Genomic DNA, 71,105 nt, shown 5'->3' with positions numbered 1-71,105 from the left:
CATATATTCTGGTTGCCCTGTTCCCCAGTCAGCCCTCCCCTCTATCACCCCACTCTCTTTCCATCCCCTTTTCCCTTCCTTTCTTGTAGGGCAAGATAAATTTATATGCCCCATTACCTGTGTATCTTATTTTCTAGTAGCACGCAAAAACTTTCTTTTTGTTTTTGAACATCTGTTTTTAAAACTTTGAGTTCCAAATTCTCTTCCCTCTTCCCTTCCCACCCACCCTCCCTAAGAAGTCAAGCAATTCAACATAGGCCACATGTGTATCATTATGTATAACCCTTCCACAATACTCATGTTGTGAAAGACTAACTCTATTTTGCTCCTTCCCAACCCATCCCGCTTTATTAAATTTTCTTCCTTGACCCTGTCCCCTTTCAAAAGTGTTTGTTTTTGATTACCTCCACCCCTATCTGCCCTCCCCTCCATCATCCCCCCCCTTTTTTTTTCTTCCTCCCTCTTCTTTCCTGTGGGGTAAGATACTCAATTGGGTATGTATGGTATTCCCTCCTTAGGCCAAATCTGATGAGAGCAAGGTTCACTCATTCCCCCCTCACCTGCCCTCTCCCCTCCTCCCACAGAACTGCTTCCTCTTGCCACCTTTATGCGAGATAATCCACCCCATTCTATCTCTCTCTATCTCCCTCTCTCAGTATGTTCCTCTCTCATCCCTTAATTTGATTTTATTTCTTTTAGATATCTTCCCTTCATCTTCAACTCACCCTGTGTCTGCTCTCTCTCTCTTTTATGTATATATATATATATGTATATATATATACACACACATAGATATATACATACATACACATTCACTTATATACATACATAAACATATATATATATGCATATTCCCTTCAGCTACCCTAATATTGAGGTCTCATGAATCATACATGTCATCTTTCCATGTAGGAATGTAAACAAAACAGTTCAACTTTAGTAAGTCCCTTGCAATTTCTGTTTCTTGATTACCTTTTCATGCTTCTCTTGATTCTTGTGTTTGAAAGTCAAATTTTCTATTCAGTTCTGGTCTTTTCACTGAGAAAGCTTGAAAGTCCTCTGTTTTATTGAAAATCCATATTTTGCCTTGGAGCATGATGCTCAGCTTTGCTCGGTAGGTGATTCTTGGTTTTAATCCTAGCTCCATTGACCTCCAGAATATCATATTCCAAGCCCTTCGATCTCTTAATGTAGTTTATATAGTTTATGTATTTTGGAACAATCTGAATTTCTTTAATGTCAGCTTTAACTAGTGCACTCTTCCATTGGTCCCAGAATAGAAGAAAATTTTCCAGGGAGGGGGTTCTCATTTTGATGCTGCTCTGAGATCCTATAATTTCCCCAGAGGAGCTTCTCCAATAGTGTAGAGTCTTACTCTAGCTTACTTCACTAAGGTCATACTTCCTACATTGAGGAAGCTTACCTTAATCTCTTGCTCTAAAGGGACTTTCCTTAGAAGGGCTTCCTGGCCCCAACAACATGAGGGCTTACCTTTGCTCCGAAAGAAATTGAGATTGAAGGGAGTTCAACCTCTGAGGACAGTCTTCCTTGAAGAAATCCCTCAGAGAAATGTCCAGAGTGCTCAAGGCAGTTTTTTTTATAAAATCTTCCTTCTGGAATCCTTGCTCACCCTGGCTGACTTTGCCAAAAAATGTGATGGGTGAAATCTGTAATAATCAAGGAAACAAAGGGGCAAGCTTCCAAGCATATCAATTTATTAACCAATACATGCCAATTTTATAACAATTTGGGATCAGGCCTCCTCAGCTTGGCACAAGACCCCAAAATGCAGGGGAAGATAAATTTTCATGCATTAAAAGTAAACAATTACCAGGATGTCAACCAGGATACAAGATTAGGCAATCTGATTTCTCATTGGAAGAAAGATTAGGGACTTTCTGAGTTGGGAGGGTGACTAGGGAAGTTTGAGGAATTGGGAGGGTGGAGAATGAGCAGGTAGATGTTCCAGGATGTGAAACAGTATATCACTCAATTCCTGATTAGCAAGCAGGTGGAATTTATGGGAAAATTGAAACTTAAGTGTCAAAATGGAGTCAATTTTACAAGGTGGAGTCAGTTTGGTTGAGACAATCCCCAGAGTTCTCTCAGTACATATTCACCAAGCTAGATACCATAAAGTGTAGCCATAACATAAGAAGAGGAAAATCAGAGGCACCCAGAAATTAACAAGAGACAGAAACAAGAAAAGAATCAATAATAAAACACAGGGCCTCAGATGGACACAACTGAACAAAGTATGAGTAATAAGCAAGATGACAAAGAGATCCTAATTCAACAATTCACATTGAGCTTAATAGGTCATCAGTAATGCTTATGCTTTCCTCTGTTGATTATCTCCAGTTGATCTTGTACAGATTTTGTTTGTACAAAACTGTTTGAACAACATGCCAACAATCTCCTTCATTAGACTGTGAGCTTCTTAAGAACAGGGAAAGTTTTATTTATTTTTTGCCTTTCTCTATATTCCCAGTACCTAATATAGCACTTGTAATATAGTAGGTGCTTAATAAATGCTTGTTGACTGGATTAAAACTTAGTGGAATGAGAACCGAACTGGGAAACAAATCTCAAAGGGTGTACCTTATTCAAAAGGAACAGAATACGGAAAAGTCAGGGGACGTTCAAACAAGCATTGCATATAAAGAAGATGTACTCAGGGAGGAAATTCAGAAATCAGAGATGGTGGAAACCTAATGAGAGCTTTAGGGTGAAGATCAGGAAAGACAGAAACACATTATCCTTCATTGGAGTATACTACAGACTACCAGGACAGAAGGAAGAAATAGATGAGCAGTTTAGGAAAACAACCACAATTAACCCACAAGCCTTTATTAAGGGCATCATGAGCCTGACAGCCTGATACTCTGGCATAGCAGCACTATATAGTAGTTAATGTTAATGATCTGGACATATTTTGGAGCTCTCTTTCTGCCAAAACCAGAACAGTTAATGATTCCCCAACTTGCCTGAATGGTAATCTCATTTTTCAAAAGGCAGAAGGATCAATGAAGGCAACTTACATGCCAGATCAGCTTCTTATCAACAAGGAGGAACCGTTTGGCTGGGATAGAAATGACGAGGACTTTGGTGGGAAGTGACCATACCATCTTTAAATTTTTGACAGAGAAGAGGAAAGCTTGGAGTAGTCTGACTGGTACCTTAAATTTGGGGAGAACAGGTATCAGAGGGTTTAGGGAAAGGATTGTAGGTCATGGCAGACCTATCTATAGAGACATTTTGGCCCAGGAGAGCTGCTGAACTCTTGAAAAATGAAATTCTGAAACCCCAAAGGAAAACAAATATAGTAAAATGAAAAGTGGGAACTATCTAAATGCATACCTCTAGAATTAATTAATCAATTGAGATTGAAAGGAAATATGTATAAAAAATCCCAGCAAAGGAAGGTCCTAGGAATCAGTCAACAATCAATAGTATTTGTTAAGCACTTACTCTGTTCTAGGTACAGTTTTGGAAATACAAAGAAAAGCAAAAACATTGTCCTTGTCCTTAAGGAGTTCATATTCTAATAGGGAGACAACATACAAAAAACTGTCAAAATGCATGCATTTTAATGGGAAGTAATCTCAGAGGGAGGAGCAGCAGGTGGTGCAGTGATTAGACTATTGAGCATGGATTCAAGAAGACTCCTCTTCCTGATTTCATATCTGGCCTCACATACTTAGTAGCTGTCTGACCCTGGGCACATCACTTAATCTTGTCTGCCTCAGTTTCCTCATGGGCAAAATGATCTAGATAAGCAAATGGCAAACTGCTCCAATATTTTTGCCAAGAAAACCCCAAATGGGGTCACATGAAGAGGTGGATATAACTAAGCAAAAATCTCAGAAGGGAGATACTAGTATTTGGAGGGTTAGGGAAGAAGCCGGGAAAAATCTCTTCCAGAAATTAGGATATGTACTGAGTTATGAGGAAGCCAAGGGGTAAAGGTGTGGAGGGAGAACCTTCCAGGCATGGGAGAGAAACAAAAGTGTGTCATGGTCCTGTAAGAATGGTGTCAGGAATGTTCAAGCTCAGAATTGTGCTGGTGAAGAAAACAAAATACAACTGAAAAGGTGGATACTTTTATAATTATATTGGAGAAGAGGATCAAGAAAGGATTAAGTCTGCTGCTTCGGTGGATGCCAAATCAAACCAAAGAGCATTTATTGAATGCCTACTCTGTGTCAAGCACTGTATTAAGCTCTGGGGATACAAAGAAAGGCAAAACAAGTCCCTGCTCTCAAGAATTTCATATTCTTACGGGGAGACAACATGTAAACAAGTGTGTACAAACTACCTCATGGACAAATTTTCAGTTGGCAACCTCACCTCTATTTATACAACAGTATTTGTCATTTTTTGATGTTTTCTATTTCCTCTTGACTGTTATTGCAAAACCTACCACATACATAGGCCTGACATGGATGCTCTAGGGAGCAACAGGCCTTCGGAAGAGAGATGCTACTAAGACACAGTAGTGAGTAACAGGTTCCTCTTTGGAAGGAAAGAGAAATAAACTATTTTGTTTTGTTTCTGTGAAGTGGGGATTTCAGTTTCTTCTGAAAGCTGTGAAGTCCTCAATGGAGCTGTTTGGGTATTTTCCTCCTGGGCTCACTGTAGAGAGACAGTGTGATGTAGTAGACAGGGATCAGCCCCAGGAGTCAGGAAGTTCAGGGTTCAGGTCGTAGTTCTCATATATATGAGTTGTCAGTCTCCCACTTAACTTTCAGACAGAAAGTGGCAGGGCAGTTGTCCATCTGCCTTAATGGAGACAATTTTTTTCTTTAGAGGCCTCCCTACCCCCAACTATTAAATCAGAGATCTGATTTAAAAAATATACTTTAAAACTTTCATATGGTTTTATTATCTCAGAATCAAATCCCACTGTCATAGTGCCCCTCCCCTGGGTACTGCCTTCTATTCAATTACCTAGTAACATGTTACTCCCTCTCCCTGTATATCCATACCCACAGTCAAGCAGTACCCTGTGCCAATAAAGTATCCCCATCCTCATCCTCTTTTCCCCTTCCCTCCACTACACCCCTGGCTGCCTCTGTTATTACAAAGGAATTGTTAGTTGTAGGAAAGAACAACTGTATATTCAGTAGTGACTGTGGAATAAAAAGAGAAGGCACCTACATAACTTTTTTGAAAGGGAAATATATTTTACTTTTTGAATTATTTTTATTGGTCTTAATTTTCATTTAAAAATATTCTTTTTTTAAATGATATTTTATTTTCATCCAATTATATGTAAGGACAATTTTTAACATTCTTTTTTTAAAAATTTGAGTTCCAAATTCTCTCCCTGCCTTCCTCACCTCCCCTGTCCTTGAGACAGTAAGCAATTTGATATAAATTATACGTGATCAATCACTCAAAACATATTTCCATATTAGTTATGTTATAAAAGATGATACAGCCCCAAAGGGGGAAAATTTATAAAAGATGAAGTGACAAATAGTATTCTTGGATTTGCATTCAGACTCCCTCAGTTCTTTCTCGAGGGTGGATGGCATTTTTCAACTTGAGTCCTTCGGAGTTGTCCTGGATCATTGTATTGCTGAGAATAGTTAAATAATTTACAATTGATGACTCTGTACAGTATTTCTGTTACTCTGCCCAGTGTTCTGGTTCTGTTCACTTCCCTTGCATCAGTTTGTGTAAGTCTTTTCAGGTTTGTTTCTGAAACCCATCTGTTTATCATTCCTCATAGTGCAGTAGTAATCTTTTATAATCATATGCCACAACTTGTTCAGTCATTCCCCAATTGACAGGCATTCAAATTCATTTAATTTTTTTTGTTTTGAATTCCCTCCCTACTTCCTGTTCCTCCACTACCCATTAAGAAGGCAAGAAAGGTGATTTCAGTTATGCTTGTGAAGTCATACAAAACATATTTCCATATTAGCCATGATGTAAAAAAAGCAAGAAAAATAAAGAAAGCAAAAAAAAATTATGCTTCAATATGCACTCAGAATTTATCAGTTCTTTCTCTGGAGATGGATACCATTTTTCATCATAAGGCCTTGGGAATTATCCTGCAACATTGTATTGTTCAAAACAGCTAAATATAGTTGAACTATAAAACATACAAAAAAACTCTAATAATTCTCCTTCCCTTCCTTTCATCTTTTTTTTTCTTTTTTAAAATAGAAGACTACCGTAGGTATTCTCCTTACCTCTTTACTCTCCAAATGAATTTGTCTCACTTAAAAGATTTCCTAGCCTTGGACCTGGCTTAAAAATTATGGCATAGAATGGAACATTACTGTCCCTTAAGAAATGACAAATAAGAGATCAGAGAAACCTGGGAATACCTGTATGAACTGATAAAGAATAAAGAAAACAGGCTCAGGGAAACAATGTACAAAATAAGTAAATAGATGCACAAATGCAAAGGAAAAAGAGCCCTAAAAAGCTCCTGAACCCAGATAAATGTAATGACTAATTTTGGTTCCTGAGAATAGAGAACAAAATGTATTTTTCTCTTGTCAGACATGTGGATGTCTATGGATGCAGAATATTGTATACCATAAGATACAGTTTGAACTATGCCTCACTCAATAACTTTGTGATGCTAAACAAGCCAAAGTCTGGCCAGGTGTGGACTCCAGGCCTCAGTTTCCTCATCTGAAAAAATGAGGGTTCTAGATTTAATGACCTCTAAGTTTCTTTTTCAGCTCTAAATCTATGACCTTGGCAACCTATGAGACATAACTGTTCAATTGTGTTGGTTTGTTTGCAGACAGACTAAGTGACTTGCCCAGTGTCACACAGTGTCTGAGCCAGATTTGAACTCAAGTCTTCCTGACTCCATGTCCGACGTTCTATCCACTGAATCCCCTTATAGATTTAGTCATTATAAAGGAAGGCTCCATTGCTGGAAAGTGGGACTGTATATTGGGTAGTGACTGTGGAATAAAAAGGGAAGGCACATATAAAACTTAAAAAAAAACCCAGCTATTCTCCTTCTCCACTCAGTTTTAATCTTTCTTGTTTTTAAAAAAAAGAATACTATGCTAAGGGCTCTCCTTGCCTTGGCTATCTTTGTGATATTATATGATGTTATGTGCTACATGATGCCCTTGGAGGTCACTAGTGAGAGTAATCTGAAAGCTAAATCTTTGTTTACAACTGCTTCCTGTCTCTAGGGACAGGAGGATTTGCTTAGCAGGAAAAGTGGCTGGGGCAAGCTTGAATGGCCTATCTGTGCCCATTGGAGCCAAGATCCATGGGATGGGAGTAGCGGGCAAAGCATGGGAAAAGTGGATTTAATCTAAAAATATACCTGAGATGGAGAAAATATGCAGCTGTCTAAAAATACATGTAAGCTCCTTCTCCCCACTATTGCCTTCCTACCATATAAGTAAAAGTTAGTACTTACGTTCTATGTATGATATGGATTCTATGTATGTATGGATATGATATGGGATGATATGATATGGATATGGATGATATGGATAATGGTGTTGCTTTCTATGGCAAGGAGGAAGGTAGGAGGCATGGAGGGTTTAGGAGGAAAGATAGTAAGTTAAATTTAATATGTCTAGTGGACATCCAGTTCAAGAAGCCTGAAAGGTAGTTGGAGATGTGAGGTTGGAGGTCAACAGAGTGGTTGGGGCAGGATAAGTAAACATGAAAATCATCAGCATAAAGATGGTAAATCCATGAAAGCTGATGACATCACCAAGTGAATTAGTACAGAGGAAAAAGAGAAGACAGGACAAAATGCTGAGGAGCACCCATAGTTAGAGGATTAATACAGTTGAATATTTTTCACTTGTTTTCAATCTTTCCCTCTCTCCTGGCTCTTTTCCTACTACCTCCAAGCATGCTCATGTTTCCACCATCCCCAAAAAACCCCTCACTCAATCATTCCCTCCCTGCTAATTATTATCCTTTATCTCTTCTGCTCTTTGTAGGTGAATTCCTCAAAAAGACCACATAAAATGTGTGCCTACACTTTCTTTTCTCTCATTCACTTTTTAATCCTTTATACAAGGGTGTTCCTAAAGTCTGGACACATAGGAAAAAATGCATATCTTCAGGAAATGAAATGAATGAAATTTTCAACAACATTTTATTTAATTAGAATATTAACAAATAATATCTTCAATATTATTTCCATCACTTGTGATGAGAAGGTTGATGCGCTTTGCAAGATTCACGTAAACTGGATGCAGTAACTCCACATTGCCATCACTTTTAGCACATTCTCTCTTTATGCATTTATGCATTCAATCAAGTGTGTTGCATCTGTGATTTTCATTGAGTACACCTACTCCTTTGGCATACCCCAGAAAAAGAAGTCGCTGAACAACACAGAGTCCTTGGTGAAATGGTTAATGAGATTTTCTATGTGTCCAGACTTTAGGGACACCCTGTAATCTGGCTTCCAATCTTATGATTCCACTGAAACTGCTCTCTCCAAAATTACCATTGATTTCTTGGTTGTCAGCTCTAATGGCCTTTTCTCAGTCCTCATTCTCCTTGACCTCTGCAGCTTTTGACAGTCTTGACTATTCTCTCCTCCTTGATACTCTCTAGGTTTTTAGAACACCATTTTCTCCTGTTTCTGTTTCTACCTATCTTACCATTTCTCAGCCTCTTTTGTTGGATCTTCATCTATATCACATCCTCTAACTATAGGTGTCCCTCATGGTTCTGTCCTGTGGTCTCTTTTCTTTTTCCTTGATATTCCTTTCTATTTCCATTCAATTTTATCTGAGATTTAATATATCTAACTTTTTCAGAATTTTGTTCACCTTTATTTTTTTTGTTAGATTCATCTAATTCTGAGAGAGGAAAGTTGAGGTATCTCCCAGTAGTACAGTTTTATTGTCTATTTCCTCCTATAACTTGTTCAATGTTTCCTTCAAAAACTTAGATGCTATACAATTTGGTTTATCAATGTTTAATATTGATATTACTTCATTGTCTATGGTATGTTTCAGCAAGTTACACTTTCCATATTTATCTTTTAAAATTAGATCTATTTTTGCTTTTTGTTTTGTTTGAGATCATGATTGATACCACTGCTTTCTTTTCAGCTGAAGCATAATAGATTCTGCTCCAGCCCCTTTATCCTTTATCCTCTCTCTCTCTCTCTCACTCTCTCTCTCTGTGTGTGTGTGTGTTTGTGTGTGTCTGCTTCAAATGTATTTCTTGTAAACGAAATATTTTAGGATTCTGTTTTTAATCCATTCTGCTATCTGCTTCCATTTTATGGGTGAGTTCATCCAATTCAAACTTATACTTATGATAACTAACTATGTTGTTATATAAGCATGTTCCTCCATGCTATTTTCCCTTCTTTATCCCCCTATCCCTCTCTTACCCCCATACTTTCCCTCCTCTGAAGTGTTTTGCTTCTGCTCACTTTCTCCCTTAATATGCCCTCCCTTTTGTCAGTCCCTCCTTCTATTATCCCTTTTTTTACTTCCTTATAGGGTAAGATAGATTTCTGTATCCAGCTGAGTATGTATGTTACTCCCTCTTTGAGCCAATTCTGAGGAGACTTAGGTTTAAGCTGTGCCTGATCACCATGCCGCCATCTTCCTCTCTCAGAACTAGATAAATATTACCAAAAATAAAGAAGAAAGTAATTAAGCAAGTGAATGAAATTCTAGAAAAGTTAGATTTGATAAATTTCTGGAGAAACCTGAGTGAGAATACAAAAGAATATGCTTTTTTCTCAACAGAAAGAGAACTCCTTAAAAATGTAATTGGTCACATGGAAAAGAAGATACAAAAGCTCACTGAAGAAAATAATTAGTTAAAAATTAGAATTGGGCAAGTGGAAGCTAATGACTTTATGAGACATCAAGAAACAATCAAATAAAATCAAAAGAATGAAAAAATAGAAGAAAGTGTGAAATATCTCATTGGAAAAATGACAGCCTGAAAAATAGAGTGAGGAGAGATAATTTAGGAAGTATTAGACTACCTGAAAGTCATGATCAAAAAAAAAAAGCCTAGACACCATCTTTCAACAAATTGTCAAAGAAAACTGCCTTGATATCCTAAAACAAGAGGGTAAAATAGAAATTAAAATAATCTACCAATCACCTCCTGAAAGAGATCCCAAAATTGAAATTCCCAGAAATATTACAGCCAAATTCCAGACTGCCCAGGTCGAGGAGAAAATACTGTAAGCAGCTAAAAAGAAACAAATCAAATGTCATGGAGCCACAGTCAGGATAACAGAAGATTTAGCAGCTTCTACATTAAAGGATCAAGGGCTTAGAATACGATATTCTGGAGGCCAAAAGAGCTAGGATTACAACCATGAATCACCTACTCAGCAAAACTGAGTATAATCCTTCAGGGGGAAAAATGGACATTCAGTGGACTTTCAAGCACTCCTGATGGAAAGACCAGAAATGAATAGAAAATTTGACTTTCAAATATGAGATGCAAAAGAAGGATAAAAAGGTGATCAGGAAAGAGAAATCATAAGTGATTCTATAAAATTAAACTATTTAAATTCCCACATGGGAAAGTGATATTTATAACTCTAAAAACTTTTCTCATTATGAATCCAGTTAGAAGGAGAATACATGCACAGAAAGCAGAGGTGGAAGTTGAATGTGATGGTATGATTATTTAAAAAAACAAACCCACAAAAAACAAAATTAAGGGATGAGAAAGATGAATGCACTGGGAGAAGGAGAAAGGGAGAGGTAGAATGGTATAAATTATCTGACATAAAGGAGGACTTAAAGAGGTTTAACTGTGTGTGTGTGTGTGTGTGTGTGTGTGTGTGAGAGAGAGAGAGAGAGAGAGAGAGAGAGAGAGAGAGAGGGAGGGAGGGAGGGAGGGAGAGAAGTGGGGGAAGGGGAAAGAGGAGTAGATGAACCTTATTGTCATTGGAATTGGCTCAAAGAGAGAATAATATTCACACTCAATGCTCTAAATCACTATTGATGAGAGAAACTCAAATTAAAACAACTCGGAGTTGTTACTTCACCCATGTCAGATTGGCTAATTTGACAGAAAAAGAAGATATCAAATGCTGGAGGGGATGTGGGAAAATTAAAACACTAATGTACTATTGGTCAAGCTGTATACTGATTCAACTATGCCCAAAGGGATTTAAAACAAGCATACCCTTTGACCAAGCAATACCACTACTAGTTCTATATCCCAAAGGTATAAAAAACAAAAGGGTCAAGAACCTATGTGTACAAAAGTATTTATAGCAGCTCTTTTAGTGGTGGGAAAGAAATAGAAATTGAGGGCATGTTTATCCATTGAGGAATGACTGAAAAAGTTGTTGCATATGATTATGATGGAACATATTATGCTTTAAGAAATGATGAGCAGGGTGTTCTCAGAAATACTTGGAAAGAATTACATGAACTGACCCAAAGTGAAATGAGCAAAACCAGAAGAACATTGTACACAGTAACAGCAATGTTGTATGATGATCTACTATGAATAGCATAGCTATTCTTAGCAATACCATGATCCAAGACAATTCTGTAGGACTTATGATGAAAGGTGCTGTCCATCTCCGGAGAAAGAACTGGTACAGCCCAAATGCAGATCAAAGATACTTTTTCTTTACTTTGTTTTTCTTTTTTTGTCTGTGTTTTTTTTTTCACAAAATGCCTTAGATGGAAATTTGTCTTGTGTAACTACACATGTATAACCTATGTTGAGTTGCATGCCTTTTCAAAAGGGAAGGGAAGGGGAGAGAGGGAGAGAATTTAAAGCTCACAATTTAAAAAAAAAGGAAATGTTAAAATTATTTTTATGTGTAGTTGGGGGGGAAATAAAATATTAAATAAGATTAATTAAAAATCAGAAAAACTTAAGTTTCCATGGATCAATTCGAGTTTTGATAAAACATCACCTCCATGGTATTCCTTGAATTTTGTCTTACATGTCAGCAGAAACCCTTAGCTTAGGAATCTGTTTGGTTCTAAGTCTCCTATTGTTCTCACTTCCTGGATGTCAGCACCCTACAATCACTCTGACCTTTACATCACCTGTCTTGCTTTACTTATTTCAAGCCTCATTTCTGCCTACTCCAGGGAATGATCAACCTTTTGCTCAGTTTACAATATCCCAATTAGATTTTTCCTTATTATTGACCCATGCTAGTCTTGCCTTTAAATAATAGATTTCAGAGTTGGAAGAAATTTCAGAAGCTACTTTTTATATATGAGGAAACTGAGGCCCAGGGAGGCTTAAATGACTTGTCTATGGTCACACAGCATTTATTAAGGACTTACTATGTGCCAGGTACAAGGACTGGGAATACAAATACAAGCAAAAAGAAAGATAGTCTTGGCTCTCAGGGAGCTTATGTCTATTGGCTGGAGGTGGGGGGTGGGGAGGGCAGGGAGACAACATATAAAAGGGAACTGAAAAGCATCAAAGGGGATGGGGAAAAGAAGGCACCTATTCTGGGGCATGGTAGAATTTAAAGTCCAGAGGGTCGGGAGGGAAGCTCAGAGAGGAATGAAAGGATGAACGTAACTGGTCAGGAGATTTTCCTTAAAATGGAGGCTACAGGAAAGAGACACAGGGTGAAAGGTATCTTCCAGAGTGCCAAGGCCGCTGGGTGTAGTGAATTCTAGGGGGAGAAGACTACTGGTTATAGTGGAGAAAGAATTCTGGAGAACCTAGAAAGGAGGAATCAGGAAGTGAACAGATACAAAGCATATTATTGACTCTACCTCCTCTCATTTTACAAATAAGGAAACTGAGGTTCACTGAAGTTAAGTGACTTGCTTAGAGTGACACTATTAAGTATCTTAGGCTAATGAGTGATGGAGGCAAGATTGGAACTCAAATCTTCCTGACTCCATCTCCATTACTCTAAATACCTAAATGTTCTTCCTCTCTTCCTTCCTTTCTCTTTCTTTATTTCTTCCCTCCCTCCTTCCTTCCTTCTTTCCTTCCTTCCTTCCTTCCTTCCTTCCTTCCTTCCTTCCTTCCTTCCTTCCTTTCTTTCTCTTTTCTTTCTTTCTTCCTTCCATTCTTCCTTTCTTCCTTTCTCTCTTTCCTTCTTTCTTTCTTTCTCTTTTCCTTTCTTCCTTCCTTCCTTCCTTCCTCTCTTTCTTTCCATATGCCTTTCTTTCTTTCTTCTTTTCCTTCTTTCTTTCTTTTGTATTCTTCAACAAAATGAATAATATAGAATTGTTTTTATATGAATGCACATTTATAGCCCATATCAGATTGCTGATGTTTGGAACATCAGAGGCTTTTAGACCATGTGGGTTTAAGTTGCCTCTTTGTGACAATCCTAGGTCATGTGGGTGAGTCGCACATGTGACTCACCCCTGATGCTGAAAAAGTATAAAACCAGGGGTTGGCTTTCTCTTCTTTGGACCTCTTACCCACAGTAGTGGTGGTGCGAGTGACTCTTGGCCAGCCCTCATTATGAGCTCCTGGACCAAACCTAGATGTTGGTAACTATGAATCTGTATTTGGTCTGTCAGTTGATGTTTGTAATTTGTTTGTATTTTGCTCTGAAGTTCAGGGTGCTAGTCTTTTCCCCTGAACTAAGTGAATGATATTTGTATGCTGAATTGAAGTAAGCTTGTCAACCCTTTAATGTTGCTTTCCTTAGTTAAGCAGATCAAAAGAACCTATGCTTTTGCAGCGTGCTGGTAGCGTTCTTGTTGTTGGGTTTATGTTCATCTTTCACCCCCTACAACACCTGCTAGCTGGATTGTTGAAACACCCTTTGGGAATAATTCCAAATTGTTCTCCAGAGTGTTTGGATCAGTTCAGAGCTCTCCCAATAGTGCCTTAGTTTTCCAATTTTCCCATACACCTCAAATATTTGAAATTTTCTTTTACTGTCATATTAGCTAAATTGATAGGTATGAAGTGGTACCTCAGTGTTGTTTGAATTTGCAATTCTCTAATCTATAATGATTTAGATAATTTTTTCACATGAATATAGATAACTTTGATTTCTTCATCTGAAAACAGCTTATTCATGTCCTTTGACCATGTATCAATTGGGGAATGACTCGTATTAATAAAATTTTGATGCAGTTTTCTATATTTGAGATGAAACCTTTATCAGAGACACTTACTATAAACATCCCCCCCAGTTTTCTGCTTTTTTTCTAATCTTGGTTGCATTGAGTTTATTTGGACAAAACCTCTTTAATTCAAGATGATAAAAAACCAACTTTACATTCTGTAATGTGCTCTGTATCTTGTGTGGTAATAAATTCTTCTTTTATCCATAGATCTGACAGGGAAAGTATTCCAGACTCCCCCAGTGTGCTCATGCTATCAATTTTTATGTCCAAACCCATTTTGATCTTAACTTAGTATACAGTGTGAGGTATTGGCCTGTGTCTGGTTTCTACCATACTGTTTTCTGGTTTTCCCAGCAGTTTTTGTCAAATAGTGAATTCTTGTCCCAAAGTCTGGATCTTTGCATTTATCAAACTTAGGATTGCTATGGTCATTTCTAACTGTGTATTGCATACTCAATCTATTCCACTGATCCACCACTCTGTTTCTTAGCCAGTACTCGATTGTTGTGATGATCACTGCCTCGCAACTCAGGTTGAGATCTGGTACAGCCAGGCTCCCTTCCTTCACATGATTTTCATTAATTCCCTTGATATTCTTGAACTTTTGTTCTTCCAGATGAAGTTTGTTATTCCTTTTTCTGGCTCTATGCAGTATTTCTGGTAGTTTGGTTGGTAAAGCATTGAATAGGTTTTTAATATGGCTGGAATTGTTGCTTTCATTATATCAGCTTCACCTACTCATGAACAATAGATATTTTTCCAATTGTTTAGATCTGACTTTATTTGTGTGAAAAGTGCTTTGCAATTGTGTTCATATAATTCCTGGGTTTATTTTGGATGGTAGACTCCCAAGTATTTGATAGTATCTATTGTTATTTTAAATGGAATTTCTCTTTCTACTCCTTATTGCTGGATATGTAGAAATGCCAATGATTTATGTGGGTTTATTTGGTATCCTGCAACTTTATTTCACCTAGTTTTTTAGTTGATTCTCTGGGATTCTCCAAGTGTACCATCCTATCATCTAGAAAGAGTGATCGTTTTGTTTCCTCATTGCCTATTCTAATTGCTTCCATTCTTTGTTCTTGTCTTATTGCTGTAGGTAGCATTTCTAGTATGATATTGAATAATAGCAGGCATGTTTGCTTCACCCCTGATCGCAGTGGGAGGCCGTCTAGCTTATCCCCATTTCAGATATTTGCTCTTGGTTTCAGATTAATACTTAACATTGGTAGAATGTTTTATTAACTATTTTTGTTACTATGGTGTAACCAGAATGGCCTTTCTTCTCTTTGAGTGACTCAATTTATCTCAGTGAGCTTTACTTGGTGCTAAGCCCCAGGCCCAAACCCCATTAGGTGTTATCATAATCCATGTGGATGTGAACCTCCCAGGGTCCTAAGGGGAGGGGCCAACTCAAGAACCAATCACCAGAGCCTGAGCTCTGGTGATTCAGATGATGTTTGATGATGTCTGAAGCCCTATAAGAAGGGAGGACAGAGCCATTTGTGTGGGGCTCTGGAGATGGTGTTGATGAGGAGACTCCGGGCAGCTGTAGCTAAGGAGTCCTCCAGCTTGTAAACCCGGATGCTGAGACTTTGTTGAACTCTGGTAACTATGTGTTGGGATCTGAATCAGACAAAGTCTGTCTGTTGATGTTTGTAATTTGTTTGCATTTTGTTTTGAAGTTCAGAATGCTGGCTTTTTCCCCTGAACTAACTGAATGATATTGGTATGCTGAATTAAAAGTAAGCTTGTCAACCCCTTCACCTTGCTTTCCTTAATTAAGCAGATCAAAAGAACCTGTGCTGTTGGCAGCTTTCTGGGTGCTGGCTGTGGGTGAATCTTATACCCCCACAGAAGCTGCTAGCCAGATTGTTAAAACATATGGCTTCTTAGTAAATGCCTTTTCTATAAGCTGATAGTCCTACCGGTTGATTGATATAAAAGGACACCCTACATAGGGACTCATGAAGAACAATAGAAACTACAGTCCTTTAGACAACCCTAGAAACCTGAGGGAAGAAGTAATGTTCTCTCCTCTAGGACGTAAACCTGCCAGTACCAAGAGAGTTTGGAGAGTGAGCTCCAGAGGGAATGCTCTGGATAGTTTTGCCTTTTTTTTCTACCCCCAGAATGTAAGACAGTACCTGACCCATAGCAAGAGTCTGATCCATGCTAGTTAATTGACTGGTAGTAAGTGCATAAGAAATGATTTTGATTGATAACTGAAAGAAGATTTGAACTCAATTCCCTGAATCTAAATATATCACTTTTTATATAATATCACACTATCTTGGTAGGAGTCTTATAGAAACTTTCCCAACTTCAGGGCTACCCTAGGCTTAGGGTGGGAGGGACAAAACAATCCCATTCAGTTATTACTTCAAGGATGCCAATGAAACGCTTAAGGATGCCAATGAAACCCTTAAGCTGCCCATCTGTTATCTCTTATTCCCACTGTATGACTGAGCAACCTTCCTTTTCTCTTCTACATGTATGTGCTTGTTGTATTTTATGATACTACTCAACTGAAAGTCATCATCATTGGTAAAATGTGCCACCTTGCATCTGTCAGGTATCTTTCCATTATTCTTTGGGTTATTTGTAATCTTGATTCTTCCAGGACTGAGGCCCCAGGATTCTCAAACATAGATTTGAGAGGTGAATAGAAGCAAAACACCACAGAGTGTTTGAGCTCCAAAGTGTATTCCTAGGAACTACCCTGGAGAAAAGCCAGAGAAAAAGACCCCACCTCTTTACTGAATTTGGACATTGATTCCTTAAAAGGAAAAGAGCAGATCCATTTCATGCTATGGGACAATATATTTTCCTTGGATATTCATCAGGCAGCAGGTTACAGGAGGTATGGACATTGTGTTTGGAAGATCTCAGAAACCACAGAGGTGTTACTTTGTGGTTTGAATCAATGTGCCTAAGACTTGACAATGCTTGCAATAGAGTGAAGATCCAAAGTAATGCCCACATGGTACCCAGCCCCCTGATGCTCTGAATTCCAAGGAAAGAGCCAATGCTTCAAGTGTGGATGAGTTCCATTCCAATGTAATAACTTTGGCAGCAACATCAGGAGGAGGAGGTGGAGTTGTTAGCCTACATACAGTGAGACTTCACAGGGTACAGAGGGACTAGCTCTTAATACAGGAATGTAAAGACAGTAATCCTTGTCGAAAACTTCCATGCAATTTTTTTTGTCATATGTTGTAGGCCTTCTCACCCTATAGGTAGAAGAAAATTGGACAAAGATTATGGTGGCCCTTGGGAACTGATGAATAATTTATTAAAATCTCACCTTTATTCCAGAGAGCCTCTGATCATGAACCACCTGTCCCACCCCCACCCCATCCCCAGCCACCTAATGAGCCATCTCAATCTACTCACAAGGATACATGGAGAACATGTTAGGTCCTAGGTGCTTTTTAGCCTGCACTAAAACACAGGATCATACAGCTGATAAGTTTCTGATCGTGGATTTAAATAGAAAAGAATAACAGATGCTAGATTTCAAACTGGAAGGGACATTAGAAGTCACCGATTCCAAACCCCTCTTCTTTTAACAGATGAGGAAACTGAGGCTGAGACTGGTCAAGTGACTTGCCCAAGGCCACACAGATAGGTTATGAGTTGAGATTTCAACAGAAAAGTATCATACATCCCAGATTTCAAACTAGAAGGGACTTGAGTCATCAAGGTCAAAACTCTTTTTTAGTGGACAAGGAAATAGAGACTCACAAAAGTCTAATGACTTGTTCAGGGTCACACAGATAACATGTATGTGTCTGAGAAAGGACTTGAACTCAGGTCTTCCCAACACCAAGTCCAATGCTTCATGAGGTGTTTTCACTAGAGAGGTTAAAGTCTTGCTCTACTCTTTCCTGATTGGATCACATCCTGAATATCGTGTCCAGTTCAAATAGTAACCTTCTAGGAAGGAAATTGATTATCTGGGGCACATTCTCAGGATAACAAATATGAAGAAAATGAAAAAGTGTCATAAAAGGATCAATACAAGAATCATAGCCTGAAGAAGGGAACCTTCTGTTACACGGAAGAGGGAAGAGACTTGCTTAGCTTCTTTGGCCTCGGGGCTGAGCTCGAAGCTGGGGAATGGAGGCTGAGAAGAGTCTGTTTTTAATTAAGTGTGAATGAGAGGGAAGTTTCCTAACCATGAGAACTCTCCAGAAGGAGAAGGAGGTGTTCTCACTGAAGGCCTTCAAATGATGTCCCAATAGCCACTTGTTGAGCAGGGTTTCTGCTTCCCAGATGGGTTCTACTCCATCACCCCTGGGGTCCCTTCCAGCTGGGAGATTCTGTCATTGTACTCTGTCTGTTTAGGGCCAGCCTTGAACTCACATGTTGCAGCAGGATAGTCCAACTCTTGATTCACATAAACAGTACACACAATCAATTTCCCACTGAGTGTCAAAATCATGCATTACTCCTTTAGAATCCCTGCAACCTAAGACAGAACACATGGCAAATCTTCTGTTAAATTGCAATTGATATCTATAGAACAGATTTTACCAAGTTCTTAATGGTACCACACTATACCATCTCAACAATGGAAAATCTGGGCCACTTTTAAAGACCTCTAAAGGAGGTTCTACCATTTCCCTTGGCAACCTCTTCCAATGCTTCACAACCCATTCAGTCAAGAACAGTGACAACTGGAGACATCTAATATGCTAATTTGGAAGATAAGTGTTAGCAGGTCAAGAGTACAACATAAGCTCCATGAAGGCAAGGACTTGTTTTTAGAGTTTTTTTTTTACCTTCCATCTTAATTTTCTTTGCATGATTAATTTTGCATTTGTAGCTGCAACCTTATGCACACAGTACATGTTTAATAGATGCTTGATGAATTAAGTGACTAAGTTGCTAAGTGCTTGAAGCCCAGAGAAAGCCATAGTTTTCCCAGCATCACAAAGCTAGTCAAGTGTCAGAATCAGGATTTCAACCCAGATATTCCAAACTTCAATCAGCTCTCTAACCACTAACACACGCTGCCCCTTAGAAACATATCATATGTAGATAATAAGTACTAACTCTTAATTATGTGATAGCAGGGAGATGATGGGGGAAGGACCTTACATGTATGTTCAGACAGCTGCCTCTTTCCTCCATCTCAGGCATGTCTCTAGATTAAATCCACTTTTCCCACCTCTCACTCACTACTCCCACCCCATGAATCTTGGCTCCAGTGGACACTGATAGGCCATTCAAGCTTTCCCCAGTCACTTTTCCTACTAAACAAAGTCTCCTGTCCCTAGAAACAAAAAACAGTTGTAAACAAAGATTTACCTCTTGGGGCATACCCTCCAGAGATCTCCAATGGAGTAAATGTGCATTGAGCATCACAAAATGTCACAAAGATAGCCAAAGCAAGGAGAACACCTAACATAGTATCCTATTAAAAAAGAAAAGATAAAGATTAAAAGTGGTTGTGGAGGGGAAATGGCTAGATTTTTTGTTTTTGAGTTATATAACTGCTCTCCCATTTTATTCCATAGTCACTAACCAATTGACAGTTCCTTTTCCTGATGATCCACCACAAAGTTTACAAGGGGCACAGTGGATAAAACACTGGACATGGAGTCAAGAAGACTTGAGTTCAATCTGGCCTCAGACATTAACTGTGTGTTGCTTGGTGGTCACTTATCCAATCTGCCTCAGTTTCCACATATGTAAGATGGGGATAATGATAGCCTCCCAGAACTGTTGTGAGGATCAAATAAGAGAATATTGGAAAAATACTATTATTACATAAAAGAGTCAAGCAAAACCAACGAACACAGTTAAACAATTATGCCTCATACGATCCCAGGATCATAGATTTAGATCTATAAAGGAACTTAGAGGTCATTAAGTCTAGAACCCTCATTTTGGAGATGAGGAACCTGAGGCCTCGACAAGACCCTAACAAGACTCTGGCTTGTTCAGAGACCACAAGCTAGTGGCTGAGTCGTGGTTCAAGCCTTTGTCATACTGACTCCAAATGTCCACTGTACCACTGTACATTTTAGTTTCTTTTAGTTCTATTTAGTTTCTATCTCTATCTTGTAACCCACTTTTCTGACAAAAGGAGAAAAATACTATGTGGACCTGGGAAAGTCACATTTGCCTCTGCTTGCCTCAGTTTCCTGCATTGTAAAATGGAGATGATAGCAGCTACTTCCCAGGGGGGTTGGGAGGATCGACTGAAGTAATAATTGGAAAGCCCTCAGCACAGTGCCTGGCACATAGGAGATGCACTATAAACAATAGCTATTCTCACTGCATATATCATATTGCATAATAGCATGTTAATGCTATTCTTAGTGTTAACAAGTACGTTTTGTCTCCTATCCTTTGGAAACAAAATTGCTTATTGCATTTCATCTGAGTTCAGGAGATTTTTTTTCTTCCATTTACATCATTATACTAATTTTGTACGTTGTTTCCCTGAGCCTGCTTTCTTCACTCTGCACCAGTTCATTCAGGTCTTTCCAAGTTTCTCTGGTTTCTTGATATCTGTCATTTCTTAAAGGACAAAAATGTTCCATTCTATTCACATGCCACCATTTGTTAGCTTTTACCCAGAACAAATTCATTTGGAAGGGAAAGAGGTTTTGGAGAGAAGTAGGGCAATTGATGGGGTTGGTGACATTGTCACAGAGTACTGCCTGACTATGGGTGCAGTCATATTGGGAGAGACGTAGCCTGTTGCCTATATGGCTGAGTATAAGACAGTAGCCTGGAGAGGGGCATTGTGACAATAGACTTGGGGCATAGCAATATGCAACCAATTGGCAGCCTACAATTGAGATAAACAAATAGTCTATCTGTGATTTAGTGGACAGTAGAGGCTGCGGAGGGTGGAATTGCCTCTACCGAGGCTGAAAGATGACTCCTCTGCCACTTTTAGACATAGAGAGGTAAGTGGAAGACAAACAATTAGCATATATGAGAGGCAGGACTTGAACCCTGAGCTTCCTGACTCTTAGCCCTCTTCCCTTTCCATTACATCATACTGCCCCTCTGCTAGGAGCCCAAGGGGAAATTCCACATCAATCGCCATTAAGGAATTGACAACTTTTAGGAGAACCCCAAATCCCTACCTCACAAAAGCTGAGTAATGCATCTTGATTTCCCTTCAGAGATGGACCCTGTTACTTACCACTGTGTCTTAGCAGCCTCTCTCTTCCAAGGATCCGTGCTTCTGAAGGAAACCAGGTCAGGACTCTCTCTCTCTATGTATATATGGGAGAGGGAGATTGCAATGACTTTCAATAACAGTCAAGAGGAAATAAAGCACATTAAAAAAAAGACAAATACTGTTATACAAACAGAGGGCAGTTTGATCACTGGAAAAAATGGTGCAGTGTGGATTATTAGATGTATGCTGGATTAGATATCCACCCCACTTAAATAACTTTGCCCTATCTCTGCAAGAATATTAAAATACACGAATCACCCCATTGGATCAGGCAGATGGTCCCATGTGGTCCAGGGTTCTGGCTCTGACGGTGCCATGAAAAGAAGTCTTGTGAGAACTTCGTCATCCTCCGTGATATGTCCCTCAACAAGTTAGGGGCATGTCCTCAAACATTCTGCACTTCTCCCTAATAATCCACCATTAGTTCCAAAGAAGAGGTTCCCAGATGCAGTTTCCCATCTCCTGCCTTCAAGCCCTTGCAGGAGGCTCTTGTCCCCCACCAATGCATGAAATGCTCTCCCTTCTCACCTTGATCTCTGGAAATCCCTCCCCTCCTCTCAAAGGTCAGAGGTGTCTCTTCCTTCCAGAAGCATTTCATGACTCCCTGTATCAGTGTGAATATATGCATTTTTTATGTATCCTCTGTTCCCGTTAGTAGAATGTGAACTCCTTGAGGGGAGGAGCTGTGTCACTTTTGTTTCATTTTAGGTTACAGGAAGTTAGTTGCACATGAATAAAGTGCTTATCTTGGCCTCAGACAAATGCTGTGTGACCCTGGGCACATCACTTAACCTTTGTTTGCTCAGTTCCCCAAACTCTAAAATGGGGTTAATAATTATATGCACCTCATGAGATTTTTGTGAGGGTGAAATGAGATGTTAATAAAAAGTGTTTGGCACAGTACCTGTTATGTACTAGTTGCTCTATGAATGCTCATTCCCTTCCCTACCCCCTGCTTCCCAGTAGGACAATTCATTAAGAGCTGGGTTCAGTGAGAATGGGGCCAGGACAGGACATTTTTATATCAGGAAGAGGCCAGAGCTGGCTTTGGTTGGGTCACCACAGTTGGGTTCCCTGGGCAGCAGGTGTGAAGTGGGACTTCAGAGGAGGGAGAAGGCAGAGAGAGCCTTTGATGAGGGATGGAGGCAGAGACAAGTGTCATTTAGGTCACAGGTTACCTTGGGGCTGACCCTACCTGTGCTCTTGGACTTGAAACATTCCATCTGCTTGCCACCTCTACAATGAGCATTTTAGGCCCAGCATCTGCTGATGATTTTGGCTGCAGTGGAAACCTGGGTCAATATCTACAGCATCAGGGTCATCAATGACCTCAAGCTTCCTTTCCTGGGCTTCAGCTAAATTCAGAGTAAATCATAACATGGTGAGGAGGTACCAAGAAGGAAAGATCACAATTCAGGTGGTTTCTTACTCCCAGGTACGTAAGTGTGTGTGGCTCCTCACTCTTCAGTCCCATAGATATGCCTCAGGGGCTTGGGCCTTGCATCCCCATCAAGATCCCACATCTCTAGGGTCACTGATTTTATAAATGATTGTTATTGCTGGGCTAATTCACAGGGCCTGAGTGGGAGGGGGCCCTGAGGAGTAGTCATCCAGCAGGTCGTCTGGACTGACACCCACCTGCTCAATCACAAGGACTTTGTGATCAGGAAAGTTTGCTAACCAGGATTAGATGAAGTTTTGCTAAGCTCACATTCCTAACTCTAAGTGTAGCCAACCAAGGGAATTGTCGGGCACATGGGAACTTCCCAGGTCAATCAGTGGTCAAAGTGGGGCAGCTAGGTGGTGCAGTGAATAGAGCACCAGCCCTGGAGTCAGGAGGACCTGAGTTCAAATTCGGCCTCAGGCACTTGACACACTTACTAGTTCTGTGACCTTGGGTAAGTCACTTAACCCCAACTGCCCTGCCTCCCCCCTCCGAAAAAAAAAAACAAACTAACAAACAATCAGTGGTCAGACAGGCAGGCCAATCAGTGGCTGAACATGGTGTCCCCTCTGCCAGCTGGGGTCCAACAACAGGTAAAACCTCACAGTATTTTGTGAAACATGCACCCACTGAAGGGATTAGTGGTGTTTAATCTGAAGGAGAAAGGAGGACATCATAGCTCTTTATGTATTTGAATGTGATGTCAAAAGAAAGAAGGATTCGACTTTTTTGATTAGATGCAGATGCCCAAACTAGAACCAGTGAGCAGAAGGTGCAGAGAGGCAGATTTAGGCTCAATGAAGAAAAAATTTACTAATACTTAGAGTTGTCCCAACATGGAATGGGCTGCCTGGAAAGGGGGTGAGCTTCCTCTCACTGGAGGTTAGACAGAGAGGATGCTTACAGCACATTCTTACTCAGGGACAGATGGAACAAGATGCCTTCTGAGGTCCCCTCCACCTCAGGCACTTTGAGCACTCTCCAATTTTGTGACTTCAATTTAAAGTCAGACTGTCTGAAAACTAAGAGAGGAGGATCTTAGAGAGGAGGATCTTTCCATTAATTCATCTTGAAAGTAGATTTTTTCTCTTTTTAATCCACAAATAAATTAGTCATTTCAGGCAAACCATTTTAGACTGATCCAGAATGTTAAATAAATGATTTTAAACCCACAAATCATATACCTTTCTACGTAATGATGCCAGGATCCCTCCCTGGAAGCTCTAATCTTAGAGTATGCCTGCTGATTGTTTCATGAAAACAGTCATTCCCATTGGTGTGCAGAACACAGGCACTCATACTCCAGATTTCTGACTCATTCATTCACTCATCAAACATTTACTGAGTGCCTATACAGATGTTTTTCCGTTAGATAAGATTTTCTACCCCTACTCTTCTCATGACCAACTTTTATGTTTACTCAGTATTATTTATAATTTCTCCATCTCTTTCTTAATCTAGACTATCAATAAGCAATAAATCCTGTCCTTCTTTGGGCTTTTTGCAGTTCCCAAGGTGTAAATGTCCACACTGAAAAGTTAAAAATCAGGTATTATTTTATTCAAGCTGACTCTAGCACACCCCTGCTTCCATGTCCCCATGAGTCAGCAGGACTGGATTTCTGTAGAGGCCCTCACTCAATCAATAAGAATTCAATGAGTCTTGTCCATGGATCTAGCTAGCTCTGTGTTAGATAGAATGTGGGCTAGGGAACAGGGACTGGTTTCATTGAGGTAGGGAGCTCTCAGGTAAGGAAACCCCCTCTACCAATGCAGCTAAGCTCCTACATATAGTCTTGGTAAGGGCCCAAGGGCACTGAGAGGTCACTTTGACAATATGTCTTAGACATGGGACTTGAACCCAGATTTTCCTGGCTCTACCCTCTATGCCAAGCTGCCTCAGAGAATGAGGGATGTAGAAGTAGGACACGTGGTCCCTATTGACCTTCTAGGGAGAGAAACAAGAATAATTATCATGCCATCTGTGCATAGTTAGAAGGCACTGGAGACCTGTGTCAGTGAAGGGCCATGGGAAAAGCACTGGGCCAAGACTGAATAAGTCATCCTACCTCAGTCATGTCATTTCCTTTTTAATAGCAGTCCTAGCCTGGTATAGCAGGGAAATAGGGTAGACCCAGTGCATCTGGATTTCAGGAAGACATGGGACAGAGTCACAATATTCACAATTGAGTAAATAATTAGAGCCTCAGTTTTATGGGACAGAATGCAAGTTCTAGAGATGTTCAAGAGGAAAGGACTCAGTGAAAGATGATGTGGCTCCCTTTCATAGAACCTCAAAAAAGATTGCTCCCCTAATACAAAGCCATTTTTCTGAATCCTTTCTGGAGGAGAGCGCTAACAGCTGAAAGCCAACGAAAGGTAAGAAAGAAATGTCTGTGCCTTCTCAACGAAGAATCCCTAGGCATGAGCAGACTCCCCAAGCCATGGTCCTTTTCAGGCTTAGAAGCTCACTGAGCCCACAGGGCAACCAGGTATGGAGAGGCACACCTATAATCGCTACTACTTGGGGGAGGGAGGCTGAAGAATTGCTTGAGCTTAAGACTTCTTAGCTGCAATTAGGCAAATTCTGATTGAGTGCCTACACTAAGCCCGGAGTCAGTTTAGTGAGCTCCTGCCAGTGAGGGGCCACCAGGATGCCTAAGGAGAAAGGTGGGAAATTAAGCAGGTATAAGCTTCTCTTCCCATCAATAGTAGGATTGGGCACATGGGTGGCTGCTGCACTCCCAGTCTGAGTGCAATAGAGAGACCTAGTCTCAAACATAAAAATAAATAAAAAGTTGATAGGGGAGTTGAAGTACAGGTATAGGTGAATGACTGGAAGTACCAACAGTATGGGAGTCTGGGTAGAGGCCAAGTAACTGGCATGGGACACCAACAGCAAGAATGTAGTTGAATCCTGAGGCAACCTACTGCCCACTATCCCTGATGCTTTTTGTTTATCTATACATTGTTGTTGACTTTTGGATTCCTCTGACTACTATTATTTGGAAGATTACTCATTTGCCCTTAGGGTATACAACTGACTCTTCCATCCCAGTTCCACACCTCATCCCGATACCCTACCTATCACCCAAGTCCTGGAATGACTATGTAACGGACATATCAAACCCCAACTGAGAAAACAATTCCATAAACAGTATTCCCACCAGTCCAACTGAAAGCTGGTTCAATTTCAGATAGACATATGGGGAAGTGAACAGAACCAGGAGAACACTGTACACAATAATAGTAATATTGTTTGATGAAGAACTGTGAATGACTTAGCTGTTCTCAGCAATACAGTGATCCAAGACAATCCCAAAGGAGTAATGATAAAACATACTCTCTACCTCCAGAGAAAGAGCTGATATTGTTTGAGTACAGGCTGAAGCATGTTATTTTTCACTTTCTTTTTTTTATTTTAGTCTTATACAAAATGACTCTTATGGAAATGTTTTATATAATTGCACATGTATAACCTATGTCTGATTTCTTACTATATCAGGGAGGGGAGGGAAGGGATGGAGAGAAGGAGGGAATTTGGAATTAAAAACCTTAAATAAAAATATTTTTAAAAGTACATAATATCTGAATGTCTTATTCAATGATGATGAATTTAGAAATTGGGTAATGACCCATGGATGAACATAGACTATCAATCAATTAGCCTTTATTAAGCATCTTCTATACATCAGACACTGTGCAAGGTTCTGGGGCTACAGATATGAAAAGTGAGATGTGCAAAAATGCAAAGTAATAGGAGGGAGCGGAGAATGAGAACCCTGGAGATGCAGAAAAGGTGACATATCAACTGGACCTTGAAGGGAGTTGGATATTTTATTTATATATGCATGTATACATTTGACATATGTGTAATTATATGTAACATCACATATATTTATATAACATTATTTTAGAATATAAATATATATTATCTATTTTATGTGTAACATTTAAGATATCTGTCTATCCATCTATCTAGTTTCTACATACTTGTTTGCATGTTGTATCCCCCATTAGACTGTATACTCCTTGAGAGCAATGACTGTGGGGACAGGGCACTGATATATGTATGTACATATGTGTATGCATATGGAAAACAAATTTACGTATGTATATAGGTGTACATGACTAAGAGAGAGACAACCCCCCCCCCAACCCCGCCATTGTCACAGGACAATCTATTTCCTTTACCTTTATAGAGATGGACAATGGAGGCATCCTCTTACTATATAACCTGTAAAATTTCAGGATAGAATAGAATAACACCAGGTTCTTTGCCACATGAAAGCAGCCTAATGGCATTCAAAACCTCTTCTTCAATAGGAACTTAAGGAAGGGCGGAATTGACTTAAACCTGAAGTAAATGATCAGTGGCTTCAGCATTGATTGATGATGATCTGAGAAAACTATGGAAAAGTTCAGTCCATCTCTCTAGGATCATGTCTTTATCACTAATCAATGTGGCTCCATCAGCACTGAGTAATTGAGATGCACCATAGGTCATTGGCCCATAAATAGCCTTCAGGGCATCGTAAAAGCACTTCGGATTGTTACTATCCGCATGAAACACAATTTCATCGGCCTTCTAACTGAGCCAAGAATCCTGCATCTCTCGAAGTTTCATTTATGCTATACTTTTGATGGATCTTAAATGCAGCCTTCTTAGAGATGGATGCAGTATTGTGCTGGTAATCCCCATGGAGTTCTTGTTTTTCATTTAGCAGCTTCTGAATTTCCCCAGCATCTTTGTCAAACCAACCTTGATGTTTGTGAGTGTTCTGACCCAGATGAACAAATGCAGTGTTGTACCACCAAATCTCTGAAAACTGCCCTCTCCCTTTCTGCTCCACTGTTGCAAACTGCGTTGGCTTAACTTTCCCTCCATGTTAGCAACAAACTGTTCCCACTCTGAGAAACACCCTAATCTGCTGGCATTGATTTTTCTGGTATTTATGTTGCCTTTTGGGCCACTGCTTTTTTTGAATGTGAATATTTAGCTTGGAGAGGATTGATACAGCACTCTGTATATACAAATTGCCTTCATTACTCTTACATCCTGTCTGTTTCTTCTTACAATCACATAGTCTATTAAATGCCAATCTTTACTGCTAGAGTGTAGCCACTATGTTTTATTGCATCATGATGGTCAGAAGAAGTGATACAAGGACACTGTCAAAGTCACTGTTAAGAACTTCAGAATTTATTTGTGACATGGACCACCCTGTATGATGTGCTCTCATCAGGGAGGGTGCTGTGCTCTATGACCAAAGCAGAACTGAAGTATCTCAAAAGAAACACTAGTTGCACAAATTTAGAGAATCCACCCAAAATGTTCACATGGACTATTTGTGCCCAACCTGTGGTAGAGCATGCCAAGCTTGTATCTGTCTGATTAGCCACAGTCAGACACACTGTAACTTGATTCTAACATAGTGATGTCATTTTCGTCTTCTTCAAGAATGAAGGATAACAACTGTATGCGTATATATACACATATTCACTACATATACATACACAAATAAATTAAGCACACACATAAACACACAGAGATCTCCATCTCTAGCTATGTTTCTATCTATCCAGGGTAATTTGGAGATAAGCAACAGAAAGAAAGGATAATATTAAGGAGATTGTCCCTTCATTTTATCTTGTTTACTTTCAGTGGACTGAAATGATAGTATATAACACTTCTGAAAATGAACAATTGAGACATTCTCTCTGAGTCAGAGCACCCTGGGAAGAGCAGCAGGAGAAAAAGAGAACATTGCATTTTTCTCATAAAGATAATAGCTTGTAAGATTTCTGCAACAATCAAGGACTTTCATCCTTCCTTCTCCATCTGCTTATTGAATTGGCCACAGGCCTCCTAAGGCTGCCTAAGCATGGTTTATATTTCCTAATAACCTTTAGATTGCCTCTGTCTCATTGCTACTGTGTCTCTCCCATTATACCACACATTATTGACTGAAATCTCTGCAGGGCTGTATTCTCTGCGGAACATCTGTTTGTGGAAGTCAGCCTTCATTAAGCACAATGGTAAGTCATTCTGTGCATTCTGCTTAGTTGTTGCATCGATCAAAGCTTTTTCACAGTTATATTCCTTTTCTTTTTTTTAGTTATATTCCTTTTCAATGTTGATGCATCCCTTTGTACAAATTCTTCTCCTTGCTCTGTTCCCTTCCTTATGCATTAGTTCATACAAGTATTTCCAGGTTCATCATTTCTTGTGGTGTAATAATGTAATGGGTACACACACCACAATTTGTTCAGCCACTCATCAGTTGATGGGTATCCATTGTATTTGCAGTTCTTTGTTATGAGAAAAAATGATGTTATAAATATTTGGGGGCATTTGGATCCTTTCCCTGCTTTTGATGTTTTTAGGGAAATAGGTCATTGGCTCAAAACATTTGCACAGTTTAGTGACTCTCTTGGTTTTGTTTCAAAGTACATGCCGGAATTGTTGGACCAGAATGGTTGGCTCCATAAACAGTCCAGTATTGTGTCCCACTTTTCACTGCCTCTCCATCTAGTGTCATTTTCCCTTTTAGTCATCTTTGTTGATCTGAGAGGTGTTAGCCAGAAACTTAGATTTGTTTTAAGTTTTACCCTTCTTATTACTTCATTAGATTTGAGGGCTGGGGCTATCTTTTGCCCTTTTTTGAGGGTGTCTCCAGTGCCTGACATATAGTAGGCATTTCATAAATATTTATTGACAATTCATTGTTAATTGGAACAATGATGTTAAACTCAAATAGAAACATAGGCCATTACACTGTATGCAAGGATTTCCATTGACCACATTGACTAACAAAATCACACATGAAAATTATTTATGTATTATTATATTTTAATTTATTTTTAATATTACATTTTTATCTGATTCTGGTCTTTTTTGATAGAGTTGTTTCAACAATATGGTACTGTGTGTTTTATACCTTTGATTTGGGGCATCATTTCACATGTTTATTATAGTCTGCCTTCCTTTTTTGTGAATGACCTATTCATATTCTTTGATCATTGGTTTAGAGGGGAATGGTTTATGTTCTTATATATCTATAAAAGTTTCTTATATATTTTGCATAGTAGACATTTATCATAGAAATTTGGTGGCAAAGAGCTTTCCCCCCTTTTATCTCATAATAAACTTAGAAATAAATGTATTTCTCCATGGAACATAATACATTTTAAGAAAAACTCAATGGAAATGCATTGTGGGAGGCTCTATCTCAATTGAATGACTGGATTTTTTTCTCAGCTTAGTCAACTGTAATATGTATAAACCATCAGAAGCTGACAATCATCAGAGAGAAAGAAGTTAACTTTAACACATAGCTTACACACTAAGATTCTTGTCTTAGAAGATGTATTTGTTAAATGTTGATCATGGCACTTTACAGTTTTCTCTTCACAAAAACTCTGTGAAGAAGGTGGTACAGGCATTTTTATCTCCATTTTCAGATGAGAAAATTGAGCCTCAGAGAAGTGAGGTGACTTGTCCAATCAAGGTCACACAGTTGATAAGTGGCAAAGCCCTGAATGGTATCCAGATCTTCTGACCCCAAATTCAGGGCTCTTTCCCCTACAACATGCTGTCTGGTGATAGTAGTAACCTCATGATAGTTGTGTGGTGGTGTTTTTTCTTCCTGAAGTATTTCCTGGCATTCTTCCTTTTTTGTATCCTTTGTGTATCATGGTGTCAGGCACAATGCTATACTGTAGCTACAGAAGGAACATCGGAGGCAGCAAGAAAAACTATAAGGAAGAATCCACTCCTTGGAACCTGGGGTGAATGGTATAGAGGTATGTCAGCTGTCTTAGCCTGTTTCCTGCCATTTTTATGAAAAAGAAAGGATGGAAGGAAACCTTTATTCAGTGCCTTTTCACTGAAAGTTTCACTTTTCATGTATTAATTAATTTGATCCTCAAAACAAGCCTGTGAGGTATTTTATTATCTCCATTTTACAGATGAGGAAACTGAAGCAAACAGGAGTACAGTGATTTGCCCAGGGTTATACAGCTAGTAAGTATCTGAGGCAAAATATGAATTTAAGTCTTCCTAAATATATCCCCCATAAAGCAGTAGAGTAGGAAATCCCATGAACCTGAGGGTACATTATATTGCCATAAGGCTTAAAATGAGCTAATTATTACTGCAGTGTTTCATTCTATGTCCTGATCTAAATATGTCTAAAATAGGAGTACTTAATATCTTTTGTGTCATGGATCTCTTTGGCAGTCTGGTGAAGCCTTCAGAACTCTTCTCAAAAAAATAAATTCTCAAATGCACAAAATAAAGTACATGAGATTACAAAAGAAACCAATGATATTAAGATTTACCAACATATTTTTAAATACAAATTCATGACCCCTTAGGTTAAGAATCCCTAATCTAGAATATTATACTCAGTTCTAGGAGCCACAGTAGGAAGGATATAGATCAAATTGAGAAGCAGCATGGAGAAGTGATTAAGGATTTGGCCTCAGAGTGAGGAAGAACTGGGTTGCTGCTCTTTGGAGGAAAGATTAGGGACTTTCTGAGTTGGGAGGGGGATTTGGAGAATTTAGGGAATTGGGAATGGGGAGAGTGGGCAGGTAGACTTTTCAGGATGTGAAACAGGATGGCACTCTGTTCCCACAATTAGCAAGCAGGTGTAATGAAACTTAAGTCTCAAAATGGGTCAATTTTACAAAATGGTGTCAGTTAAGTTCATATGATTCCCATAATTCTTTTAATTCCCACTTTGATTCATGGGGGAGAGGGCCAGCCCACTCCCCCCATAGATCATTTATTTAAAAGTAAAATTTATAAGGGTTTAATGAGGTCATGTTCACTATCAACCTTACATACAAAGAAAAGACCACTGGGAACCATCCTCTTGCATAGCTTAGTACAATAGCTAAGACAAAGCCTAAGAACAAGAATGATTATATCTCCTAAGGAGATAAACCTTGTTAAATAAACTCTATCAGTGAACTAAGTCAGGCAATAGACCAAACTACTTAGAGGACTCACGATGGACTAATTTTGAGAGATGAGATTTACATGTCACCAAGGTAACAAAGAAAACTCAGGAAACTTAAACACCCTGAAACAAAGGGTCAAAGCAATACAATACTGGTCAGGGATATTAAATAGCATCAAATCTCCTTGCATCTTAGTAATTATTCTCACCTAACATATACCATAACAGGGGAAAACTCCCTTAGCTCTGTTTCATTCTGAGAACAAGCAGTATGGAACAAAGGTCCACGTTACTCCAAAGGTATCAAAGCCAGCCTCAGAATTAACCAGTGGGAAAATTTTTTGTTCAGAAGGAAGTAGTATCATTGGGAAAATGTGTCAACAAGATCCTATTTTAGGCCATGCCAAGGTCACCTCCTAAACTTTTCCAAGGGAGAGACATCTAACTGTCGCAGTTCTCAGAGTGTGACAAATGCCATTTTTTCCTTCCATGGTGGATTATTGCCTTCATGACAATTTGCACACCATCAAAATAATCAAAACTTAAAACAGTATCCACTTGTAGTCCTAAGAGTTTTTACCTCAAATAGAAAATTTTCACTATTCACAGCTTAGGGTTTCAAATATTATTAGTTTTCTCATGCTTTCCTAACACTTACGTTTCATTTATCCTTCCCTAAGAAGTTGAAAATAACCACGTTCTGGGGTTCTTTAAATTATAGATACAGTGAATACATAATAGTTAATCCAAAACTCACTTAACAATAATAGACTACAGATTAAATGACCCTATCTTAAAATCTTGGAATCCAAAGTCTACCATTATCCAGTTGGCTCAAATATGTGACTTCATTATATTCAGATAAAATTCACAATCTTATATCTGATAGCCAAATAAATTCAAATGAAAATTCATTCTTTGTTATAACGGACTGGTAAATTCCCTCCTTTTCATAGAGCATGGGAAAGGGGATCCTATTTTCTTAGCTGTAGGTTTTCAAATTTTAGTTGTTTAGAATTTTATGTCATACATTCCAGGGATGAAAAGTTTCTATGAGCCAGCCCGAATAAAATGTCTTAAAGGACCTCACAGATGAGAATATCTTGAAAGGTCTGTATGACTTTCCCTAACATTATTATCAATTATTCTTATTATCTATTTTAAAACAAAATATATCCCAGCAAATATTTAACAGTTTTCAAATATTTATTTTTAAAATCACATTCTTAACTCAATTTGTAATCCAACAGTATCAAATTAAAAGAGAACTTATTTGTCTAACAGCATTTCTGACAATGGTTTCTCAAATTTCACAATATAAGAAAAGTTTTTAGAAGCACTATAATTATGTATTTCAAACATGAAACAAAACATTATTAGATGACATCAATTCAGTCAAATGTACTACCAAATTGTCTTACACGGAAAATCCTTCATTTTATCACCTTTGGCATTTTATACTATTCACTTCTGAAATTTGCTATAGAGTTATCCAGTGTATAGCAATCACATTCAATTAAAGAAATAATAACAACAGTAGCCAACATTTATATAATGCTTACCATATGCCAGGCACTGTGTTAAGCACTTCATAATCATTATATCATTTAGTCCTCACAATGACCCTGGGAGTTGTGTGCTAATCCTATCCCTTTATAAATTAGGAAACAGAGACAAATAGAGGTAAAATTATTTGCTAAAGGTCACACAGATAATAAATTTCTGAGACTAGGGTGTAACTAAGGCTTCCCTGATCTATTCATTTTTCCACTTTTTATTTTGCATTCGATGCCACAAGTAATAGCAGAATACATTTCACCATATCGCAATTTAGTTACAGGACAAATTTCAACCAAATAAAAACTAAATTTCCTACCACAAAATCAAAATCTCAGTTTTCCAGGGATATTAAAATTTAGATGCCAGAGTTAACAGTTCTCTCATTTTCAAAGGTTCATGGTAGCACTTTACCTTTTCATAAACTTCTTAGGAATTACCTTTAAAATCATCTCATAAGCAAAATAATTTCATTATTTGTGTTAATCACCTAGCCGCATCCTCTCACCTTTCCCTCAGGCTTTTCAGCTGCAATTCCAGAGGCTCCAAGTAGCAGCCTTGCATTCCCATCCCCTTGCTTTGGAGCTTGAGAGATTTCATAAGATCAGAATACATTCTTACAATGGTCTTTCTGAGGCTGAGTACTATATTTTCCAAATGTACCCTAGATTATTTAAATAACTAATTTTCACTCATATTTCTCCATTGCAATTTAGCACAAAAATTTAAGCAACCCCAATTAATTGAAATACTATTACCTTTAGGGTTTCTAAGAGCTTACAAATGCATGGTTTCATTCTAACATTCTTTCATGACCTGGTTTCTAATTTACTGAACAAACTAATTCTATTATAAAAAACTTTGAAAATTTGACTTAAGTCTTCTCCAAAGATATTCCTAGTCCCTGGGCCCCTCACCCTGCCATTTCTCCTCCTTGTGAATGTCTATCCCTATTATTCATAACAGGATGTGGGCCCAGGCAACATTGAGTGTTGGACAGGTGGTCCTACATGGCTGGGGTTGGGGTTTGATGGTCTCTCCTCATAGGCTCCTCTTCATTATAAATCTCCCTTCCTATGCCTTAATTAAATTTTATTTATTTTTAAGTTGCTTTCTGATCTAAACAAGCTTTTCTCTTTTCTTTGTCAAGAATCATCAAGTACAGCACACTCATTTCCCCCTCCTTTTTCCTTGAATCAGTGAAATTTCTTTCCCTCATTCCACAAAATAATAGTTTTCAATCTCCAGAGAAAGGGGAATAAGTCCCTGTAATTTTCACTTTCAAAGCCTCATTCTTTTTTTCCCTTAAAACAAATTCTATGGAGTAGTACCCAAAACTCACTAAGACCTTTTAGCATTTGTTAAGCTTTTGTTAAGTACTTTATTAGATAGGACAAAGAGAAAGGGTGATTTCCTTATTCAATAACTGCCCCAAACCTACTTATCTCAGTGGAATCAACCCACCTCAGATCTCTTTCCTAACTCCAAATTCTTCCCTCAGTAAAAGGGAGAGAGGTGTGTAAGGTTAATCTGCAAACCTTCAAAATTTACTAAGATGTTTTCAGCAGCTTCCATAATTTGGAAATTTACAAGTAAAGGTATTACTTATAGTTATAAATTCCATCTCTAATTTATTTATAATGCCACAAATTTCTTCAAACCAGGAAAAAGCTTTTCTTTCTTTGATTATCTAACTTTAATTAATATAACCCCAACCAACCTAGGCCTGAAATGACAGAGAGAATCTATCTTGGAGAGTTTTTTCTTTTTAGCTTAATCTCTTGCTAAAAGCCTAAACTGGCAATTAGTCCTGCTCACTTGGACAGAGAGTTTAACATAAAATTATAGAAAACTGGGAGAACTACTTCAAGTATGAAACTAAAACTTCATTAATCTTTCTACCTAATCTTTCTAAACTCTTTGTCAGCCTTTTCTACAGTAGTAGGAGAATCTACAAATAACATTAAATATGATCTAAGACAAAGATTTTTTCTAAGCATTTTACAAAGAAACAAAAACATGGACAAAACAATAAGAGAAATACATACTTGCTACCCACCTTCTTTCCTACTGAAAATCTAATCTCAAAGCCTTTAATTTGTTGTAATTAAAAGTCCCTTTTCCAGGCCAAATTTGGGATCCATTTCTATGTTTATATATTTTAGAACATTCTGAATTTCTTTAATGTCAGGTTTTCTTTGAGGGGGGGAAGGCAAGGAAATTGGGGTCAAGTGACTTGCCCAAGGTCACACAGCTAGTAAGTGTCAAATGTCTGAGACTGGATTTAAACTCAGGTCCACCTGACTGCAGAGCAGGTGCTCTATTCACTACATCACCTAGCTGCCCCATAATGTCACTTGTAACTAGTGTACTCTTCTCTTGGTCCCAGAATAAAAGAAAATTTTCTAGGGGTTGGGGGGTTCCCATTTTGATGCTACACTGAGATCCTATAATTTCTCCATGGGAACTTCCCTTAGAGGCTTACCCTAGCTTATTTCACTAAGGGGACATCTCCTACATTGAGGAATCTTGCTTACTTCAGCCTATGTCCTTAAAGGGACCTCTAAGGGAGGCATCCTGGTCCCAACAACATGGGGGCTTACCTTTGCTCAGAAAAATATTGAGATTGATGGGAGTTCAACCTCTGAGGACAGTCTTCCTTGAAGAAATCCCTCAGAGAAATGTACAGAGTTTTTAATATAGGTGTCCTTTTGAAATTCTTACTCATCTTGGCTAACTTTGCCAAAAAATGTGATGGGTGAAATCTGTAATAACCAAGGAAACAATGGTTCAAGTTAACAAGCATATCAATTTATTAAGCAATACATGCCAATTGTATCAGGCCACCTCAGCTTGGCACAAGACCCCAAATACAGGGGAAGATAAATTTTTATGCCTTAAAAGTGAACAATTAATAGGATGTCAACCAGGATACAAGATTAGGCAATCTGATTTCTCATTGGAAGAAAGATTGGAGACTTTCTGAGTTGGGAGGAGGACTTGGGGAGTTTGGGGAATTGAGAGGGTGGAGAATGAGCATGTGGATGTTCTAGGATGTGAAATAGTATGTCACTCAATTCCTGATTAGTAAGCGAGTGGAATTTACAGGAAATGAAACTTAAGTCTCAAAATGGAGTCAATTTTACAAGATGGAGTCAGTTTGGTTGAGACAGTTCTCACAGTTCTCTCAGTACATATCCACCAAGATAGATACTTTAAAGTGGCCATTATATAAGAAGAGGAAAATTAGAGGAACCCAGAAATTCACAAGAGACAGAAACAAGAAAAGAACCAGTAATAAAATACATGGCCTCAGATGGAAACAATAGAACAAAGTATGAGCAATAAGCAAGGTGGCAAAGAGATTTTAATTCAATAATTCACATATGACTTAGTAGGTCCTAAGTAATGTTTTTATTTTCCACTGTTAATTATCTCCAATTTATCTTGTACGTATCTTATCTGTACACAGCTACTTGAACAATGTGTCAACTATTTCCCTCAACAGACTGAGAGTTTCTTAAGAACAGGGAAAATTTTGGTTTTTGCCTTTCTCTATATTCCCAGTACCTAACACAGCACTTGTAATATAGTAGGTACTTAATAAATGCTTGTTGACTGGATTAAAACTTAGTGGAATGAGAACAGAACTGGGAAACAAATCTGAAAGGGTATATCTTATTGAAAAGGAACAGAATTGAAAAAAGTCAGGTAAGGTTCAAATGAGCATTGCATATTAAGGAGATATCCTCAAGGAGGAAATTCAGAAATCAGAAATTGTGGAAACATAATGAGAGCTTTAGGATGAAGATTAGGAAAGATAGTAACAGAAATGTAGTATACTTTATTGGGGTATATTACAGAATACCACGGCAGAAAGAAGAAATAGAGGATTTCAGGAAACTGGACACAATCAACCCACAAGCCTTTATTAAGTGCATCATGAGCCTGGCAGCCTGATACCTTGGCATAGCAGCACTATATAGTAATGACAGAAGACGACAATGATCTGGAAATCTTTTGGGGCTCGCTTTCTGCCAAAATCAGAAGAGTTAATAATTCCTTGACTTGCCTTAAAGGTAATATCATTCTTCAAAAGGTAGGAGGATCAATTAAGGTAACATACTCTAGATCACATTTTTATCAACAAGGAAGAACTGGTTGCTTAGATTAAAATGATGAGGACTTTGGTGGGAAGTAACCACTTTATCCTTAAATTTTTGACAGAAAAGCTTGGAGTAGTCTGACCTATACCTTTAGTTTAGAGAGAACAGATGTCAGAGAGTTCATAGGAAGGATTATATATCATGGTAGAACTATCTATAGACATTTTGACCTAGGGAGTTTCTAATCTCTTGAAAGATGAAATTCTGAAACCCCAAAGTGAAACAAATATGGTATAATGAAAAATGGGCATTGTCTAAATGCATAGATATGGAACTAATTAATCAACTTAGATTGAAAGAAAATATGTATAGGAGACTACAGCAAAGGTCATACTAATCAGTCAACAGTTAATAGGTATTTATTAAGTACTTTCTCTGTTCCAGCTACAGTTTGGAGGATAGCAAGAAAAGGAAAAACATGGTCCCTGTCCTTAATAAGTTCATATTCTAATAGGGGAGAGACCATGCAAAAACAATAAAAAATACATACATTTTAATGGAAGCTAATCTTAGAAGGAGGACCAGCAAGGTGGTAAAGTGATTAGACCACTGGGCTTGGAGTAAAAAAGACTCCTCTTCCTGAGTTCAAATCTGGCCTCACACACTTGTAGCTGTGTGACCCTGGGCAAGTGACTTAATCCTGTCTGCCTCACTTTCCTGTTGTATAAAATAAGCTGGAGAAGTAAATGACAAACCACTCCAATATCTTTGCCAAGAAAACCCTAAATGTGGTCACAAAGGGTTAGATGTGACTAAACAAAAATCTCAGAGGAAAGATGCTACAGTTGGATGGTAAAGGAAGATGTTGGGAAAAAATTTTTCTACAAAGTAGCATTAGAACTGAGTTTTGAAGGAGGCTGAGGAAGACAATGGCTAGAGGTGAGGAGAACCCTCCAAGCATGGGAGACATAATAAAATGGGTCATGATTCTAAAATATAGTGCCAGAAATGCTCACGCTCAGAAGGATATTGGTGAAGAAAACAAAATACAACTAGAAGGTGGATACTTTTATAATTATATTGAGGAAGAGGATCAAAGAAGGAATGTCTGTTGCTCAGGTGGATGTCAAATCAAATCAAAGAGAATTTATCAAATACCTACTATGTGCCAAGCACTGTGTTAAGCTCTGGGGATGCAAAGAAAGGCAAAACCAGTCTCTACTCTCAAGGGTTCCACATTCTAATGGGGAGACAACATGCAAATAAATGTCTACAAACAAACTATATAAAAGATAAATTGGAGATAATCAACAGAGCTGTAGCAGGGCTGAAGCCAATTCTAGCACCAGTATAATGAGCCTCTCAGAGTGGGAATCCTAGGTTGCCTAAGGAGGATTGAACAGTGCCAGGCTGGAAATGGAGCAGGTCAAGTCCTCCTGAGCTGATCAGTGGTAGAGTTAGGCCTATGAATGGCCACTGCACTTTCAGCCTGGCTGAGATAAGGAGATTCAGTACCTAAAGAAGGAAAGGGAAGATAAGGAAGAAAGGAAAAAAGGAAAAGAAAAATATGAAATGGATAACTGAAATAACATCAATATAATGATTTTATCCAGAAGATTGACCAATGTAAATTGATTATTACAAGGAAACCAAAATAACCTTAAAAGTGACTGTAAGAAAACTATTATTTATTTTATGATTTATTTGCCAAATAGAAGACTCCTGCCAAAGACAATACTTGGTTAGAATAAAAACTTGTATGTAAAATCTGATGAAGAAAGATAATGGATAATTATGAACAGGATCATTTCATTTAAAAAAGGGAAGTAATGGAGGGAAAATCAATTTAAAGAAAGCTCAGAAAAATATCTAACCAAACAAAGTCATCCTAAGGGCATGCAAAGATGAATATGTAAAGATTATAAACAGAATAAAAATAGAAAAACATTTATATGTAAAAAAAAGAAAAAGATTTCCCAAATTAACTATAAAAAACATTAATTTTTTTCCACCAAGGACAGTAAAACCACCTGTAATAGCAAGTAAAGTGGAACTTTTTTGTTGTCTTTTGTTTTGGAGTGTTTCTTAGCATTAAGGCAATCAAGTACCTTTGAGTCTTGCCTTTGCTTGAATCAAGAGTCTTTGATGACCTACTTAAGTCATGGGAAGGCTTAGGTCACATGGGTTTGAGTCACATGGTTGTGATGCCCTCTGACCCTGAAGAAGTGTATATATACTCTGAGGTTAGCATTCTGCTTGAGGCTAACTCATGGGAAGACTGTTCCTGTGATTTAGCCAGACAAGACTCTGGGTGGTAGCCGTTGGAGTCCCCCAGCTTTGAAAACCCAGATGTTGGTGCTTCTCTCTCTGGCAACTGTATGTATTGCTATAGTTAGATGATTAGAAGCCTGTCTACTGATTTGTGTTTATTTGTTCTGTTTATATAATGTATGCTTGTAATTTCTGTTTGTATTCTCTTTGAAGTTCAGGGTGCTGGCTTTTCCTCCTGAACTAAATAAACGATATATGTACGTTTAATTAAAGTAAGATTGTAAACCCATTAAAGTTGCTTTCCTTAGAAAAGCAGATCAAAGAACCTGTGCTAGCAAACCTTCTTGTGTGCTGGTGTAATTGGTCTTATACAGCCACAGTAGTAGCTAGTAGCACTGTTGTTACACCACCACACTTGTACCCTAAAATCAAAAGCCCACATGCATTTGTAGAAAAAGTATACATGCTCGCCTTTTTTGCTTCTCTTTTGTTTTTGTTTTTGGGTGTTTTTTTTGGTTCTGTTTCTTCTTTCTCATGATTCATTCCAATGGTCAAAATTCTTCTCCACAACTTGACTAGTGCATAAATTAATTCAATGCGAAGTTATACAGGACAGTTATGTGAGCTTCCATGCCATCTTGGGGAGGGAGGGGGGAGGGAGGAGAGAAAATCTGGAACTCAAAACTATGTAGAACCATGTATGGTAAACTAAAAATAAATAAATTAATTAAAAAAAGAAAAAGTATATATCATACTAAAGAGAACAAAGATGGAAAAGAATAAACTAAACAACTGAATTGGATCAAGTGTATATTGAGAAGATCTGCATTGGAGGCAACCCAATTGGGGTATACAATATGGTGCCTTACATATTCTTTTGCCACAAACCATTGTCCAACCCTACCCCAAAATCATTCAAGATTCATCAAAAGAGATAACAGAAATAACCTTGTTAGATGACCCTCTGATCGTAAATATTAGGCAAGGCAGAGAACAGGAAGTTGTATGCTTGGTGAGGTACTCCAGAGGTACTAAAGCTACAGAACATTTTAGGGCCTCCCAGAAGAGACCTGCAATTGCTCAAAATAATTTGGCCTGTCCATTTACACAGGAAATACTAAGTGGATGAAGAATGTCTGTTGTTAAAATTTCAACACACATTTGGATAGACTGTGTATAAAGCTTATCCTTGATAAAGCTATCTAGGACAGAAAGTATACGTGAAGATTGAATTGGTCCCAAAGTTGAGTACAAAAAGGAGAATCAGTTGGATAGCCTTTGGGAAATTACAAAGCTCCTGCAAAGCTGACCCCAAGCTTCCCATGAAAGTAAAGGTTCATCTTTTTAATATCTGCATCCTACTGGTGTTGCTGTATTACAGTGCACTACAGAATACAACTGCCTCTGAAGAATTAAAAGTGAATATCCTACAGAGGGCAATGGAAAGGCTCAGGGAGATAACAGAAATAACCTTGTTAGATGACCCTCTGATCATGAGAGGGCTGCAGTGCAATAACAAAAACAGCAAGATTATAATAACAACGATAATGATGGCAGTGATGCTGATGACAATGATAGATGACATTTTTATAGCACTTCCTACGTACAAGATGCTGCACTAAATGCTTTATATTACCAATGAGAAATTCTGAAGAATAGTTGTAAGTGGTATCTTCAAGCAATGTTATAATAGGAAGAAAAGATTGTCTAGTTGTATGGCAAGATTGAAGGATATGGATGATGGGTGATCAGCCAGAGTCCAGCATGTCAAGTGAACATCTGGTGATGAACTTACGAGAAGATATTGACAAGACCCGCACAGGATGAACAAGAATGGATGCCTTGCAATCTTCCTTGCTGGGGAAAATTTCTGAATAAATGAGATCACAGGTCCATTTTATTTTGAGAGTAAGAGAGAACATAGCTACCCTGGATGAGGTCAAATTACCAGGTCCCAGGGAATTACAATTTCAAGTACTGAATGTACTGGTAGATATGATTACTGGACCAATGTGAACAGTCTTTGAAGGATCATGGAAAATGGGGGAAAGGATGTAGGACTGAAGAAGGGCAAATGTGGCTTTTAAAAGGGCAAGAGAATGTAGCATATAAACTAGAGGCTAGTGAGAATGGCTTCTATTCCTGGTAACATTCTAGAACAAATTACGAATGAGATAATTAATCAATCATTCAACATTTATTAGATACCTACTTTGTGCCAGGAAAACAGAAAAAGGCAAAAGACAGTCCCTTTTCTCAAGAAGCTCAAAATCTAAGAGTCCAAACAAGGAATCAATTATCCCAAAATCAAGATAGTTTAATCAAAGACAGGTCATGCCAGACTAATTTAGTTTTCTTTTTTTTTTTGAGAAGAATATAGGGAAATGGTAGAAGGAGACTAGTTTTAACACAGAGTTTGTAAAAAAAATCCCTCATGCTTATAGAAAAGAACAAGAATTTTCTCCTAGTCAGTGTAATTAGGCATATTCTGGAATGACTAAATAGCTGGACTGAAAGAGTGATCTTTGATGGTTCTATGTCAACTTATTAAAATGGATCCGTTGGAGTGCCCTAGGGCTTTGCGTTTGTTCTATGCTATATAACATTTTTATTACTGACTTGGATGGCAAGTGTATCAAATTTGTAGATCAAGTAACTCTGAGAGGGATAACTAACGCATCAGATGCTAGAATTGGGATCCCCAAAAATCTTGACAGGTTAGAATGTTGGGTTGAAGAAAATAAGACGAAATGTAATAAGAACAACTGTCAAGTTGGGTTCAAAACATCAACTTCTCAAAGTGGGGGAAGCATAGCTAAATAGGAATTCACCTTTTAAAAAAAGTCCTATGTGTTTAATGGACTGTGAACTCAATATGATACAACTTGCAAAAAAGTTAATTTGATTTTTGGCTATGTTAAGAGAGCCATAGTTAGTGTTCAGGATTTGGGAGGTCCTCTCCCCTGGCAGGTCACACCTGCAGTGTTGTGTTCAGTTTTGGATACCACATTTTAAAAGGGTATTAATAAACTAGAGAGCGTATCAAGGAGTGTGACCAAGGTAGTTAAGGGCTTCGAGATCCTACAATGTGATGATTGGATAAGGGAACTGAGGGGGATTAAGATGAATAAGAGAACATTCAGGAAAGTCATGATAGCTCCAAGGACCTGAAGGACTGTCACTGAGAAGAGGAATTAGACTCACTCTATTTGGCCTTGGACCTATTTGGGTCAATGGGTAGATTTTGTAGAGGCAGATTTGGTTCTAATGTAAGGGGAAAAAATATCAAGCTGACTTCATCTCCTAATTTATACTAAGAAAATAAAGGCCATCTGCTGCAGCCCCTCATCTCTCGCATTCATTACCTTGAAATATTTCTTTATCATCCTCCATTCCCTTATCCTTTTCTCCAGTCTCAGAGGAAGATATGGCCCTTAACCTTGCCATGCAAACTCTTCCATTTGCACCCATGATTCCATCCCCTCTTGTTTCCTCCAATAACCTGCCCCCTGGATCATTCCCTCTCTTTCTCTTATCTTTGATCTTTTCTTGATCAGTATTTCCATATTTGCTTCTTACTAACATTCCCAAGTCTCTCTGATCCTTAAAAACAAAGTCTACAATTAACTCTGCCATTCCCTCAAGCTATCATCCTTTATCTCTTTTGCCTTTCCCAACAAAATTCCTAGAAAGATTGTCTATATTCATAGCCTTCACCTCCTCCTTCTTCTCAATATCCTGCAGTCTAGCTTCTGTCCCCACCATTTGACTGAAAATATTCTTTCTAGGTTTGTTGTTGTTCAGTTGTTTCAGTCATGGAGTGGTTTGTTATTTCCTTCTCCAGCTCATTTTACAGATGAGGAACCTGAAGCAAATAGGGTTAAGTAACTTGCCTAGAGTCACTCCCCTAGTAAGTGTCTGAGACCAGATTTGAACTTAGGAAGATGAGTCTTCCTGACTCGAGGCCAGGCACTCTATACACTGTGCCACCTAGCTGCCCTTTCTAGGTTACTTATATCTCAGTTGTTAAATACAACCCCTCCAGAGAAGTGATGATGAAGCATAGTATGCCCCCACCCTCCTGACAGAGAGGTGATAGATTCAGGATGCAGAATGGGATACATATTTTTTGGACATGGACAGTGTGGGAATTTGATCTTTTTACATATATATTTGCTACAAAGATTTTTCTTTTCTTTTTCCTGCAATGGAAGAGGTGAGAAGAGAAAATAGTTGAAAATTTTTAATTAAAATTTTGAAAACCTGAATGACCTTTTCTGTTCTTATCCTTACTGACTTTTCTGTAATATTTAATAGTATTCACCAATGTCTCCTCCAAGATACTTCATCTTCCATGTGTTTTTGTGACCCTGTTCTCACTGAGATCTTCTACTACCTATCCCATCATTACTTCTTATTCTTCTTTGCAAATCCTTACCCATGTGTCTTAAATGGATATACCCAGGGCTCTGTCTTTGGTTCTCTTTTCTCCTCTCTCTACACAGTATTTCCTAGTGATTTCATTGGTTTCCATGAATTTAATTCTTCTTCTGCAGTTGGTTCCTGAATTTACACATTCAGTCTTTCATCTGTCTCATCAGCACTGCATCTCCAAGTGCCTGCTGGACAGGCATCCAGACTACCTGTGTGTCCCAAAAGCAACTCACATTCAATATATCCAAAACAGAATATATTATCTTACCCCCTACATCCCCTCCTTGTTCTAACATTCCAATTCTTGTTGAGGGTACCACCATCTTCCCACTCTTCCAGATTATAACGCTGGAATAATAATCAACTTGGCAATCCTTTTTATCCTTCATATCCAATTACTTGACAGGTTTCTCAAAAACTTCTCTCACATCATTCCCTTTCTCTCCATTTCCATGGACACCACCCTACTGCTGGTTTTCATCACCTGTTGCCTGGATTATCAAAACAATATCCTAATTGGTCTTTCTGTATCCAATCTCTTACCTCTCTAAACCATCAGTTGCACAGCTTTCAGATGTACAGTAATAAAGTATACATCTGACCATGCCATTCCCTTCAGGCAGCTAGGTGGTGCAGTTGATGGAGAGCTGGGCTTGAAGTTAGGAAGACCTGAGGTCAAATATTGCCACAGATGCTTATTAGCCATGTGACCTTGGGCAAGTCACTAAACCTTTTATTTGCCTCAATTTCATCTACTGTAAAAAGGGGATAATAATAGCATCTTCCCCCAGGGTTGTTGTGAGGCTCAAATGAGATAATATTTGTAAAGTGCTTAGCACCATACCTGGTATATAGTAGGAACTTAATAAATGTTTATTTCTTTCCCTTCCCCCTGTTTGCTCAAGAAGCTTCAGTGTCTTGTTATTGCCTCTAGGAGAAAATACAAAATCCTATATTTGTCATTAAAGTCTTTCACAATTTAATGCCAGACTCTCTTTGTAACAGATTTCTCATTACTGCCCCAGTGACCTTCTATGTTCTAGTCAAACTAGACTATTTATTATACTTAGGTCATGAGATATCATCTCTCACTTCCTTGCTCTTGTACAAGCTGTCTCCTATGCCTGAAACTTCCTCCTCCCCTTTGTCTCTTGAATCTTAAACTTCCTGCAAGTTCAGCTCAAGTGCTCTCTCTTACGTAGGCTCCTTCCTCATCCCCTGAGTCATCCATTCTCTCTTCACCTTCCTCAAATTACTTGGTTTTTATTTTGAATAAATTTTGTATTTGATAGGAAGTGCAGAGAAATGGTTAGAGGAGTGGCCTTGAAATTAAGATGAGCTGGGTTTAAGTGTCACATCTCACATATATTAACTATGGGACTCTGGGCAAGTCATTGAATATCTCAGTATCTGTAAATGATTCTCTAGGATGATAAATTTCACAGTAGGTCCTCATCTGCATTTAGAGAAGTAATTTCCTCACCAGTACTCTCTACACTGATGAGATCACAGATCTGTACACAAGAAATCTTTCTCTCTCTCTCTCTCCCTCTCTCTCTCTCTCTCTCTCTCTCTCTCTCTCTCTCTCTCTCCCTCTCTCCCTCTCCCCCTCCCTCTCTCTCTCATTCTCTCTCTCACCCTCTCCCTCCCTCTCTCTCTCTCTCTCTCTCTCTCTCTCTCATTTGTCCCAGCTTGGGAGATAGACTTCTCATGTAGATGTATAAATACACACAGATGTGTATGTGTGTGTGTGTATTTCAACCTTGCCCCATATATATATACACACACATATATACACACACAATACATATATACATATATATGTATATACATACCTTTTTACTCATACATATATGTGTATATATACCTATCTATGCATATGCGCATATATACATATATAAATATAGGCATACACACAAACACAATTATTTCCTAGTTATCCTATATATAGCTTGCTCTGAGTGTATTTGTTTGCATGTTGAATCTCCTCATTTGGTTGTAAATTCCTTGAGGGCAAGGACTGTCTTTTTCCTTTTATTGTATTTTCAGTGCTTAGCATAGTGCCTGGCACATAGTAGGTATTTAATATATGTTGGATACCTATACATATATGTGCATGTAAATATATAAGTGAATATGTGTTATATACATATACATATCTGTGTGTAAGATTGATTAAATCGGTCACTTCATCCCACTTCCAAAACCTAATAAAATAACCTAGCCCTAATAACTTTTGAGAGCACTTCTATTAAATTAACCAATCAATGACATTATATCAATCTACACTTAGTAATTCCCCATGGATTTTCTGTTGAAATAACAAGCCAGTTGAGAACTCATCATTCCAGCAGGTTGCAAGCTAAAGGAGAGAACAGTTCATGGCAAGACCCTGAGAAAACTCATTGGAGGGAAGAGGAGTAGAGGCTCTTCTGCTTCCTGTTTCCTGTCCTCTCTCCACCCCCCCAGCACTTGCCCAGAGGAGGATGTTGTGAACTTCAAAAGATCAGAGGATTTGAACTTCTCATTGATGTCCTAGCAGCATCCCTGGTGTAGTGATGATTGGCAGCAATATCTACATCAGAAGCTGAGGACAAACAAGGCCCACTTGGTAAAAGCAGCTTCAGTGCTCTACAAGGAGAAAGTGACATCACACCTAAGGGAGAAATCTTGGGGACTCCAAGAAAAGCTCTTCCCAGGGGCTGTGTCACATTGTCTAAGCTTGTATCCACTGTCTCTTGGACTCTGTGTGTTCTAGTGGGAAAGAGGGTCATATAATTTTTGAGGAGATACTTTGTACCAATTATTCTTACAATGTCAACTTAACAAATAGGCATTTCAAAAAGTTAAGTCTATCTGGCTAATTGATATAAACTGATAATTGTGTAGGGAAGACCACTGATGAGGGCACATGAGCTTGAGTACTAGAAAGCCACTCTCCAGCTACTCAAGTTCTCCTAGAACTTTGAAGAGAAAAGAAGTAGTTTAGTTCTGGGAACTTGACATGTTAGTCCAAATAAGGATTGGGAGAGTAAAGCTAGAGTTGATATTGTACACACACACACACACACATACATACATACATACATACATACATACATATAAAAGGTATGCTGGAGTCAACTCATACCAGCTCACAAGAGCTGATTACTAAATTTTCAGTATGTGCATTTATACCTCAGAAATCGGCAGACACTACAAACTAGTTTGATTTATTATTGTGTTGATTTTCTAGTTTTAAGAAAGTTATTAAGAAAATCTTAATAATGTAGATTAAACTTAAATGTGTGCCAAGTGTACTTTTTCTGGAGAGAGAGAGAGAGAGAGAGAGAGAGAGAGAGAGAGAGAGAGAGAGAGAGAGAGAGAGAATATGATATTTTGTGTATGAAATTTGCTTACTTAAATATTATTTCCACTTAGTAGAATATAAGCTTCTTGAGGGCAGGGATTACTTTGTTCCTGTTTGTATCTCCAACACTGAGCAAATGCCAAGAAGATTTTGGGCTACACATGTAGTCAGGACTTAACATATGCTTGTTGATTGATTGATTGTCAGAAGAAAAAGGACCTCATCACCATCAGAAAGTGTTTCTCATATTTAAAAGCCTGTAGGCTCTTTCCTAAGGTTCAGAACAAAAGAACTCATTAGCTCTCATCTCTGTCTTTCAGGAGATCTTATAATTCAAAATGGGCAACAGTCATTGAATCTTAGAGTGTCATAGTAGGAAGAGGTTCAGGAATGTTTTTGTCCAAGTCCAAGATCACATGGCTTGCGGTAGTGCTGGGACTCAATTCTGGTGTCTTTATTAGTCTGATCTTCCTTTTACAACACCCTGCTCCCATGCTAATACAGACAAACAGCACCGTAAACATTTGAAAAGAAAAAGCTAATGGACAGAAACGTGGTCAAATCCTGCACAGGTCTAAGGTGGAGATGTGTTAGGGTTTGGAGAGATGGGGTGACTGTGGGGAGCCAGCTATATCCTGTTTAGGCCTCTTAGACCTCTGCAAGGCAGGGTCAATTGAGAATGGGTCTATTCATGGCAAGGCCAGTTTTAGGATAAGAAGGCTTGGCAAAGAGAACCCGCCTTTGTAGCTGATTATCTATATGGGAGATGACAGAAATGTTTCAGTCTGGTTATCTATGTAGGAGAGAATATAAATGTTTCAATTTGGTTAGCCTTGAGGAAAAATAGTGTCTCGCTCCCATGAACAAGGAGATAAAAAACTTAACCAGTGCTTTATTGTACTCTTCTTTGAAGTCAGGATGACTCAGCAATTAACCTGTATAAAATACTGTCAGTAACCTCCATTAAAATCAGTCTATAGCCTGACTATACGACTCACCTAGCCCCATGTCTTTGTCTTTTTGTGTCAATTACTTCATCATATATTCATGCCACTGCGGGCACAGTTGGTGCTCAGAACAGGGACCTGAAGTCCGGATGAAGTAGCATCTTACCAATACAGGCTCTGGAGCTGATGTAGGTTCCTAAACAATGAACTTGGTTTGCTGAGAAGCCACAAATTTATGTGCAATAGATAGAAAAGATTCTAACAATTGGCTTTTATACCAAGACAATTTAAATTTGAGAAGGAAAGATATTAAATGGAATCCCTTATGCATGTGAGTCCTCATAAATCTTCATTGCTTATTGCAGCTCTGTATCTGGCTCTAAGCTGTGATTGGTGAAACTTGCTGTTTAAGGCAAAAGGCACTTAGGTCCATAACTAATTTTGTTTTGAGTTTGAATTTGGGTATAGTTATCTGCACTGAAGATCTGTAATCATATCTGAATTTAAACAAAGCAAGGCTGTTTTATCCTATCATATTGGGTATGTCACATGTCCCTGCTTTTTCCTTCTATAGCAAATTTCTGTGATCAGAACAAGCACTTAGTATAAGATATAAACTTTCTTGTGTTATCTTACTAGGCAATCTAATCTTGTTTTTATCTAGAACTAGAACATGTGCAGAAATTTGTACAACCTGCTTAAGACTCACCTTAAGATGTTCTCTTTGTTTGAAAGGATTCTAAGAGCAGTATACAACATCTTTTTGACTAACAAACTTTGTGAGATCTAAGAATTCTGCAATAACTACAAACTTTGTTTATTACAATACTCTGAAATTAGTGTCACTTAAGGACTTTTTCACCAACTTGGTAAAGTTTTATGAACAAGGGTAGAAATGCATGAGAGCCACTTAGGGCTTGCTTTGTAAACATTCCTTAAGCAATGTGAGAATGTTATTTTGTTATTTGATTAATATCATGCTTGTCTAAAGTTTTGTTACAATTAATGATGCTAAAAAAAGAGGTTTGTGGTTTGTTTTGTAAATGCCATCAAAGAAACATGGCATGACTAAAAGGTTAAGATTCTATATGCATTGCGTTAAAAATTGACAATTTAATGTGTTTATGTATGTACTGAAGCCTGTTATTAATTCCTTAAGTGACATCTCATCCTCCTAGTGAGGAAATTAATAATGGATGAATGTAAAGTGTACGATTCTGGCTTATGATATGAATTTCTTAAATACAACAATTGGCCATGGTTCAAATTTTGAGTTTGTAAAAATGATCAGGGTTATAAAGATCAGAAATGGTAATTTAAAATTGTGCTAAGATCACTCTTGTAGGAGAATGGACAGAAAGCTGATTCCTATAAGAAGACAAGAAGAAGAAGATACTGTGCTGGAGATGGTGGAACAGATACCAAGGACCAGAAGATTTCATTGATGATGTTCCTTGCCAGACAGCTGCATAAGAAAAGACTTTTTGAATCTTAAAAAGACGATTGCATTTTTTATTTCTTTTTGGGTCTATGTATCTATATTTATAAAGGGGACTACGCCATTTGATTTGTCAATGCGTCAGTCAATACTTCCCATATATACTTAAATGGGTGATGGTTAAGGGGAATAATTCACATGTATCTATAGTGGTGAAGTGTCTACAAAAGAGAAAGGGGAGGGATTGATTGGATATTGATTGGAATGCTAAAATAGTGAAACGCCCCTCTTCCTGGTATTGATCCAGAGGGGGTAGCAAAAACAATTATCGACACTTTCAAAAAATTTAACCCATTTAATAATGTATTTTCGACTATTTTTCATACACTATCTTATATTCTTTGTTTGGTTATGGTAATTTTTTGTTTACCTTGTGTCCTTAGGATTATGAACGCTATGTTTAAGCCACCTAAAATTACAGAATAAAAGGGGGGAGATGTGGGGAGCCAGCTATATCCTGTTTAGGCCTCTTAGACCTCTGCAAGGCAGGGTCAATAGAGAATGGATCTATTCATGGCAAGGCCAGTTTTAGGATAAGAAGACTTGGTGAAGAAAACCCACCTTTGTAGCTGATTATCTATATGGGAGATGACGGAAATGTTTCAGTCTGTTTATCTATGTAGGAGAGAATATAAATGTTTCAATTTGGTTAGCCTTGAGGAAAAATAGTGTCTTGCTCCCAGAAACAAGGAGATAAAAACTTAACCAATGCTTTATTATACTCTTCTTTGAAGTCAGGATGACTCAGCAATTAACCTGTATAAAATACTGTCAGTAACTCCATGAAAATCAGTCTGTAGCCTGATTATACGATTCGCATAGCTCCATGTCTTTGTCTTTTTGTGTCGATTACTTCATCATATATTCACCCCACTGCGGGCACAGGTGACCATATAGAATTCTTCATTCTTTTCTTGGGAGAAATGGGAACTAAGAGAGTGATGGCTAATAGACCATGTGGTGAAGGGAAGTCCATGATCATAAAGGGTAAGATGAGTGGTGACTTACAGAAAGATGATCCTTTAACTGTCTTTTGTGTTTAGGGTGCAAGGCTCTGGATGGAATTATGCATCCCTTCAGATCTGAATGGATGACTAAGAATTGTTACAAGTGTCACTGTAATGAAGATGGAATTCAGTGCTGCAACATGTAAGTTCATATTGGATAGATCTCAAACCTTCCTGCCCCCTCCTATAGCATAGAATATGTGTGTGTAGTAGGAAGTAGAACGGACTTGAAGCCAGAAGTCTTGGGTTCAAATCCAGACTCTGCCACTTTTTAATCTCTGTTGTCTAGGACATATCTCTTAATTACTCTGAGTCTCAGTTTCCTCATACAGAAAATGATAATAGCTAGCATTTATATAGCACTTTAAAGTATGAAAAGCACTTTACAAATATTACCTCATTCTATCCTCAAAAACACTCTGGGCAGTAGGCACTATTATTATCCCCATTTTGATAATAATAATCATGAGAATAATTAACATTTATATATATATATATAGGTAGGTGGTATTATTATCCCATTTTACAGGTGAAGAAACTGAAGTAGGCAGAGGTTAAGTGACTTGCACAAAGTTATACAGCTACTAAGTGTCTGAGGCTGGATTTGAACTCAAGTCTTCCTGAATCCAGGTTTGTATTAGATTCACTACATCACCTAACTGTTTCTAGACTAAGGGGATTGATTGGAATCAACAGCCTCCAATGAATCAATACACATTTAGTAAGTGCTTCTCACCAGCCATGTAATGTTCTGGGGATAAAAAGACAGAAATGAAGGATCCCCTGCCATTTAAAGTCCCCTATGGCTCTCAGTCCGTGATCCTAAGAGAACTGAGAACTGACCTTTGGTTAGAGTAAGTCAGAAGGAGGTGCAGTTGAATGCAGAGGCAGAAGACACAGGCAGCTCTGGCTGCATCTGGGGCAAGATGCTAGCAGATAGTGTTGGCAAATCTGTCCGTGAAGGAAATTAGCCAGGAGATTCAGAAGGAACAAAGCTAGTGTGTCTTTTATAAAACTGACCTGAAAGCAGGAGTGGTCAAACTATTTTTCACAAAGTGTTGGATCTCTCAGGTTTCGGGTCTGGGATCAGACTTGTGCTTCCTCCTACTCAGGACACAGTTTATTTTGCTATTGGAGGAAGTGAGCAAATGTTACACTTGATTGTCACCTGAAATTTGACTCCTTGGTGGGGCCAGATATTGGTGCTTTGATGGAAAGTAGAACTACTTTTAGAACCAACTGATGTCTCTCTTATCTTTAAATTCAACAGTCGTCTATTTATATACAAGACACTGGTTAGCAAAAAATGAAATAGTACTCAAGAAGTTTACATTTTGTTGCCAGGGAGGATCTCTGGAGGGCATGGATTACTTCATTTTTTGCTTAGTAGTATCTTGTATATAATAAGGGTAAGTATAATAGAAGTTAATTTAAGGTGGTAGAGGTGCAGAGAATTAGAGGAGGCCTGTAGAGGAGGAAGCACCTGAGCTTAGGGCAGCTAGGTGGCAATGGATAGAGTGCCAAGGTTGGAGTCAGGAAGACTCATCTTCCTGAGTTCAAATTCTAGCCTCAGACACTTCCTAGCTGTGTGACCCTCAGCAAGTCCCTTCACCCTCTTTGTCTGTTTTCTCATCTGTAAAATGGGCTGGAAAAGGAAATGGCAAACCACTCCATATCTTTGCCAAGGAAATCTCAAATAAGGTCATGAGGAGTCAGATATGACTGAAGCAAATGAGCAATACCAACCACCAGCACCACCTAAGCTTAGCTTTGAATGAAGGTTAAGAATTTGAGCATCATAGAAGAGGAAGGAGTATATTCAAGGCACAGGGGATAAAGAGCCTTTGGGAATGTAGGGAGGCAGGAGGCAGTGGAATAAGTCTCCTGGGAACAGCCATTAGTCTGTTTTGGCTGACAGAGAGTGCAGGAAGGAGAAATGGGAAATAAGAAGGGAGTTATGTCAAATCACATTTTTGTTGTTCCCCAGACCCAATTCCTGCCTCCATGCATAGGCTCTTCCTCGTGTCTTGAATGTATTCTCTTCACCTCTGCCGTTTAGAACTCCTAGTTTCCTTGTTTGATTCTGGAACTCCCCTCTGCCTTGGACTACCTCCCCCTGGACCAGTTCTGTCTATGGAAATATACTCCTCCTTTCAGGCCAAGTTCAAGGGCCACCTCCTCCCTGAGATCTTTCTGATCTCTCTAGCTACATGTCATCTTCCTTCCCTTTGAAATCCCGTACTGATTTATTCTCTCCCTCTTTCCCTCCCTCTTCCTTTCCCTCTCCCCCCTCGTCCTCTCCTTCTCTTCTTTCCTTCTCCACCTCCTCTCTTCTTTTCTCCTTCTCCCCCCTCTTGTTCTCTCTCCTTCTTCTCTTCCCTTTCCCTTTCCCTCTCACCCTTTTCCTTTCCTCTTCCATTCCTTCTCTCCCTCCCTCCTCCACCTCCCCTCTCTCTCACTGTCTCTGTCTGTTTGTCTCTCTGTCTGTCTCTGTCTTTCTCTGTCTCTATCTCTGTCTGTCTCTATCTCTCTGATTAAAATCTTTCTCTCTAAATCTGCTCTTCATTCTGACTTCATTATTTCTGTAAGGAGAATATAAGCACCTTCTGGGCAAGGCTGTTCTGGATTTCTTTCTTTGCATCCCTAGTTCCCAGCATATAGGAGAGCCATAATATTTGTTGAAACTTAATAAAGGGCCACACAGCCTCTGCTCAAAGAACTCCATCGATTAGGAGAGAACTTGTGAGCTATCTCATCAGAACTTCCCCTTACCATACCATAGACTTGCTTTACTGAATTACCTTAAATCTCTTTTCTTTTGTCTGATTATAACTTCCTGAATTATGCCCAATTCCTATTCATTCCTGACTTTCTTTCTCCTCTCTTTCCATCCCACAAGAACTTCCTTATGTTGATTCTGCACAAATTTGGTTTATACTTGTATATCTACAGGTAAGTTCCTTGAGGGTAGGGGCTTGTCATTTTTGTCTTTGTATCACTAGTGCTTAACAGAGTGCCTGGCACATAGTAGGCACTTAATAAATGCTTGTTGATTGATTGGAATTAGGGTTATATTAACTCTTTTCTCTACTTCTACTGTCACCACACCAGTTCAGGCCCCCATCATCTCTCACTTGGACTATTACAGTAGTCTCCTGATTGATCTCTATGATCAAGGGTGCTTCTTACTTCAGTCCATCTTCCCCACAACTGTTAATACTGAAAGAAGAGGTCTGACTTGGTCACTACCCTGCTCAATTAACTCCTGTGGCTCTCTCTTAATTTTAGCACCAAATAAAAATTCCTGTTTGGCATTTAATGTTCTTCACAGCCTAGCTCTCTGCTACCTTTCCAGTCCTATTATACATTGATCTCTTCTACACATTCTATAAGTACAATCTGGCCTTTTTGCTGTTCTTTATGCACAGACTTTCATCTCCCATCTCCGGATCTCTTTGCACTGGCTTTACCCTATGCCTAGAATACACTCCTCTTCACCTTTGTTCATAGAAGAACACAGTTGCCTTAAAATTTCAATTTAAATAGCATTTCCTGCTTGATGTGTTCCCTAATCCCCCCAGATTCTTGAAATCACTTTGTATTTTTGTGCAAATTTTGTATACATTGTATATCTGTATATATATATATGTATATATGCATTCACACACACGTGTGTGTGTGTGTGTGTGTGTGTGTGTGTGCGTGTGATCCCTGGTAGAATTTAAGTTCCTTGAGGGCAGGAATTATTTAATCTCTAGTATCTAATTAATTTAATCTCTAGTAGCTAATATAGTGCCTGGCACAAGAAGGTGCTTAATAAATGTTTCTTGATTTTTCTCTTTATCACAGAGCTGTTAAAACAATAGATATTGATGAAGAGAATTGCTTGACCTTTCTGAACAAGGCAACCTGCACATACCTAATCCTGAATAAAGAAGACTCCACCAAACCCTGTCTGGCCAATGCTTGGGTTGGATAACTTTGACCCTTCTTAGTGCTGCCGCCACATTTGTAGTTTCCCATAAGCCGGTGAAAATCAGTGCTCCTCTACTTGGAATGAGGTTTGAAGAGTTTGAAGCCATGCTTTTTGTGAGCAATACCTTGCTTCCCCCTTCTTGGGAGATTTCGTCATCATGGTGATCATGATGCTTTGAACCCGATGAGGAGCTCAGTGCTTCTCTTGGATTTTCAGAGTAGATTGGGCATCAAGGGCCACAAGAAGGCTGGTTTTTTACTCTTTGTCCCAGTTTCCTTAAACTGGGGCTGTGAGTCCTTCTCTGGTGCTGCCCAGGTACAGATGAACCCCCTAAAAAGAACCATTCACACACAGCCCATTCGGCCATATGCTGAAGGTAACAGCATTTTTGATCATCTCTGATAAATCATCTAAGTCATCTCCTGATCTCCTGCATCCTGATGCCTAATGAATGCTTCAACAGAATAAATTATCTTTTAGCATGAGTTGGATCTCCATTCTCTTCTTTGAGCAAGAGAGCTCATGCTCAGTTAGCTCAAGTCTTCTGCGTCTTTCTGGGTGGAATTCCAGGGGGTAGCTATGGGAATGAAGGTCACACAGTTTTCCAAAGCTTTTCCCATCCAGTGAGAATAGTCTAATCAGTACATTGGCATCCTTAAGAGAATAAATCAATCTGACAAACATTTATTAAGCACCTACTATGTGCCAGATCCTATTGCCAGATACCAAGGACACAAAGGCAAAAAGTGAGACCATCTCTGCCTTCAAGGTTCCTACTTCAGTATAATAGGCTGCTACAATATCTCTACAGTTAAGTGGGGAGGAGGTAGAGACTGGACCTGTGATGTCAATGACATAAGGAACTCACTCTACCAATGCAGGTGAGGGTTTTCTCTCAGATGGATAGTCATAGAAAGTAGCCTAGAGCACTGAGAGCTTAAGTGACTTTCTATGTGTCTCAGAGATAGGAGGTGTCTGAGGCAGGACCTAACCTAAGTTTCCCTGGCTTCAAAGTCACTTCTCTAGAAGCTCCCTGTATTGGGGATCAAGATGGGCTCTTAGCACTTACTCAACCAAGTGCCCTTGAAGAGTTTGGCCTTCGTTTCCTTTGATTAATTCGGTGTCTTTTATTGAGTCTTATTAGGTGCTAAGCCCCAGGCCCAAATCCCTATTACGTGCTAAGCCTGTGCAGGTCTGAATTGGTAACTAAGGTGGAGCTTCAGGTGGGGCCAATGAAAGGAGGTGCTAAGACCAGGGCCAATTGTAAGAGCTTAAGTTCTGGTTGCTCAGATGACATTTGATGATGGCTAAAGAGTGCATAAAAAGGGAAGACAGAGCTATTTGCTTAGGGCTCTCACTCTTGGTGGTGCGGCAGCTGTAGCTAACAGCTCTCCAGCTTGTAAACCTGGATGTTCGGACTTTGTTAAACTCTGGTAACTATGAATTGAGATTTGAATCAGACAAGGTCTGTCTCTTGATGTTTGTAATTTGTTTGCATTTGCCCTAAAGTTCAGGTTGCTGGCTTTTTCCCCTGAACTAGGTGAATGATATTTGTATGCTGGATTAAATTGAGATTGTTAACCCCTTAACATTGCTTTCCTTAGTAAAGCAGATCAAGAGAACATGGGATTGCAGCGTTCTGTGAGCTGGTTGTTGTTGGTTTTACACCCCCACAGCATCTGCTAGCCCAATTGTTGAAACATTCCCTTGCTGTGTCTGTCTCTTCGTGTATCTATTTGTCTAATTTCTTTTTATCTCTCCATCTCTCTAGCTCTATCCATGGCTCTCTCTATCCGTCTCTATCCTTCTATTTCTCTATCTCTATCCATCTCTCTACATATCCCTATTTATTATTCTCTTTCCTTCCTCCCTTCCTTCCTTCTTTCCCTCTGTCTCTCCCTCCCTCCCTATCCTTCCTTCTTCCTTCCTTCCCTTCCTTCTTTCCTTCCCTCCTTACTTTCCTTCTTTCCTCCCTCCCTTTCTTCCTCCCTCCCTCCTTCCTTTCCTTCTTTCCTCCCTCCCTCCCTTCCTTCCTTCTTCCCTCCCTGCTTTCCTTCCTTCCTTCCTTCCCTCCCTCCCTTCCTTCCTTCCTTCCCTTCCCTCTTTCCTTCCCTCCCTCTCTCCCTCCCTCCCTCCCTTTCTTCTTCCCTCCCTCCTTCCTTTCCTTCTTTCCTCCCTTCCTCCCTCCCTTCTTTCTTCTTCCCTCCCTGCTTTCCTTCCATCCTTCCCTCCTTCCTTCCTCTATACATCTCTTTACATACCCATCTTTATCTGTCTCTCCATCTACCTCTATGCATCTCTATCTATGTATCTATCTATCTCATCGGATATCTCCATACTGGGAGTTCCCTACACCAAAGGCATCAAGCACAAGGGCAGCTGGCCACATGCTGCCTGCAACACTCCCTAGGGAACCAGATTAAAAAATAATTAGGACAAATTTAAGAAAATATATAAAAATACAACAGAACATTCATAATGTTAACATGTGGTTTTCTAAGTCAATCTGTGACCTGTAAGGATCCTTATGTAGGGTGTAGTGGTGTCATTTCTCTTTGAGTTTGAGTTTGACACCACTGCCCTTTGCCAATGAAATAAAAAGTCCTTTCCTTAAAAAACATAAAATAGGGCAGCTAAGCAGTGCAGTTAGTAGAACACCGGACCTAGAGTCAAGAGGACCTGAGTTCAAATGTGGACTGCAGCATCAGTGAAAGTGCCCATCCAGGTATCAAGGATGGCAGCCTGTGCGATCCTGTTATAAGTTATTGGCTAAATGATGCCTGGCACTGGTCTTCCCATTGACCCTCCAGTGCCCCCAGCTATTACCAGCTCTCTGTGTAGAAGACGTGGAAAAACTGGGGGCACTGGAGGATTCATTTCAGCCCTCCTGCCTTTTCTTGGCTAGGTGGGAAAGGGTGCGTTTTCCAGCTTACTCCTTTTGGGTTAGATAACTCCTTACCACTGATTCTGGCCTAGGGACTATTTTTGCATCTTCCCATTCCCTCTTTATCCAGTGTTCATTTTTCAGTGATTTCCTTGGACAAGAAGACTATTGTTTACTGTCTTAATTTAATTCCCCGTTCCTGACGCTCAGCACTGATGCCTGGAAAAAGGCAGAATCAGTCAATTACCAAATATTTAATTGAGCACCTGTATTACCTAAGTTACACTAAAAATGTCTCTCCTCTTTCTGGTCATAATGACAATTTAGGAAGGCAGCAGACAATGGAGAAATAATCCTAGATCTATAGTTCAAGGACCTCAGTTCAAATCCAGATCTGTGTGACCACCAAGTGCATCACAGGGAAAAGAACACAGGCTCTGCGGTCAAAGGGTTCTAACACTGTCTCTGCTGCTTACAACTTATGTGACATTGGGCAAATCACTTCACCTCTGGCCCTCAGTTTCCTCATATGTAAAATGAGGAGATTGGATTAAGTGGTCTCAGAGTGCCCTTTGGGCTCTAGATCTAGGATCCCATGATAAGAAATCATATGATTGAGTCAATTACTCAGTTTCCCCATCAATGAAGAAAAGATGATGATAAAATGAGGTGGTCTGTCCTGTCTGGTGATACAATATTGCAGATACTCATGAACAGTGAGGCTTCCTATGTATCTCCTTCCCCACCCCCCATATTTATTTATTTATTTTTAGTTTTCGACATTTACCTTTATAAGATTTTGAGTTCTAAATTTTTCCCCTCCCTTCCCTCCCCCCTCCCCAAGATGGCCTGCAATCTGATATAGGCTACATATGTACAACTTTCTCTTTTTTCTACGCACTTTCTTGACCTCTATGACTAGTATAAGCACCTTGTAAACCACACTTTTTTGTAATTATCCTTCCCATAGGTGGATGAGAAGCAGTGCTCCTCTTCTTGGAATGAAGTCTGATGAGTTTGAAGCTATGCTATATGTCAGAAATACTTGGCTTCCCCCTTCCTGGAAGATGTCCCCACCATGGTGATCTTTTGTATTAACCTATCAGAAATAGTTCTCCATTAGTGAAATCAAAGATGGGGCCCAGCCAGTTTCTGGCTCTTGATTAGATCAATTCAATCCAACAAAGTGACTAACCCAGTCACAACTAGTGTGGGGCCAATGGGGTTTTGTTCCAAGGGACCATCATCCCCGGGAGTATATTCCTTTCTTAGAAGAATATGTTCCCTCCCCACAACTGACCCTGTCCTTACAACAGCCTCATTGTTCTCTGCTACTGTGCACAGGTCACTCACTGCCCTTACTATCCTTTCTGCCTCCCCTCCAACTTCTGCGGGGTTGAAGGTTGGACTGACCCCCTTTTCAGGACCATTGTACCATGGTCAGACTGTCCCATGCACTGCCACCATCTGCCCTCCTGCCAGTCCCACTGCCACTCCAACCTGAGCTCCATTGTCTTTGTCTTAGGCAAAAATATTCCTAGGTATCCCTGGTTCAGAGTCCTAGACTAGAATTATTCGTTCTTTTCCAGCCTGATCAGAAATGCTGAGCTTGTTTCTCCTCTTATCAGTTCTCTGTTCCACATCATGCCCAACTAAAGGTTGTTTAAAATCTCAGATGCCCTTTGTCCTTTGCCTCCAACCTCCCCATCCCATTCCTGATCATATCATTGAACCAGGCATGCTGGGGACTCCACAGGAACTTGGTGACACATATCTTCACTCTTGCGCAAGGGAGGAATGAATTCTCACTGGGCTGGGACTGGGAACAAGACACTGCCAACAACTTGCTTCCATCCATTGTTATAGAAGCCTAGGATGGATGGAAGAGGGGAAAGTAGAGCACTCTGAGCTCCTCTTTTGGGCTGAAAACATTGTCATTGCATTTGCTTAAAGTCTAAGCCATGGGAGCCACTTGTGTTGAGCCCCAATCATTCGCTAGCCTTCCCTCAGTTTCCCTCAGTCCCTCCTTGTGTTAATGGCTTATTCTTGGAAATTCATTATTTGGGATTTGATGAGCTTATCGATATTAGCTGGAGCCAGGCATAAATGTCAGAGAGTAACCAAGAACATACCTGATCAGCTTGGTTGTGAGAAGGATGAGCAGGTACATCCCAAAATATAATTTTTGGTAGTATCAGGAAATCTGCTCTTCCCAATATTTTCCTACTGACAAGACTGTTGTCTGAAATGATACCATTAGAGAGCCATTCTTTCAGAGTAAGTCTTTGGCCTCTGCTAAAACATAAATACTGCTGGGAGAGGTTGTCATATTTTAAATCTTAAAATTAATTTATCCAACAAATATTTATTAAATGCCTCCTGCACACAAAACCCTATGCTAGACACTGGAGGAGTTACCAAGATTACATAAGATATGGTCCCTGCACTCAAGAATTTGTGGTCTAGTAGAAGGATAAGACGAAAACAGATAAATATAAAAACACATGCCATTTTTTGCCACTTATCTGTATGACCTTGGGTAAGTCATCTCATTTAGTGCCTCACTTTCTTCATCTGTAGAATCAAGGCTTTGGACTCAATGATTTCTAAGATCTCTTCTGGTTCTAAATCTGTGATCCCATAATCCTATTAACAGAGAGATGAAGACATAGTCCTAAGTAAGGCATGAAAGAGAAGGTCATTACTGGCTGGGGGTGAAGGTACAAATCAGGGAGGAGAGGGCAAGGGAATTGGCCTTTAAAAGAGAGTTAGGAATTCAGCAGGTGAAAACAGTCAGAGAGGGCATTCCATGCAGAAGGAACACCATGATCTGGGGCACGGAAAGTACCTAGAATGCTTATTGGCATTTAAGACCAATTTAAGTGAAGGTCAGGGTAGTAGAGGACAATGGTAATTAAAGATAATATAAGACAAAGCTCATATTCCTAGAGAATCAAGACATCACACAGACACAAATTAGTGAAGATATAAGTATTCTGGACAGCTGGGTGGCACAGTGGGACAGAGAGCCAGAATACCAGAGTTCAAATCTGGCCTCAGACCCTTACTAGCTCTGTGACCCTGAGCAAGTCACTTAACTCTATTTACTTCAGTTTCCTCATCTGAAAAATGAGCTGGAGAAGGAAATGGCAGACCCTTCCAGTGTCTTTGCCAAGAAAAACCCAAATGGGGTCACAGAGAGTTGGACACGGCTGAAAAGACTCAACAACAACAACATAAGACATTCTATGGATCACAGTCACATGACAACAGCAGAAAGATAGTGGCTGTGTGACCTGGGCTTCTCTAGAACTCATTCTCCTCCTTTATAAAGTGAAGGGCATTAGGCCAGATGATCTTGCAGCAGTCTCTTCCATTCCTAACATTTTGTAGTTTTAAGGACAGTAGGAGTTTTAGAAGGATCAGATCAGATTCCCATCTGGCTGGAGCAGGGCCACTTTCCTACTGCTCTCCAGATTAGTAGATGCTAAATGGAGGAAGGACGAGCTGAACCCTGGGCCAGGCTCACTGCCAGTGGGCCTCTATAGCCTTGCCATAGACTTGTACCACCTGTGCAGTAGTGTTTGTCCTTGTGATGACATGACTCCTCTGCCTAGGCCAATGCTGAGAATAGGCTACTTGATGAGGGAAGAGGGTATTGCCTTTGGTCCAATTTCTTCAGCCAAGCTGGAGAAATAATGATAAAGAGTCCCAGGCCAGTGGTGGGGGATATAAAGATTACACCTACTCCAGAACCTCTTCCACAGTTATCTAGTAGTGTTATACTTTAGCTTAATTCCAAAGAGCCTAGAACCTGAGTTTTTTTCTTAAAAACTTAAATGGGAGCCCTTGTCGGTAACTCCTTGCCTGTTATTTCAAAGAAGCAGTCTGTTCCCCTCCCCTAAGGGACCTAAATATTGTGTGTGTGCCAGTTCCAAATATGTGAATGACCCTATGTTATTCGATTAGCACTTGGATTCAGCAGAGAACAATGTGATCTTGGAAGTGGAGGATTTGGGAACTGGAAAGGACCTCAGAAGCCATCTCTGCCTTAATCTCCTCTGCAATATAGCAGACAAGTAGTCATCCAGCCTCTGTTAATAATGGTCAATTATAATATATTTATACAGTGCTTTAAATTTTGGAAAGTGCTTTATAAATATTAACTCATTTTACCCTTGAAACAACCTTGGGAAGTAGGTGCTATTGTTATCCTCATTTTACAAATGAGGAAACTGAGGCAGGCAGAGGTTAAGTGACTTGCCCAGGGTCACACAGCTATAAGGGTCTGAGGCAGGATCTGAACTTGGGTTACCCTGACTGCAGATACAGCACAGTATTCATGGTGTCACTTGGCTGCCTCTGGGGAATTGTCTTCCCAAATCCTTGAAGATAACTATCATGTCTTCCTTAAGTCTTCTCTTCTCTAGCTAAACATCATCACTTCCTTCAGCAGGTTCTCCTGGGGTACATGTCTAGTTCCTCTTGCCTGTCTCTGAACAAGCTCCAGTTTATCAATGATCTTCCTAAAATATGGTTCCTAGAGCCAAACCCAAGGCGGTCTATGAGGGCAAAGTGGAGATCACAAGAACTTTCTTGGCTGCCATTTCACTTTGGGATTTATACCATTTCTTTGGCCCAGAGGGCCTTAGCTTATCTCTATCTGGATTCTGCTCATCCTTCAAGGTCCAGCCAAATATTTGCTTCCCACATGAACTTCCTAAATGGTGACCCCACCCTTGACTTGTCCCAAAAGCCTGAACACTCCCTCCTTCCCTCTTCCCTGTTTTTCCTCAAGGTTCAGGGAAGAGGGGAAGGAAGTATGCAGCATCCATGAGAGCTGGGCCAGTCATTGTCAAGAGTCAATAATGGGTAGAGACAGATCAGATCAGGGGAGACAAAACAAAGACAAGTAATGAAGAGGCTATGAGGGGTAAAGGGAAACAGAGATAGGAACAGAGACAGAGAAACAGAAAGACAGAATAACAGGAGACAGAGAGACAGAGAGAGAAGGGAGGAAGGGAGGGAAGGAGACAGAGACAGAGAGAGACAGAAAGAGAGAGAGAAGAGAGGGAAGGAAGGAGACAGAGAGCAGAGAGAGAGAGAGAGAGAGAGAGAGAGAGAGTGAGAGAGAAAGAGAGAGAGAGAAAGAGAGAGAGAGAAGGAGACAGAGAGCAGAGAGAGAGAGAGAGAGAGAGAGAGAGAGAGAGAAGGGGAGAGAGAGAAAGAGAGAGAGAGAGGAGAGAAGAAAGGAGAAGAGAAAGAGAGTGAGAGAGAAAGAGAGAGAGAGAGAGGAGAGAGAGAGAGAGAGAGAGAGGGAGATAGAGAGAGAAAGAGCAGAGAGAGAAGAGGAGAGAGAGAGGAGAGAGGAGAGAGAAGAGAGAGAGAGGAGAGAGAGGAGAGAGAAAGAGAGAGAGAAGAGATAGAGGGAGAAGGAGAGATCGGAAGAGAGGAGAGAAATGAGCCAGTTCCAGTGTTCAATTATCATTGTCTGCTCCACGGAAAGGATTGTTACGAACTACATGCTCTCTTTCCCTTCCGTCTCTTTTTCCTCCTCTTCTTGTCTCAAGGGTAATTGTTCACAGGGTGCTGGTACTGACCTGTTAGGGTTATGAACTCAGTCTATTTTTGACTTGTTGTGATCTCCAAAGTCCCCAACAGTTTCCTAGAACACCTGTTCCAGGAATCTGCTCCTACTTTGCACTTCTATCAGAGCTGCACATTAACATTTTTTTGATTCAAGATTGTAGCCATTAGTAATGCTGAATGGTCTTGTACTTCCACCTTGTGGTTATGTACAGAAAGGCACCAGTTTTATCCATCCCTACCTTCATTTCCTGTCCTATAGGCTCATAAGACCTAGAATTTCAGGGTAGATACCAGAAGCACAGATAAGATTTCAAGCTAGAAGGGACTTTAGAAATCATTCAGCTTTCCCCTATATTACACATGATAAAACTGAGGTCCAAAGACTTTAAGTAGCCAGGAAACGTGACCTCCATTCGTAGGAAAATTCAGGAACGGGATTAAGGAGATAGTTGGCAACTTTGTAGAAAAGAAAGCACTGATTAGAAAGAGAACACATGGCTACCGGAAGAACAAGTCATGCCAGAGTAACCTCATCATCATTTTAGGCAGGGTTCCAAAATTAGTACATGAGGGGAATACAGTGACCATAGATTAGATAGATTTTAACAAAGTTTTTGATAAACTATCCCATACTGTTCTTGGGGAGGAGGTAAAGAGATGGACTAAGCAATGATACTATCAACTGGATTCAGGACTGGTTGGATGGCTAGACTCAAAGAGTAGTTGTTAGTAGTTCACTGTCAACATGTGAGGTCTCCAGTGGAGGACCTCAGGGATCTGTGCTTGACCCAACCCTGTTCAACAACTTTATGAATGACTTGTGTAATGGCATAGATGGCATGTGAATCCTATTTTGTAGGTGATGTGATGCTGGGACACAATTAAAAAGTGGATTGCAGAGTCAGGATCTAAAAGGATCTTGATAGGCTCCAGCATTGGTATGAATCTAATAAGATGAAACACAGTAAGGATATATGTAAGTCTTGAATTTGGTTAAAAAAAATCAACTTCGTAAGATGGGGAAAGCATAACAAGACAAGCAATTGTTCCCAAAGGAGATCTGGGAGATTTGGTAGACTGCAAGCCAACTGAGTCAACAGTGTACGGTGGGAACCCAAAAAGCTTAATGGGGTCACAAGCAAGAACACTCGCCTAGCATTTTTGGAGACTGAGGGTCTATCTGATTACAGTCGTCTCCACTGAATTGGCTCCATGAATTCACTATTTCAAGGTTTCAAACTGGAGCAACCCTTCCCAACACTACTGCCATAGCTACATTGTGTAACTGATAGAATACTGGGCCTAGAGTCAGGAAGGCCTGAGTAAAAATCTAGTCTCAGACATTTACTAGCTGTGTGACCTTGGGCAAATCACTCATCTGCCTGTTTTCTCAATAATAATAATAGAACCTAAGACTACTACTGCCAGGACTGAAATGACTCAACAACTACTACTACTACTACTTAAATCCAACCTTAGACACCTGGTGGCTGTGTGACTCTGGGCAAGTAATTTAGCCTTTTTTGCCTCAGTTTCCTCATCTGTAAAACGAACTGGAAAAGGAAATGGCAAACCACTACGGTGTCTCTGCGAGAAAACTCCAAGTGGGGTCATGAAGTGTTGGACATGACCAAACGACAACAATCCCTCCTCTCCTTCCTCTTCCTCCTTTTTTTTCCTCCTCCTCTCCTTCCTCAGCTTCCTCCTCAACAACTGCTGTGAAACGCCTCAGGTTGTAACGTTCTCCCTCCTATGGCCTTGGTACACTCTGAAGGATCTAAGGCTTTGGATTTCTTCTCATCCCACCATCCACCTGTTCATAACCTCTACTCCTTAATTTCCATGGCCTATATATAGTTTTCTACCTTCCTCTTTCAGTATCAAGATCAGTATGGTAGAAAGCAATGCTTAACCTCATGCTGCCGCCTTGTGGAAGTAGCTGGAACTATACATGTTTTAATATCATTTCATTTTTCAAACTTCGCTCCTTCAACAAATATTTGAGTGCCTGTGTGCTAGTTGCTTTCTCCATAGCACAAAGATGGATAAGACACAGGTGAAGTTTCAAAGGAGTTTTAGTCCAAGAAAAGAGATAAAATATATGTGTAAATAACTGTAACATAAAAGGTTCTCTGTGTTATAAGTTCATAAGAGGGCAGAAATGAAAATGCTATATGTAGCAACTGTTATCATTGGAGGAGGAGCTCATGTTTGGAGACTGGTAATTAATGAAACTTATCTGGCATATGTGGTACCTGTAGGGGAGGAGTAGTAAGAGATAAGTTGAGGCCAGATCCTGGAAGACCTTGAATGCTGAGACAAAGCAGTGTAGAATTTATTTCATAGGCATTGAAAATTGATGGAAGGTGTTTGAGTTGGTGGTTGATATGATCAGAGCTGTGCTTTAGGAAGGTGAATCCAGCTTCCTTGTGCCTGATGAACCAAAAGTAGGAGAAATGGGAAGTGAGGAGACCCATCACCCTCTGGAGTAAAAAGCTAGAAATGATGGGATTATTTCTAGGCCATGAAGATGTGATATTTGCAAGATCCAATAAAGTGCCACAGAATACTGGCTGAAAACATTAGAGACCCTCAGCCCTTTTCTTTGGTTCCTTTAAATCCAGGAGAGATGATACCATGTCTGCTGAAGTATTCTTGTTCCTCAGGCTTTGCTAATATGTAAGAGGAACTTATTAATTGTTCAGTGTATAGGAATAGGAATGTGTATACACACACACATATAAACACATATACATGTATAATAGAGAGAGAGAGTGGAAATAAATAGGCCAGAGACCAACTATCCCATATATATGCATGTATATACACATAAATATATCTGTAAACACACATTTTTATATATTGCATAAGGGGTAGAAATAAATTAGTTAGAAACTATCTCTCCCATATATGTGTGTGCATACATATGTATGTATATATGTAATAAGAGTACATACATTTATCTATAAAAACACATTTATATCTATCTATAATATAAGGAGTAGAAATAAATTGGTCAGAGACTACTTTCCCACATATATGTGTACATGCATATAAATGTATATGTACACACACATATATAAATCTATAAACACACTATATATGTATGTGTGTATATATATGTTTGTGTATATATATACATATATATATATAAATTGGTCAGAGACAAATTATTAAACTGACCAACTTATACACGTACCATATATTCACATAAACATACATGTATCTCTCTTTCTTTCTCTTTCTCTCTATTTTCTTAAAAACAAACTTTACAACAGAAGCTCATAATTTCTTATAGAAGTCTCTTCTTAAATTCTTCTTTTATATTGACATGTTTATGTTTGTTGATGACTGTTGAATTAAAAAAAAATTTTTAAGGAGCTTTCAGTCCCATTAAAAAGGATTTCCATGCCCAGATCCCTTCATTGCTATGCCTTTCCCCCAAATTACTTTGTATTTTATTTTGTCTAAGATTTTTTATGTACTTATTGTTGTCCTTTATTATAGAATGTAAACTCTTTGAGGGCAGGAGCTGTTTCATTTTTTTATTTGTATCCCTTCTACCTAGCACAGTGTCTTGCATATAGTATATGCTTGATAAATGCTCATTAAATATAGGATGGGGAAAGGAGGTAATAGCCAATGGGCCCAGTCCCAAGATGCATGCTCAGAGATGGATAGATGGAGGGGGGGGAACAATGGGGGGGGGAGGAAAAGGGAGGAAAAGGGAGGGAGAGAGAGGGGGAGAGAGAGAGAGAGGGAGGGAGGGCGGGAGAGAGAGTGAGAGAGAGAGAGAGAGAGAGAGAGAGAGAGAGAGAGCACATTTATTAAGCACTTACTGTGTGGCCAGGAAACAAAAATAGGAAAACAAAATGACCCCTACTCTCAAGGAGTTTACATTCTAATAAAAGAAGGTAAAACATAAAGGGGAACAGGAAAGGGGGGCTGCAGAGGGAAGAGAAGGGGGCAGAGGAGCCTTCAGGGTAGAATCATCCTGAGGTGGCCAAAATGGTACAGAGATAGAGCAGTCTTGAGAGTGAGGTAGAAGCAGACTGGAGGGTCTTTGGAGTGTAATTTTGGAGCATTCTGGAGCATTAGGCATTCTGTGAGTGGTTCTGGTTTTCTGACCACATGGTGAATGGGAGGCTCTTTGGCACCAGCAGTTGTGAAACCAAACCTGGGGTCACCTTCAAAAGATTTTAGTTGGCCTCTTACTGTCTTGGTTGGAACCTTTCTCTTAGTTTAACTCCTTTTCTGACAGCTTCCGGTGAGAGACCAGACTGTAACTAGTTAGAACCAGTTGTCATGAGGACCTCTCACATTCAAGAAGAAAATAGGAAGCTCTCGAAAGTTTCTGATTTGAGAAGGGCTGTGGCTCAGAAATGGATTATTTGAGTCAAAAGAGGCAGAAATTGAAATAAACCACCTGGGATATGAGAGCTGTGAGAAGTGGGCATAGTTCTTATCTCTTTGATTGAGAGAAACATTGCCTTGATCTGGAAACTTATGTCCATGCAGGGTTAATGAAGTGAGATCAAAGTTTTGGCAAGCAGAACGAGCTGATTTCTTAGATTTCTAGGATCTGTGTCTTTATTCTTGTTATTAAAACTGGTTTTCACAAGAGCTTTCCCTATATTATAGAAGTGGCTTGTGAGTTGGAGTTTGATGTGGTGTGTCAAAGTTGAAACAGAAAATGAAAAAGAACTACTGTATTAGAGAATGGTTTGAGGGGAGGTGGGGAGTGGTTTTCTGTGACATTTACCAGTTCTGTGCTTAGTTACACCACCAGGGGGTGACTTGAAGTGTGCTTCAGAGAAGAATGAAATTCTTTGAGCATTGTGTGCAGTTGGGTCACATAGATCAAAGGAACCCAGGGTAGTCCTGCTAGGGGGCTTTCTGACCAGAATCTAATCACAAAGAGAAGATAGTGGAGCTTGAGTCCATCTTAATGCTTCTATAAGAAGGCATTTTCCATACATCTTCTAGTAAGGGTTTGAAGTCAGGGAACAAGGCTAAGATAACAAATGCAGTATTATTTAATAGAAAGAGTGCTGAACATAGAAAGACCTGAGTTAGAATCCTGAGACACTAAGTGTATGAACCTGGGAAAATTACTTACCCTCTCTGAGCCTCAGTTTCCGTATCTGTAAAATGAGGATAATAATAGTACCCACCTCCCAGGTGGATTGTTGTGAGTGCCAAATAAAACAATGCGTGTAAAGTACTTTGTAAACCTTAAAATGCTATATTAATGTTAACAGCTGACTCTAATCAATATTAATACAAGACAATTTCAAATTTTTCAAAAAATTATGAAAAGTGCTATCCAGGTCCAGAGAGACAACTGATGAACTCTGAGTGTAGATTGAAGTATAAGTTTTTGTTTTCTTTATTTTTTATTTGATATGGCTACTACGGAAATATCTTTTGCATGATTTCACACGTATAATGAGTATGCTATCGTTTGTCTTCTAATTGGGTGGGGGAGGAGATAGAGGGAGAGAGAAAATTTGTTATTCAAAATTTAAAAAAAGAATGTTTTAAATAAATAAATAAATAATAGAATTTTTAAAATGTTAACAGTTGTGCAACCTTACAGTTGTGTGGTACTCTAAGCTTATTTCTTTGTTGTTGGGGTTTTTTTGGAGGGGGGAAGGCAAGGCAAATTGGAGTTCAGCAGCCTGCCCAAGGTCACACAGTTAGTGGCAAGGGTCTGAAGCTGGATTTAAACTCAGGTCCTCCTGACTCCAGGGCCAGTGCTCTATTCACTGCGGCACCTAACTGCCCCTGAGTTAATTTCTTTATTTGTAAAATAGGGTTAAAATTCCTATAGCATTTACCTCACAGGGAGATTTGTCAAATTTAGAATTGGAGTTTTTGATAATCACTGAATCAGCAACAAAAATTTAATAAGCACCTACTGTGTGTCAGATGTTTTGCTAAGTGCTGCAAAAACAAAGAATGAATGAATGAAAGTTCCCTCCCTTAACATTCTAAAAAGTCATATGAGATAATTTGTGTAAAGAGCTTTGAAAACCTTCCAGTGCTCTATGCATGTCAGGCAATATTATGAAATGGTCAAACTAGACAGGCCCTTGGAGATCATTTGCCTTTGGAGGTCTGAGGTCTTCATTTTCTAGAGGAGGAAGCTAAGATTCAAAGAAGAGTCTGCCTAAGATCACACAGCTGGTAAGCGAAGTGATAACCAGATACAAAGGCCCATACTTTCTTTTTTCTAGACAATCAGCCATGAGGGTGGGTGGAATTTCTGGCTAAGGTAGTTCCCTTGTGGGATTTCCTTTCCAGCTTCTTTTGGAGACCCCCACAGGGTTGTGGCCATCTGGTACCTGGGCATGGTGGTACTTTTTTTTAACTGCTGGGCTGGAGAGTTTCATTTTTCTGGAACAGTTTTATTCTGATGCTTCATCATGTTGTAGAGGTGACCCTGAGATCTTGAAGGCAATAACAATCTAGTATAAGCTCTCGTATCAGTTTACTAACCAATATCCTCTGTTTCCAGTCATTCTTCCAGTTCTGAATCTACCCAACTTCTTCACCCTCCAGCTCTCACTTTTCTTTAATATCCATAAGGATATTACCAAGTGGCTTGCTGAAATATCTGCTATCATCAAGAAGCCTTGTTGATTTCCACTTATACTTGGTCTCTGTTATTCCCTCAATCCTCCTAGTAATCTTGTTGAAAAAGAAAATGAGGTTTAGCGTGGAGAATAGCCATACCAGTGAGCTCATGGAGCGGTCCAAGTAAAAATACCTGTCACATACACCTCATTGTGCTGAGAGATGGGTATATATTTAGAGATCATTCAAATTTTCCATGAAATTTTAATGAGAAGTCGATGAAAATTTAATGAAAGTTGTTTTTGTGCTAAAAGTGCTTACGAGAAAAATCTGAATAAATGACAGGAATGGGCAACTTTACTATAATAATATCTAAGAAGAAAACATTTCTTTATCTTGTTTGTCTTACTTTTTGGTGGAAGCTGGTAGGTATGAAGGGGAAGAGGAGTAAGATAAGGGTACTCTATGAGATGTGTTTTAATGAATAATTGCTGCATCGTGTATCTCCGATCTTGTACTAAATACAGTTGATTTGTTAAACCCATCTGTACACTTTTCAGTGATTCCAATCCAATTTTATCTAATTTAGTTTGAATCATCATTTTAGCCTATTGAGATACTCTTGCATCCCAGTTTTGTCATCCAACATACTAGTGTGTCCCCTTTCTTCTTGCCATCTGCAAATTTGATAAGCGTGCCAGCTATGCTTTTATGTCAGTAACTGATAAAAATGTTGAACTGAACAAGGAAAGAGCCTTATGGCAGGTCACTAGAAACCTCCTTCCAGAATGACAGTGGATCAATTATTCAATATTCTTTGGGTCTGGTTACGGATCCTGCCCCAAACCCCATAAGTAAATTATCATCCAGTCATGTATTTCTCACAAGGATATCCAAAAACACTTCATGCTTTGATGAGAACCTTAAATCTATGATCCTATGACTCCTATGTCTTGTCCAATAAAAGTAACAAGTTCATTCAGGTGTGATTTGTTCTGGATGAAGCCTTGTTGGCTTTTAGTGATCATTGCTTTCCTACCTCCCTGCTAAATTGCTTACAGGCAATCATTAAAGAATTCATTAGAATCGTTGAAAATTCATTAAAGAAGTTTTTCAAGAATTGAAGTCAACTTCATTTACCTATGGTTTGGGGACTCTCTTTTCCCTTTTTATGGAAATCAGGACAAAATTTACTTGCCTCTAGCATTCTGGAATATCTCTTACCCTCTATGATTTATCAACAATTACCT

At 39.2% G+C, this 71,105-nt stretch overlaps 1 protein-coding gene and 1 pseudogene across 1 annotated transcript; one reads left to right on the top strand and one right to left on the bottom strand.

Moving 5' to 3' along the window:
• Window positions 1-17,139: 17,139 nt before the first annotated feature.
• On the bottom strand, window positions 17,140-21,108 carry LOC118829465 (beta-microseminoprotein-like). The gene is made up of 4 exons (XM_036736472.1): window positions 21,055-21,108; window positions 19,353-19,458; window positions 18,405-18,510; window positions 17,140-17,269 (listed from the first exon to the last, which is right to left on the bottom strand). Exons 1-4 carry the CDS (start codon window positions 21,106-21,108, stop codon window positions 17,140-17,142), a joined length of 396 nt encoding a protein of 131 aa, XP_036592367.1.
• A 9,173-nt stretch (window positions 21,109-30,281) lies between these two features.
• Window positions 30,282-54,822, top strand: LOC118829464 (annotated as a pseudogene).
• The last annotated feature ends 16,283 nt before the right edge of the window (window positions 54,823-71,105 follow it).

Source organism: Trichosurus vulpecula, chromosome 8, assembly GCF_011100635.1.
Source record: "Trichosurus vulpecula isolate mTriVul1 chromosome 8, mTriVul1.pri, whole genome shotgun sequence".
Lineage (NCBI taxonomy): Eukaryota > Metazoa > Chordata > Mammalia > Diprotodontia > Phalangeridae > Trichosurus > Trichosurus vulpecula.
Note: the sequence above shows the minus strand (reverse complement) of the source record. Positions and strands in the feature narration are given on the sequence as shown.

Coding starts and splice junctions, on each gene's coding strand:
- LOC118829465 (XM_036736472.1), bottom strand. CDS start 21,108: ATGGCGATTGATGTGGAATTTCCCCTTGGGCTCCTAGCAGAGGGGCAG. Junction 19,459..21,054: donor TAGCAGAGGGGCAGTATGAT/GTAATGGAAAGG, acceptor CTTTTTTAATAG/GATACTATGTTAGGTGTTCT. Junction 18,511..19,352: donor TGGAGGGTATGCCCCAAGAG/GTAAATCTTTGT, acceptor GTTCTGTCTTAG/GTTGCAGGGATTCTAAAGGA.